The following is a 70575-nucleotide window of genomic DNA, read 5'->3' as shown; positions in this document are numbered from 1 at the left end:
GCAGAAGGCCCTTCCTGACCTAGCAAATTGAACGGCATTGCCCAAAGTTACCTGCAAATGCACACTGAGTAAACACAACTTTTGGAGTTTTCTCGTGGCGCCGCCGGTTAAGGATCCAGTGTGGTCGCTGCTATAGTGTGGGTTTGACCCCTGGCCTGGGAACTTCCACATGCGAGGATACGGCCAAAATAAAAAGACTGAACACAACTTGTAATGACACTGGTTTTAATAGAAGTTAAGTGACATCAGGCATTTAAACAGCACTCTGCTTTGAAAGGGAACCGACTGTTTAAGAGGCAGACAGGGAGAGGGGTGGTCACCAGCTGCCAAGGCCAGTCTGCTCACGCTTAGCTTTGGGGCATCAGTATCTGTTTCTTATTCCCTTTAAGGAAAATGAAGGGCTTTTTCTGACTCAGAAAGAACCACCAGGGGACCAGGAAAATCTTCTGGGGGCTCTTTATGCCACCTCCCAACCCAAGGCTTTCAAACAGTGGCCATTACAGACCCAGTCTTAAAGACAGCGCCTTTCTAGAGATCTCTGCATTAATTACCATCGCTGGAGAGACATTATCTATATTTACATAATAGCTTCGCAGGTTCTGCTGTTCTGAGTCAGGCTAACAAATCTGTAGCTATTAAGGAACACAAATTGCTCTGCTACATTTTAAATTCCACAAATGGAAAACTTAGTCTGTTTGGAGAGGTGGCGGGAACCCAGAGCAATTAGTGTCCAATAATTCGTTAATGTGGGCGATGCACGAAGATACGGTTTAAAATGTCCGCCTCAATGTCCTCCGCGGCAAAAGAAAAAGGCATCTGAAGAACCATAATCAGGTTATAGGCATATTAATACAGCAGCGTGTTTTTACAAAATGCAAAAAAAAGGCCCCTGTTATGTCTTTAAAAGGGACAGCTGAGGCTGCACCCTTATTTTTACCACTTAATTGCCCTGACTTGGATGCTAATGATAGGCTGATTACAGTTTAATTACGGAGGGACAAGGATGGGCGGGACTGAGGATTGAGAGGCACCTGGGGGAGGCAGGTTGGGTGCCCCCCGCCACCCTGTGCACCGGTCCTGGTGATGTCATCGCACCGCAAGCTCCTCGACGCCTTTATGGAAACACTTGGGAACGCATGTTCACCCGGGTCCGAGAGGCTGGTGTTATGGAAAACCATGTACTGTTTTCCGTCCAGAACTCTTGCTTTGCTCCAGAAAAAGCTCCCCTTTCTCTAGGGCCGGGTGTTCAGCTCTGAGCATGCGTCAGAGTCACGTGCCCGCTTTTAACCCGGATTCGCATTCACCTCGCAGCTGCCCGAGGATTCTTACGGGTCCCGGTTGATGCCTCGTTCTTGGGCCACACTGCCACGTTCTGAGCACCAGTGGTGTGGGGGGTTACGTCCCTGTGACCCACGACGGCCTTTCTCCTGGACTATTTTCCTGTCTCAATGGAAGATGCCACCCTCTTGCTCCTGGAAAAACGTGAGTCTGGGAACTAGACTCCGGTGATGGCCAGCGGGGGGCGGCCAGGGAGAGGGCAGGGCTTCCTGGTTCCAGTCCCCAGGCCCGTCGTTCCTAGGTTTGACATCAGGTCATGAGCTGCCCTTTCGGTTAATTAATTCACGTTGGATGTCTGTCACTGAACCAAGAAAACTGTGACCCTGCGGAAGTGCAAGCCAAAATGCCAGTGTGATCTAGAGGGCATCTCACTCATAGTGTGGCTGAAATTCAGCCTCTGTCTGCAGGTGCCAAATACAAACGTGGAGACAGAGTTTTGGGTAAAGGAGAAAAACCAGCTTTATTGCTTTGCCAGGTAAAGGGGGACCGCAGCAGGCTAATGCCCTAAAGACGGTGCCCACCCCCCACCCCCGTTGGAAAGCATTTTGAGGAGTGTTAGAGTGAAAAGGAGAAAAACAAGTTTTCGGATAAGAATCCGGATTGGAACAAACATGCATTCTTCTTTGTTTGGGGGCATTTTAGGCAGCAAAGCTGGTGTCCAAAGATCTCGGCATGACCATGGTGGTGGCCTTCTGGCTCATTGCCTGGGACAACAGCCCTTGGAAACAGGGCATATAGATCAGAGATTAGAACAGACTAGCAAAGTTCTTGAAAAACGTCATGTGCAGTAATCTCTAACCCACAGGCAGTTGTGCTCAGGGTGCCTAATCTTTGGCTTGCGGGCGATTGTGTTCAGGGTTCCATCAAGCATAAGGAAGGGCTCCAGGCTGTTCAGTTTTAACGTATTCATTGCTAAAAGAAGCATAAGGAATATGCCTTTTCTCTTAGGTGTATGAGATGCCTCTCTGATTGTGTGTCTCTCTTGAGAGGGCACCAGGGTCCTGCCCTGAGGCTGTACTGTTGTTTCTTGACTCTCATCTTTGCATCCCCTTCCTTCCCTGATCAGCAACTGTCTGAACCTACCCCTGGGAACTCAAGGAAGTTCATGCAGGGAGGCCCATGTCCTAAGAACAAGCAATGGGGGACACCAAAAGCCTTTTGTGCCCAGGAGCCCCCCCCCCCCCCCCAAGGGTCCTGCTTGGTTTCAGTAGGATGGTCTGTGCAGCGTGGTCTCTCCCTATAAGGGATGGTGGGACGGCGTGTGGAAGGAGCGTGTGCTTGGAGTAGCGTTGCTGGATAAAATTCCGGATGCACAGCTAAATTTGAACTCTAGATACTGCACATATTCCACTATTGCGTGAGATACACTTAGCCTAAAAAAACCGTTTGTTGTTTATCTGAAATTCAAATACAGTTGTATTTTTATTTGCCACATCTGTCAACCTGCGCTTAGGAACAAGGCAGACCTGGGATAGCCTCTCACCTCTGATGCAGCGATGTCGGCGGTATCCGGATCTAGCTGGTCTGGGGAATGAAGGCGCAGGCCGTGCTTGGAGGGCAGGAGCAAGGGAGAGGGCAGAGCGTTTCTGGATCCATCTCTGGCAGTGGCCCCAGGGTCCCAGCTTCTGCGGCACAGCCCGCCATGGATCCAGAGCTGCAGTCCCACTTTTTTGTCACCTTCGATCATTTGTCTGTCTAGGACTCCATGTAACCAGAGTCATATACCCTGTGCACTTCGGGGGCCTGGCCCCTTTGATCCAGCATCATGTTTTTGAGATGCGTCTGCGTCTGCGTTGCTGTGTTTGTCAGGAAGTGATTCCGTTTCTTTTTTCCAGCTTCGTGGAGGTGTAATTGACACAGAGCCCTGTGGGAGGTTAAGGTCGACCACGTATTGATGTGATATGCTTGTATGTGGTGACCCCAGACCTAACACCTGCGTCGCATCACATACAGACCGTTTCTTTTTCCCGGTGAGAGCACATTTAGTCTCCTGTCAAGTATGCAATGCAGTATTATTAACTATAATCACCACGCTGTACACTGGATGCCCAGAAGTTATTCATCTGGTGTCTGGAAGTTTGTACCCTTTGAGCGACCTCTCCCGTTTTCCTCCACCCCCCCACCCACCCCCAGCCGCCCCCTCACCCCCCACAACCACCGTTCTGGTCTCTGTTCCTCTGAGTTCAGCTCTTTTCAGATTCTACGTATCAGCGATATTATCCAGGACTCGTTTTTTCCGGCTGACTTAACTTCACTTAGCATGATGCCCTCGGGGTCCTCCTGTGTGGCTGCAAACAGAAGGACTTCCTTCTTTCTCTTGGCTGAATAATAATCCATTGTGTGTTTAGGTACACACTTATCTTGTGCTTAATCCGTTCATCTGTAGATGGACCCTTAAGGTGTTTTTTCTGTCTGGGCTCTTGTGAATTGTGCCGCAGTGACCTTGAGAGTACAGGCACCTCATCAAGATGTGGTTTTCATTGCCTTTGCGTATGTACCCAGAAGTGGGATGGCAGGATTATATGAGAGTTCTGGTTTTAATTTCTTTGAGGCGCCCCCATACTGTCCTCTGTCACGGCTGCCCTGGTTTACGTTCCCACCAGCAGTGAAGGGTTCCCTTTTCTCCATACCCTCTCCAATGTTCACGCTTGTCTGGTTGCCATTCTGACAGGTGCACAGTGATAGCTCATCGTGGGTTTGATTTGCTTTTCCCTGATGATTAGTGATGCTGAGCATCTTTTCATGTACCGTTCGCCATTTGTAGGTCTTTGGAAAAATGATTTTCCTGTTCCCCTGCCCATTTCCTCATTGGATTGTTTAGCCATTCCCTCCTTTTGGTTGCTGAGTGGTAATCCGCTGTCTGAATATATCACTTAAAAATAACTCAGTCTCCAGTTGATGGACACGTGGGCTGTGTCCGATTTGGGACGGTTGCGAGTAAACCTCCAGAGAACATTAGTGCACCTGTCTTTGTGTGACCACACATTTTTCTTTCTCTTCAGGAAAAGCTAGGGCTGGAGTTGTTTGGTTGCTGGGTAGGTGGATGTTTCATTTTAAACAAAACCTCCGGGCCTTTGTCTCAAGCGTTTGGCCATGAAATGGTTCATGAGCATTGATTTCTGTGAGGGGACCCACGTCCTCTGATGAGGCTGCAGATCAGAATCTCCAAGATGCTTCCAAGCCTGGGTTTCTGTGCTTCTTCAGGGCTTGTGTCATGACCTTGCAACACAGAATCCTCCGGGTAATTAGGTGCACGGAGGGTCGCTGAGTTGGCAAAGCCTCCCTTTGCCCAGAACATCTGCAAAGAGCAGAAGAGGCAGGGACTTGCACTGCAGCTTTGACTCTTTTTTTAAATTAGTTTTGCTGCAGTATAACTGACCTATTGAAGGTGTACCCCTCCCTGTCGGGATGTAAGTGTGCATTGTGCAGTGATCACCACGGTCAAGGTAATTCACGTCACCATCACCTCACATCATTGCCATTTGCTCTGTGTGTGTGTGTCTCCGGGTGTGTGATGGGAACCCCTAAGATCTACCCTCTTGGGAAATTTCAGGTGTGCGATACAGAAATATTACCTGTGACTTCGTGAACACAACCTGGGAGGTGGGCAGGCAGCTGGCGAACTCCTGATGGATGTCATCAGGTCAAGCTTGGAGGGTGGCCTCTCCATCCGGGCCACCTGGAAACCTGCCGGGTATCGATAACCCACAGGAGAGCCTCGGATGCCACAGTCCACGCTGCCCTGTGCCTTGGCCTTTATAAACAGAGAAAGAGTCTTGAGGGTGAAGAACAGGGTGGAGTGGTTGCTCAGATTTTTCTTTAGTTTGAACATGACCATAAACAACCCAAATGGTTATATATCAAAAGGGGGGGCATCCCAGAGGACAGGCAAGGCAGAAGAAGGAATTCAGACTGTAGCATCAGGTTCCCTGGATTCAGGCAGTCTTCTCTGGTGATCCAGGCTTCCAGCCTCAGGTTCAGTGTCCTCAAGGGAGTGGCAGCGTCTTCTTCCTAATATTCCAACAATCTCATTGGCCTGGTCTGGGTCATGTGCCCACCCATGAGCCCATCAGCACCAGGAGGATGGAGTAGGCTGATTGGCTGGGCCTGAGCCACATGCCCGCCTCTGGGTGGGCTGGTGTTAGTTGCACAAAAACCCCATGTGAGATTAAAAGGGGGTGATTACTGGGAATCAAGTCCAGGTGGGGGTGGTGGGAAGGAGGAAGGGAGGCTGGGTCAGCACAGCACGCCTTTCTCAGCCCACCTGTCATCACGCCTATAGATATTAGCTAATGAGAGTCGAAGTGACCCGGACCGTGAGAAGCTGCCAAGCTGTGGAGACAAACCCCCACGGTTTTTTTTCCCAGTCGTCTGTAAAACCAGACAATACTTAGCTCTTTGTAAAACTTTGCTGAATGTAATTATAAATATACCAAAGTCTCTCTTGAGAGTTCTTAGTAAAAGGCAAGAGAGATGCATGCCATTGGGGAAATACCTGTTCTTCCACTGCAGGAACAGTGGGTAAAATAATATAAAGAAAAATGTGAAAAGTAAAATTTATCTGTCGGCATTGCCTTTGGAAAAGGCGTGGGAGATGCCGAGGATTTGAACAAACTGGATTAGAGAGAAGGGAGCTGTGTGGGAGGTTTTCTATACCACTGGTTGAGAGTATAGATTTAAAAACCAAAAAACACATGTCATAGCTGATGGTATTTGTTCGATTTTGCTTCAGTAAAGAAATACACAAAGACCACTTTTTGTGAGCCATTAAATGAAAGACGTTGCAGGGAATACATAGCCTGAATAGTATTTTGCTTTTTTTTTTTTTTTTTGCTTTTTCTAGGTCTGCTTCCCATGGCATATGGAGATTCCCAGGCTAGGGGTCTAATTGGAGCTGTAGATGCCAGCCTACACCAGAGCCACAGGATCCTTAACCCGTTGAGCAAGGCCAGGGATCAAACCCGCAACCTCATGGTTACCAGTAGGATTTGTTAACCACTGTGCTATGACGGTTATTCCGTATTTTGCTTCTTTCATGACAATAATGGTTTATGGAAAAGCTGTCTTAAGTATAAGCAGTGATGAGATAGAAGAGCTCAGACCCGTGTGTATGTGTGTGTGTAAGAATTTAATATACAATAAAAGTGGCACCACAAATGAGTGACTAAAAGGTAGCTTGCCTGACAGATGGTTTAAGGAAAACTAACTCAGTAACACAAGATCCCCATGTAACACCTTACATAAAAGGGGACTCTGATGAATTAAAGAGTTAAAAGTGAAAGATGAAACCATAAAACTAATAGAAGGAATGCAGGAACAGATCTGTGGGCCAGTACAGAGGAGAAATTTTCAAAACACATCTCAAAGCACAAGCCAGAAAGCAGCAAAAATCAATGAATTTGGCTACATCAAAATCAAGGCTTTTTCAAAAACAAAGGACACCGTGAATAAAATGTTTCCCCTTTTTATTAAAAGGGGACAGCATGGGAGATGACATTTACAAGGTCAAAAATGTGCAGGACTTAATATCTAGCCCAGCACTTTGCATTAGAAATATGATTTGAGGAGTTCCCGCCATGGCTCAGTGGTTAACAAACCTGACCAGCATCCATGAGGACGCGGGTTTGATCCCTGGACTCGCTCAGTGGGTTAAGGAGCCAGCATTGCAGTGAGCTGTGCTGTAGGTAGCAGACGTGGATCAGATCTGGCTGTGACTGTGATGTAGCCAGGCAGCTGTAGATCCAGTTCGACCCCTAGCCTGGCAACTTCCATGTGCCTCGGGTGCGGCCCTAAAAAGATTAAAAAAAAAAAAAAAATTCCATTTATTTAAAGTACATGATTTACAATATTGTGTTAGTTTTAGGTGTACAGCAAAGTGATTCAGTTGGACACTTTTTTTCCAATTTTTTCCATTATACGTTATTTGGAGATACTGAATATAGTTCCCCATGCTTTATAGCAGCTCCTTGTTGAGAGAGGTGTGTATATTTTAATCCCAAACTCCTAATTTGTCCCTCCCTCCCTTCCCCATTGGTAACCGGAAGTTTTCTGTCTGTGACTCTATTTCCGTTTTGTAAATAAGTTCATTCATGTTATTTTTTTTGGATTCCACATATATTTGGCTATCTGGTAATACTTGACTTTCTCTGTCTGGCTTACTTCATTTGGTATGATAATCTCTAGGTCTGTCCATTAAAGATGCCGTTTTTAATACAAATGAGAAAGGAAATGCTTTTCTCGAGAAACTCCTGCTGTGCAGAGAGTGTGTGAGAGTATCTGAGGGAAGTTTTTTACTGCTCCTTCCCCCGCCCAGAAACCCACTGTTAAAGTATTACTTTATAAAAGTGCCCATAACCACATGCCTAAGATCTTGGAAATAGACCATTCTCACTATTTACAAAATCCCTCCAAAAGTTAGTAGGAGGAATTTAGCAGGCAAAGTTTTCGTGGGCTTCAAACCCACTTGTTAAAAATAGCAAAAGAAATACCTTGCATCTAGTTGGCAAGAACAACACCAAGATCAGGAAATGGAGAGATTTAGCGGCTGAAGGTCAACAGAAACCTTTGCATAATTTGGTGGTTGGATTGGACAGTGATTATTAGCTACTTACAAATTGTGGGGACTATTTTTCAGTCATGATACGGTCTTTCAAACCATGTATTAAAATCTACTGAACCGAATCAGGTCCTTACATTTTGGTATCCAAAGAAAGTGTTAAAGCGATGCAAATGAAATGAAGCATAGTCAATCCTTCCCTCTAAAAATATTATTAATATTTTAATACAAATAATTGTAATGATAGCCAAAAGGACTCTTGTACTGTTAAGACATTTAAAGATGCATTTTGGGGTTTGGGTTTTTTTTTAATTTTCATTGGGGTATAGTTGACTTAGAGTGTTGTATTTCAGGTGTATAGCAAAGTGAATCAGTCGTACATAGCATGTATCCATTCTTTTTCAGTCTTTTCCCATATAGGCTACTCCAGAATATGAGTAGAGTTCCCTGTGCTCTACAATGGGTCCTTGTTAGTTATCTGTTTTATGCATAGTGTCTGTGTGTTAATCCCAACCTCCTAATTTAGCCCTCCCCCCAACATGTACCCTTGGGTAATCACAAATTCGATTGTGAAATTTAAAGATGCATTTTGAAATATTTCTTATGCCTTTTAATTTTATCCTTTTTAATTTCTATGTTTTGTTTATCATGTACCTAATAAATCTGTGCCACATAAACTTTTTACTGGTAGATGTGGATGATGAAAAATGTTTAGAGACTGTGTCCGTTTCCTATGGCTGCTGTTGAAACACTACAGGGTTACTGTTTCGCAATTCTGGAGGGCGGAAGTCCAACACAGATCTCACTGGGCTCAAATCAAGGTGTCGGCAGGGCTGTGTTCTCTCTGGAGCCTCCTGACCCTGCTTTTAATCTCCTTCTCTGACTCTGCCTCCTGCCTCTCTTTTATAAGAACCCTTGTGATGACATTGGGTCCACCCAAATGGACCATCTTTGCAACTCATGGTCCTCAGCTACATCTAGGAAGCCCCTTTTTCCGTATAAGGAAACATACTCATAGGTTCTGCTGTTTAGAGTGTGGACATGTTTAGGCGACCATCATGCAGCCTGCCACAAAGACCTTGGAAGAAAGAAAGCGTGACAGCCAGGGCCAGGTTGGGTGTGAAGGCTCCCCTTCTGGGCGGTTTCCACAAGGTGACTTTCTGGGCTGTGCTTTGCGGGGTGTCTGGACCTCATCTTTAGCTAATGCATATGGTATCTCCTGTATCACGTTTCTGTCCTTGTAACTAAAAGTCATAAATCTCCTCTGTTTAGGTAATAGGTTGGGAGGATCATTTATTTTGCTTTCTTTGCAGTCCGATCTTTGCTTTCTGTGCAGTCAGACTGTGGTTCAGATCTTGATTCTGACTCTTTCTTCCTCCCTGTATGATCTGGACAGATCCCCAGCCCCTCTGATCCTGAGTTGCCCTCTCTCTGGAACAGAGAGAACCTAGTCCAGGCTTGGCAGGATGGCCAGGAGGCTAAAGGCTACGGTGTATGCACCACTTGTACAAGGGGCTGCGTAGAAACGTGTTTCTCTCCCTCTTCCAGGAAGCATTTCCATCTCCATAACTGAATCACTTCGTTGTACAGCAGAAATCATCACAACACTGTAAATCAACCATGCTTCAATAAAACTTTAAAAAAAAATGCCAGAAAACTAAGGATGTTATGGTATATGGAATGCTTGGCCAAAGGGGACCTGCTGTATAGCACAGGGCGCTCTACCCAGTCTGATGGTCTAATGGGAAAAGAATCTAAAAAAGAATGGATCGTGTACACGTATAACTGAATCACTTTGTTGTTCGGCAGAAATGACCACACCATGGTAAACGAACTATACTATTAAACATTTTTCAAAGAACAAGGATGTTAAACAGCTTCAGAAACAATCCCACCCAAAAAGAATTTCCATCTCTGCAATTCTGCATCCAGAGAACCAGGCTTGTCTGTAAAGATGCAGAAACGTAAGAGCAAATGAAGTCCAAGCGTAAACACCACTTCGCAGTGGTTTCTCAGTTCATCTAGGGATTAAGAAACATACCACTTCCTTCAGGGCTTCCTCCAAAGAGAGCCACTCATGGCGGTGAACGTCGGAAAACTAAGAATGAAACGCACACTTGACATGGCAGTTGGTGTCAAAATCATTTCCCTAACATCCTCTTAAAAACAAAGCTCTTACTAATTTAACAGCATTGTGCTCTAACAACTTCTAGCACCCTCCGAATGAGAACAAAATCAGCCAGTATTTTTTTTTGACAGAATGCGGGGGTTCCCTTCTGACACCTCTAACAGGGTGGGTGGCGGAGAAGCCCTTCCACAGGTTTGGATCCTTTCAGAGGAAACATCTTCATCTTCCTACGCTGCAAAGTGGAGCTCGTCAAACCCCGTTTTCCTGCCAAAGACTTTCTCTTACGTGCAGTAACATCCCCCTCTGCTGGAACTGGTAGATTTTGCTACAGTGCACCTTGCAAGCACATGGGTGGCTCTGAAACTTTCTGTGTGTGTCACAGTCTTCCCAGGTGCTGGGTTTATTTTTTTATGGAGGTTTTCGTACCCCCACTTCCATGCCCTAAGATGTAGAATAAGTCTGGAGTGGAACCCAGATCTACATTTAAACCCCCTCAGCCCCTGTGCCCACCTCTACCTGTCCCCGTGAGTCACCAGGAATTCCAGGAGAATTCCACTGATTCTAGATGAAGGAGGATAGTGTGGCAGATAAATGCAGGCATCGAAGTTCTCCCTCTCCGAAGATTCAGCAGGAAAAGGGGGAGATTTTCAAGTTCAAGAAATCTCTATAATATGAGAAAAAGAATGTATATATATATATGACCAGGTCACTTGGCTGTACAGCAGAAATTGACAGAACATTGTAAATCAGCTATAATAGAAAAAAAAATTTTAAATAAAAAATGCTTATACAACTCAACAGCAAAAAAGCCAATTGAAGAATGGGCAAAAGACCTGAGGTAGACATTTCTCCAAAGACGATATACAGATGGCCAACAAGCACATGAAAAAATGCTCAACATCACTGATTATTAGAGAAATACAAATCAAAACTGCTAGGAGGTGTCAGAGTGGCCATCATTAATAAGTCCACAAATAAATGCTGGAGAGGGTGTGGAGAAAAGGGAACCCTCATGCACTGTTGGTGGGAATGTAAATTGGTACAACCATTACGGAAATCAGTATGGAGGTACTCTAGAAATCTATACATATAACTACCATATGACTGAGCAATCCCACTCTTGGGCATATATGCGGACAAAACTTTCCTTGAAAAAGACATATGCACCCGCATGTTCATTGCAGCACTATTCACAATAGCCAAGACTTGGAAACAACCTAAATGTCCATCGACAGATGAATGGATTAAGAAGATGTGTTATATGTACACAATGGAATACTACTCAGCCATAAAAAGAACAAAATAATGCCATTTGCAGCAACATGGATGGAACTAGAGACCCTCATACTAAGTGAAGTCAGTCAGAAAGAGAAAGACAAATACTATATGATATCACTTACATCTGGAATCTAATGTACAGCACAAGTGAACCTTTCCACAGAAAAGAAACTCACGACATGGAGAACAGACTTGTGGTTGCCAAGGGGAAAGAGTGGGATGGCTTGGGAATTTGGGGTTAATAGATGCAAACTATTGCTTTGCATATATATATATATATATTTAAGCAATGAGATCCCGCTGTATAGCAGTAGGAACTATATCTAGTCACTTATGATGGAGCATGATAATGTGAGAAAAAGGAATGTGTGTGTGTGACTGGGTCACCTTGCTGTACAGTAGAAAATTGACAGCACATTGAAACCAGCTCTAATGGGAAAAACATAAAAATCATTAAATAGAAAAGGATTAAAAAAAATAAAATCTACTTATTTAAGTATCAAAAATCTCTAAGTTCAGCTTTGCTGGGGTGTGATTGATATAAAAACTGCACCTATGTAGTGTGTACACTTCTGTGAATTTGGATGGACACATAACACCCATGAAACCGTCTCCGCAGTCAAGGTCGTGGACATAGCCATCACCTCCAGATGCTTCCTTGGGTCCCGTTTGCTTTGTTTCCCATTGTTTTTTGCAGTAAGAACACCTAACATGAGATGGACCCCCTGCACATTTTTAAGTGCACAATGAAGTATTGTTAGCCACAGGCACAGTGTCCTACTGCAGAGTGCTGAACCTTAATCGTCTTACATAACCGAGAATCCTATCAGTGGAACATCACCTTGCCGTTTGCTTCACCCCTCAGCCCCGGGGCCACCATCAGTGTCCTTCTCTGCTTCTGTGAGTTTGATTCTTTTAGACGCCTCCTGTAAATGGAATTGTGAACTACTTGCCTTTCGCTGTCTGACTTGATGTCACGTACCATTCTCCAGGTCCACCCGTGTCGGGGCAAGTGGCAGAATCTCCTTCCTTTTTCATGTTGAGTGATACGCCGCTGTATGTGTACAGCTCATTTTCTTTATCCATTCATCTGTCAGTGGATTTCTGGGATGTTCCCAGACCTTGGCTGTTGAGACTCGTGCTGCAGTGCTCATAGGATTGCAGATGTCAAGATTCTGCTTTCAGATCTTCTGGAAGGATACCCAGAGGTGAGACTGCTGGATCATATGGTAATTCTCTTTTTAACTTTTTTAGGATCTTGCACACTATTTTCCAAAGCAGCTGCATGGCTACCAACAGTCAGAAGGGCTTCAGTTTCTCCACATCCTCAGCAGCACTGGTTACCTCTTACCTTTTTAATGAAGGCCATCCTTAGCCTTAGTGGCATGAGATGGTGTCGTTGTGGCTTTGCTTTGCATTTCCCTGAGATTAGTGAGGTTAAGGACCTTTTCCTGAATCTGCTGGCCACGTTACTTTGGAGAAATGTCTCTTCGTGTCCTTTGACCAATTTTTACATCAAGGTATTTGGGGTTTTGCCGTCGAATTGTAGGAATTTCTTATGTTTTTGATACTGACTCCTTTTTGGATATTTGGTTGGCACGTATTTTCTTCTGTTCCATAGGTTGGCTTTTCAGTCTGTGGGTTGTTTGCTGTGCAGAAGTTTTTTATTTTTGTTTTAATTTTTTTAAGTTTTTTTTTGGTCTTTCTGGCTTTTTAGGGCCTCACCCACAGCACATGGAGTTTCCCAGGCTAGGGGTCTAATCAGAGCTGTAGCCACCATCCTACGCCACAGCCACACCAGACCTAAGCTGCATCTGCAGCCTATGCCACAGTTCATGGCAGCGCCTGATCCTTAACCCACTGAACGAGGCCAGGGATCGAACCCAGAACCTCATGGTTCCTAGTCAGATTTATTTCTGCTGCACCACGACAGGAACTCCAGAAGTTTTTTAGTTTGGTGTTGTCCTACTTGGCTGTTTTTGCTTTCGTTGACTGTCCTTTTGGTATCGTATCTAAGAAGTCATTGCCAACACCAATGTCAAGAAGGTTTTCCCTGTTTTCTTAACAGTTTCAGGTCTTATATTCAGGTCTGTAATCCACTTTGTGTTGATTTTTGTGTATGGGCATCTTCCTGAAAGAAAACAAAAAAAAAAAAAAAGAGTGTGGTGGGGGGAGAGACGAGATACAGAAAATAATAATATCAGCAATAATCATAATAACTACATCAGTTTCCTGTGGCTGCTGTAACAACCTACCACAAATTTCACGGTGTAAAGCAGCAGAAATGTGTCCCCCTGTAGTTCTGGAAGTCGCAAACCACAGGGAGTGCTCAGGAAGCTGAGAGTGACAGAGCCGTGGGGTAAGAAGGGACCAGATCCCAAAGGGCTTTATGAAGAGCCATGATTTTCTCTAGGTCCACGGGTTCCACGTGTTCTACAGAGGGGTGGATATTATTCCCAGAGGCGTGCAGCCTGGGTGGGCACTCTGCATTCATGCAGTTCCAGGTGCACTGACTCTGGCTTCATCCTTTCTCCTCTTCCCCCAGGAAGCTTCTCAGAATGCAAGTGAGGGTGATGCAATGATTAACATGTGAATAACTTCAAGCCCCTTGTTTCTGTGGGCTACAGTGCATAAATCTTAGGGATGTATTTCTATAGTTTTTACATGCATGTCTGTGGAATCCACTCAAATACAAATACAGAACTTTTCCCACACCTCGGAAGACTTCCTTTGCAGGGGACACAAGACACCCCTCACTGATCGAACCCCTGTTCTGACTTGTGTTGCTTAGTTTCTCTTGGTCTTTCATTTGCTGTAAATGGAGCATTCAACACATGGTCACTGTATCTGGTTTGTTCTGCTCATTATTACATTTAGACAAGTCATCCGTCCTCTTATTAGACGTGTAATGTGTTCTTTTTCAGTGCTGAGTAGTATTCCATTGTTTGAATAGACTACAGTCTTTTTCTCATTCCCTTATTGATGGACACCTGAGCCATTTACAGTTTGTGATGTTATAAACACTCTTATATATACCTTTCAGAAATTTATAATTTTAAAAAATGTTTTAAGGCATCTGAAAACAGCCATATTTTAACTTTTAGCAGTTACAAGTTATTTAGAACATAACTTGCAACTGCTCCAAACCCAAGTGTTAGAACTTTGAACCAGTGCCAAAAAATCTATTTTGAGTGACCAGGGGTGTTGACAGGCTTTGAACAAGAGAGCGATGAAGCTGTTTAGAATTTCGGAATGATCCCTCTGGCAGCTGAATACTGGCTTTTCTGGGACTGAACTGATGCCCTCGTTTAGGGCAGCCCTGTGCTTGGCAGTTGAACACATAGACGGTGTAATCAAGAAAAGAGAATGCCCACTCTTGTTCGTTGGCTTGTTGTGCCTTTTCACTCCTGCCATTTCTCATGCTATTTTAGAAAAGCCTACAGCTGGAATTAAACTTTCAGCTCAAGGAGCAGATCTGTTTCTCTTTGCCCTGCCTCTGTCAGAAATGATATGAATGCAGCAGACTCGTGTCCCGTCCCCTGGTGACAGCCTTTCTTCTGCACAGCCAGGCACTAGGGAACGCAAGAAGCGCAGTTCTTGTCCCCTGCAGCCTGTGCCAATGCGTGGGGGCCTGGCCCCCTGTCACTGCCCCCTGGGGAGAAGAGACATAGAGGCTAGTCTTGGTTTGGCCAAAGAAATCCAACCTGAAAAGATAGGGATGGAGTCAGCGTGGGCTCCAGGGATGAAGAAGTGTGTGATGGAAGCTTGGGGGGGATGTTGTCCGAGCTTTCAGGGAGTTTACATCCTCTGCCTTCAGAGAACCACCTCGTAGCCCAGCTCCTCTGGCCACCACTGGTGTGTTCAGGGCCGTCCACCAGCTTCAGAATCTGGCAGTGGTTCAGAGATGCTTCTCAGCCTCTCCTGGTCTGTCTCAGGGGCCACATGAACTGGGAGACGGGAGAGGACTGTGTGTGGCTATTGCCCCAGCAGATGCCATGGGCCAGGCGCTGCTGTAGACCCTGGGACCCAGCAGAGAGCAAGACGCGTGTGGTCCCTGCTTTCAAGGAGCTTACATCCTGATGGAAAGGAGAGAGATACAAATGAAATTAAAAATCAATCCATTAAATAGCCCCATATGTGTGAGAGGTGTGCTGTGGTGGAAACAGAAGGCTCCCCCCACAGCAGAGCAGTAAGGGCGAAGGCGAGGGTTCTGACAAGGATGGGCCTCGGGGAGAGCCGATGCTGTGAAAGCACCTGCCAGCTGACAAGGGAGCAGACATGGTCCAGGCAGAGGAGTGAACCCAGCACGATGAGTTTTCAGGAGGTGGGCACATCCCTGGAACCAACGTCCAGGTCGGGAACCAACATTGCCACCCCTCAAAGTCCGCATCACGGCTCTCCCCACCTCTCACCCCCAAGTAGCCACCATCCTGGCTTCTGACAGCAGAGGTTGGTTTTGACAGGGATTGAACTCGATATAATGGACTCATTCTGGTGTCTGGCTCCTTTCGCTCTGTACTGTGTTTGGAGCATTGTCCATATTGTCGTATGAGGTAGAATTTGCTGTTGAGGATTTCGTGGTGGGACGTTCCATGCCTTATGTCTCCATTCTACTGCTGATGGCTGTGGTGGACAGATGCTAAGGTGGCCCCTCCCTTTGATAGTGGGCACGGTGTGTGACTCAGTTATAGCCACTAGAATATGGCAAGGGTGATGGAGTTCACTTCTGTGATTGGGTTATATAGGATGGCAACCTCCATCTCGCACAAGACTCTCTCCCTTGCTGGCTTTGTGGAGACCCGGGTGGCAAGGAACTGAGGACAGCCTCCAGCTGAGAGCCAGCAAGAAACTGAAGCCTCAGGGTACAAAGATCTAAATCCTGCCAACAATCACCTGAGCTTGAAAGTGGACCCTTCCCCAGTCAAGCCTTGGAATGAGACCACTGCCCAGCAGATACCCGATGGCAGCTTTGCGAGGTTCTGAAGCAAAGCCCGTGTGCCCAAATTCCTGACTTACTGAAGCTGTGGGATAAATCCTGTGTGTTGTTTTAAGCCACTCATTTTGTGGCAATAAAAAATGAATACAGCGGACATTTGGCTAGCATCCAGGTCTGAGCTTTTAAACTGCCGGGCTGCTATGCACATTCTAGGACATGCCTTTTGGTGAAAACCGAGGTATGTTTGGTGCATACCTAGGGGAAACTTCTGGGTCATGTAGAATGCATCGGTTCACCTCTAGTAGATTTTGCCAACAGTTTTATCAACCAAGTTACGTGTACACTGGTGAAGATGGGATTCAACCCAGGTACACCCAGCCCAAAAATCTTCATGTTTTCAGCTGCAGTATTTGCTTCCTACACTCTATGATGAGTGGTGTTTACCACAAGAAAACACATACTTCTTCCTAGTAGTTTTATTGTTTATTATTTTTATAATGTTTTTATTGAAGTAGTTGATTTACAGTGTTGCGCCCATTTCTGGCAACAGCCATACACACACACACACACACACACATTCTTTTTTTATATTCTTTTCATCGCAGTCTATCCCAGGAGATTGGATATAGTTCCTTGTGTCATACAGTAGGATCTTGTTATTTATCCACTCTAAATGTAGTAGTTTGCATCTACTAACCCCAGCCTCCCAGTCCATCCAATCACACCCTCCTTAGTAACCACAAGTCTGTTCTCTATGTCTCAGAGTCTGTTTCTGTTTTGTAGATTGGTTCATTTGCACCATATTTTTAGATTCCATATATAAGTGATAACATACGGTGTTTGTCCTCTTTCTGATTTAATTCACATAGTGTGATAATTTCTTGTTGCATCTATGTTGCTGCAAATGGTATTATTTCATTCTTTTTTATGGCTAAGTAGTATTCCATTGTATCTATGTACTACATCTCCACAATCCATTCATCTGTTGATGGACATTTAGGTCATTTCCATGTCTTGGCTATGGTGAATAGTGCTGCTATGAACATGGGGTGGGGGGGCGGTGCGTGTATCTTTTGGAATTCTGGTTTTGTCCAGATATATGCCCAGGAGTGGGAATGCTGGATCATATGGTAGGTCTATTTTTATTTTTCTGAGGTACCTCCATACTGATTTCCATAGTGGTTGTACCAATTTACATTCCCACCAACAGTGCAGGAGGGTTCCCTTTTCTCCACACCCTCTCCAGCATTTGTTATTGGTAGACTTATTAATGATGGCCATTCTGACCTTTTGAGGAGGTACCTGATTATAGTTTTGATCTGTATTTCTCTAATAATTAGCTATGTTGAGCATCTTTTCATGTGCCTACTAAATACTGTCTTTCTTCTTTGTTTTTTTTTGGGGGGGGGAGTTGTCTTTTTTTTTTTTTTTTCCGTCTTTTCTAGGGCTGCACCCATGGCACATGGAGGTTCCCAGGCTAGGGGTTCAATCAGAGCTGTAGCCACTGGCCTATGCCAGAGCCATAGCACCACAGGATCCAAGCTGAGTCTGTGGCCTACACCACAGCTCATGGCCACGCCGGATCCTTAATCCACTGAGAGAGGCCAGGGATCGAACCCAAAACCTCATGGTTCCTAGTCGGATCTGTTAACCACTGAGCCACAACGGGAACTCCTACTGTCTTTCTTCTTTGGAGAAAAGTCAATTTAGGTCTTCTGCCCATTTTTCAGTTGGGTAGTTTGGTTTTTTTCATTGAGTTGCATGAGTTGTTTCTATATTTTGGAGATTAAACCCTGGTTGGTTGCATCATTTGCAAATATTTTCTCCCATTCCATAGGTTATTATGTCTTATTGGTTTTTGTTTATGGTTCCCTTTGCTGTGCAAAAGCTTGTTAAGTTTGATTAGGTCATATTTGTTTCCCAGACTTCAGACAATACTACAAATCTACAGTAATCAAAATAGTGTGGTATTGGCACAGAAACAGGCCTATGGATCCATGACACAGAACAGAGAGCCCAGAAATAAGCCTATACAACTGTGGTCAATTAATCTTCAACAGGAGAGGCAAGAATATAAAATGAGAAAAAGTCTCTTCAGCAAGTGGTGCTGGGAAAGCCGGACAGCTGCACATAAATCAATGAAACTAGAACACACCCTTACACCATGCCCAGAAATAAACTCAAAATAGCTTAAAGACTTAAGCATGATACCGTAAAACTCCTAGAAGAGAACATGGGCAAAATATTCTCTGACATAAATTGTACAAATGTTTTCTTAGGTCAGCCCCCCAAGGCAATAGAAATAAAAACAAAAATAAGCAAACGGGACCTAATCGAACGTATTACTTTTTAGTAGTTTTAAATGAGCAAAGATTTCACATGCTAAGTACTTGAAAGCCATAAAACTCTTCCCATGAATATTTCATTGAATTCCCACAGCACTCCATTAAGGGAGGTGCTACTATGAATCTTCCCTATTTGCAGATGAGAAAACTGAGCCCAGCAAAGGTTAAGGATTTCCGCGAGATCAGATAACCCACAAGTGTCTGAAACCACACACTCCTGGCCCCAGAATTTTCCACTATATCATGCCTCTTCCTTTCTTTTTCCTTCTTTTTGTCTCTGCTTTTTTCAAGGCATCACAGCCTGTGTCAGGATTTGGGTTGGGCCAGGGGGACTCAAGAACCGTTTGTCTTTGCTTGGTATCCGTTGCATTTGTCTTTATGTCGATATTGGTCAGGAGGCAGTACCTCCTCTCACTTGTTGCTCCTCGTTTGACTTGAGGGATTTCCTAATTTTGAGTCTCATTGTCTCATAAATTCCACCCCGCTTCTCAGAAGCACCTTCTGTTTCTCTAATTAACACGTGTGTGGAGGGTGTCTGAGAATAGATCCTCCTCACAGTTTAATTAGAAAGGAAATTTTCTCAGCTGCTACGCATGTATTTCCAGGCAGCTGAGATCCAGTCCATACTTACAATCGTACGGAACATGCAAAGCAATACTAAATGTATATTGAACACCTGTGAAGTGGCGAGCTCTCAGACAGCAGCAAAGATGCTTAATATTATGGAAAAGGACAAGCCTCAACCTCACACCCCTCTGTCCCCAGGGGGCTGGTTCCAGTCATCTCTTGCTGCCTAACAGATGAGTCAAAACTTTGTGACTTGAAACAACCAATAATGCTTTGCCTCTCACAGTCTCCACGTGTCAGGAATTTGGAAGGGCTCAGCTGGGCCATTGTGGCTCAGGATCTCCCATGTGGTTTCAGTCCAGTGATGTCTGGAACTAGAATAGGAGGGGATTGGAGTAAGTGGTGACTGACCAGGCACACCCATCCATCCATCCATCCATCCATCCATCCATCCATCCATCTCTCCCTCCATCTGTCCCCTCCCCCATCCTCTCTGCCCCTCTCACTTTCTTTCCCCCCCCCGCCCTCCCCCCCACCCCTTTGGTGTCATCTCAGGGCTTCTCCATGAGGTCTCTCTGCATGGGTTGGTTTGGGCTTCCTCACAGCATGGCGACCTCATGGCAGCTGAAGGCGTCAAGAGCAAGGGAACAGTGAACGGTGTGGAGGCCTTCCCAGCCTTGGAAGTCACCTGGCCCCACTTCCACAGCGTTCTCTTGGTTACAAGATAGCAGTAGGCTGTGTCAGAGGAGGCTTCTGGGATACAGACACTGATGGAGTTGAGGATACAAGAGGTTTGTTGGGGGAAGAGGCAGGATGGGGCAGGGAAAGCCATCCAGCCACAGTGTGACTCTGATTCCCGAGGAGGGGAAGGAGTGGGACGTGCAGGACAGCAGGGGGCGCCCCAGAGGGCGGGATAGATTGGACAGTTGTGGCCAACCCAACCTCACTCTCTGGACCAAGTTGGCTGCTAGAAGACACCTTTGTTGGACAGAAACGGCCAGGCCTGGGCCCCCCGCCTGCTGAGCTGTTGTCAGGACTGCCCAGGAAGAGCGTGGCCTTGGCCTGAAAGCTGAGGGGCGAACTGCCTTCCTTGGCCCTGGACACTGAGTTCCTTCCTGAAGGCGGATCTGGGCAGCTACCTGTGTGGCTGCCACATATGCCCACTCAGATTCGGGAGGAGAATAGGAATTACTACCTCTGTCTTTGGAACAGATGGTCTGCTGCAGCCCGTAAAAATTCTCTGCCTGTAGGAAAGTGGTAGAGCCCAGAGACGAACATTTTAGGCCTTAGAATCAGCCTGACCTGTGTTCAGATCTTGGCACTTGCCTAACCCTGTGACTTTGGGCACACTACTTAACCTGTCTGAGCCTCAGTTTTCTCCTTGGTAAAGCGGGGGAATAACAAAGCCCCTCTTTCGGGAGGTATCTGAGAGTTAAATGAGATGAAACGTGAGTGGCTTTGCACTTTTCTTCGCATGCAGTCAGTGCCCCGAAGATAGGACTATTCCTCACCCTTGGGACTGAAGAGCAAGAAATCAAGAGAGTCTGGGACCACTCCCTCGAAAGACGTGAGTCCGTGTGTTGCAGAAGCTGCCCGGCGTGGGCTGAAGTCCATGTCCCAACACAGGAACGGAAGCCCAACAGAATATCTCCCCCTCACCTTGGGCCTCGGGGCGAACACTGAGTTACTAAGAAGAGACTGAATTGTGTTTAAGCCAGTTATTAAAGCAGAACGTGAGAGACGTTACGAACACGGGCAGTGATGACCGGGGTCCCCCAAGCTGTCTGGACGCAGATGCCCTGCAAGTGTCCGTGAAGTCAAATTGCAGCTAAGAGAGCATCAAACTAGCTTCCTGGAAGATGCACAGATTATGACGCTAGATAGATGTGGGTTCTTTTGCCTCCATCCAAAATGCAACTGAAGAAAATAGGGCTTTTTCTTTTTTTCTTCCTTTCTTTCTTTCTTTCTTTCTTTTTTTTTTTTTGTCTTTTCTAGGGCCACACCTGCGGCATATGGAGGTTCCCAGGCTAGGGGTCGAATCGGAGCTGTAGCTACTGGCCTACATCACAGCCACAGCAACACCAGATCCAAGCCGCGTCTGTGACCTACACCACAGCTCACAGCAACGCCAGATCCTTAACCCACTGAGCGAGGCCAGGGCTCAAACCCTCAACCTCATGGTTCCTAGTCGGATTTGTTAACCACTGAGCCATGATAGGAACTCCAGGGCTTTTTCTTATTATTAAAAGTCATGCATACCCATGGTAATTTCAAAAAGAAGAAATCAGGCAACACAAAGATATATTTTTAAAAATATTGTAGGAGTTCCCTGGTGGCTTAATGGGTTAAGGTTCTGTTAAGCATTGTCACTGCTATGGTGATCCCCAGCCTGGGAACTTCTGCATCCAGCAAGTGCAGCCAATATATATTTTATATATATGTGTGTGTGTGTGTATGTGTGTGTGTATATATATAAAGTTCTTTTTTAAAAGAAAAGCTATCACCCAGAAATAACTACAATTACCATTTTGGCGAACTTTTTTCAGAATGTCTTTTTTTCCTTTTTTTTTTTTTTTTTTTTTTTCTCATAATGTGAGTGCCTTTTTTTTCTTTTTTTCTTTTTTAGTAAAAATAGAATCCTGCTAGAATAGAGTTTTGTAACTGGATCTTTTTCACGTGGCGACATGTGATGCCTGTGATGAGGCTGCCAGTGTGCCGGCGGGGCAGGGAAGCAGAGGGGGGACCCTGAGCGGCCCCTCTTCTTTCACCCTCTGCGCAACCACTGCTTGTACACCCTGGAAGGTTCCTGCAGGCTTGGCCGAAGCTCCAGCCACCACACTCTGTCCTTGGAAATGCCTGGTCCTCCAGCCCCCTCGCCGCCCCTGACCTGGTCAGCGCCCCCCTCTGAGTGCCCATCAGCCATGGCTTCTCACAGGGCCCTTCTTGCTCCTCCACACCCACCCACATCCAGACTCTCGTCCCCCTCCTCAGCGGAAGGATGCGATCAGCTGTGCTCCTCCCAACCCAGGCGGGCAGAAGGATCACTGCCCACCGAGCCCCTGAGTCCACAGCACTGTGCCAAGTACCCTGCCTGTAATATCCTGATCAGTTTCCACAGTTGCTCTGGAAGGGGATACTAGCTCCACTGCACCCATTTTACAGATGAGGAGGTTGAGGCTAGAGGGGTGAGTAACTTGCCTCTGCTTACGGTAAGCAATTGGCGACTCGAGGATTTGAGCGCAGGAACTAAGACGCAGTATTGCACTCTCAATCACTTACCTACCCGCTACGTTACACAACCAGGTCGGGCAAGAAATGGAAATCCACTTTCTGTCTGCTAATACCGTGCTTATGTCACTGATAGGGCAGCCCTTTAAGACAGAGTTATGTTGTCTTTGTTGCTGGCGAGGAAGCGAAAGCTCAGAGAGGTTAACTAACTTGCCTGGAGTCTCACAGCTAAGAAGCCACAGAACCAGCATTTCAGCCTCATCTGCAGGTGCAGAAGCTTGCTTGCCCCACAGGGACACAGGCTTGCTCCTCTCACACGCCCCCCACTGTCGTGCCCACCATGTATGTAGAAAGGCAGAGATCGTAGCAGAGAGACTCTGATCTTTTGTGTAACCACCCGCAAGCTTGGCAACATCTTGTGTGGACTCGGAGACAGACTGCCTGGACCTCTGTTTACACGATCAGGACAAACGCATATTAAAAACAGAACCTGGAGTTCCCGTCGTGGCGCAGTGGTTAACGAATCCAACTAGGGACCATGAGGTTACGGGTTCGGTCCCTGCCCTTGCTCAGTGGGTTGACGATCTGGCGTTGCCTTGAGCTGTGGTGTAGGTTGCAGACGTGGCTCGGATCCCGCGTTGCTGTGGCTCTGGCGTAGGCCGGTGGCTACAGCTCCGATTCGACCCCTAGCCTAGGAACCTCCATATGCTGCGGGAGCGGCCCAAGAAATAGCAAAAAGACAAAAAAAAAAAAAAAAAAAAAACAGAACCTACCTCTCAGGGTTGTGGTGAGGTTCAGTGAACGAGTTTATGTGGAGCATAGGACAGTGGCGGGCTCCTTGTTCATTCACTACCAAACAGTAGCTGTTCTTACTATTAACATAGGCCAGAGTTTGATACAAAACATACTTTTCTGGTCAAATTTCCTTTTGAAACAAAGCAAACCATAGAACGTGTTGAAATGTCCTGTTGTTGCTGTAACAAATAACTGCAAGCTTAGTGGCTTAAAACAACACGGATCAGAGTTCCCGTCGTGGTGCAGTGGTTAACGAATCCAACTAGGAACCATGAGGTTGTGGGTTCGATCCCTGCCCTTGCTCAGTGGGTTAACAATCCAGCGTTGCCGTGAGCTGTGGTGTAGGTTGCAGACATGGCTCAGATCCCGCGTTGCTGTGGCTCTGGCGTAGGCTGGTGGCTACAGCTCCGATTAGACCCTTAGTCTGGGAACCTCCATATGCTGAGGGAGCAGCCCAAGAAATCACAAAAAGACAAAAAAAAAAAAAAAAAAAAAAAGACAAAAAACAAAAACAAAAAAACCACGAATCCTGGAGTCAAAACTCCAGCACGAGGCTCACTGGGGCTAAAACCAAGGTGCTGCAAGGCTGGGTTCCTCCTGGAGGCTGCTGGAGGAGTTCCCCATTGTGGCTCAGTGATAATGAACCCGACGAGCATCCATGAGGATGTGGGTTCGATCCCTGGCCTCGCTCAGTGGGTTAAAAGATCCAGCAGCACTTTGAGCTGTGGTGTAGGTCGCAGATGCTATGTGGCTGCGGCTGTGGTGTAGGCCAGCAGCTACAGCTCCAATTGGACCCCTAGCCTGGGAATCTCCATATGCCGCAGGTGCAGCCCTAACAAGAAAACAAGACAAAACAAAGGGTTGCTGGAGTTCCTTGATCTCTGGCCCTTCCTCTCTTCTCCCTCGGCAGCACAGCAGCTTCGGATCTGTCTCCAATTCTGACTCCCTCCCTCTTGCACCCAGATCATCTTCCATCTTGGGGGCAGCTGATCAGCAGCCTCCGGCCACTGGCATTCCCCTGAACTTGCAATTTAATGTCACACAGTCCCAGGTTCCCTCGCTGAGGACGAGGTCATAGTTGGGGGACATCATTCCCCGGCCACACAGTGGCACCTGGGAGTCGCTCTGCTCAGCCTCCCCATCACAGCCCCAACTCCTCCCTTGCAGCACGGAGGGTCTGGTGGCCATTTACAGTGACGCATCCCCCACCCTCACTCTGGCTGATCCCAGCCACCTTCCGTAGCCTGACTCAGGGCGTGTCAAGGACTCCGTGGGGCTGCTGACGCCCACCTCCCATCACTACAGTTCTGCTGCTTTCTCTGCTAGCTCTAACATCGAGGTGTTAAAAATTTTATAATAACTTCATTTTTTTATTGAAGTAGAGTTAACGCACATTATTGTGTTAGGGGAATTCCCATCATGGTGCAGTGAAAATGAACCCGATCAGTTTCCACGAGGATGCAGGTTCGATCCCTGGCCTTGCACAGTGGGTCAGGGATCCGGCATTGCTGTGAGCAGTGGTATAGGTCGCAAGCGTGGCTTGGATCCCACATTGCTGTGACTGTGGTGTAGGCCGGCAGGTGTAACGCTGATTCAACCCCTAGCCTGGGAACTTCCATATGACTCAGGTGTGGCCCTAAAAAAACCAAACAAACAAATATATATATATGTTAGTTTCAAGTGTACAGCAAAGCCCTTCAGTTTTATATATGTATTTTTTTCAGATTCTTTTCCCTTAAAGGTTATTACAAGATGTTGAATATAGTTCCCTGTGCTCTACTGTAGGTATATCTTGTTGTATATCTTATATAGTGTGTATATATTAGCCCCAAGCTCCTAATTTCTCTCTCCCCTCTCCTGCCCACCCCTACGCTACCTCCTTTGGTAACCTTGAGTTTGTTTTCTATGTCTGTGAATCTCTTTCTGTTTTTTTAAAGCAGTTCTTTTGTATCATTTTTTTAGATTCCACATATAAGCGATAGCATATGATATTTGTCTTTGTCTTACCTCGCTTAATATGGTCATCTCAGACCTCACTGTGCTCACCTCTAGGTCCATCCATGGTTGCTTCAAGTGGCATCACTTGACTCTTTTTTATGGCTGAGTAATAATCCATTTGTGTACATGAAACACATCTTTTTTATCCACTCCTCTGTCGATGGACTGTTAGGCTGCTTCCATGTCTTGGCTCTTGTGAATAGCGCTGCTGCGAACACTGGGGACATGTATCTTTTCAAATTCGAGTTTTTCCAGGTAGATACCCAGCAGTGGCATTGCAGGATCCTGTGGCGACTCCGTTTTTCATTTTTTAAGGAAACTCCATATGGTTCTCCATAGTGGTTGCACCAGTTGACATTCCCACCAACAGTGTAGGAGGGTTCCCTTTTCTCCACACCCTCTCTAGCATTTAAAGGACAGCAAAATGATACCCCACTTCCAGTCATTCAATGACAAGTATACGTAAGGCAGCTACTGTGTGCTGGATTGGGCAACAGAAATTGAACGTTAAATGAGACACAGACCCTACCTGCCCTGAGCTCAGTGATGGAGCCCTGGACGGGGGGAAGGAAGGCAGACTCGTATAGAGAAGTTATGGGAAAGCAGTTTTCCCTGACTTCGTTAAATGGAGCCCTGCCGCTGCCCAGCAATTCTGCTCAAAGGCCTTTGCCCCAGTGGATTCAAATGTTACTGTGTATCATCTAAGGCTTTACTTTTAAAAATCCCAGTGCCCAGGCCCCACTCCAGATCAATTAAATCAGAACCTCTGGATGTGCAGCTGGAACATCAGCATTTTTTAAAGCACCTAGATGATTCCACTGTACATTCAATGTGAGAACCGGTGTCCCACAGTGTTCCCCAGAGGTTCAGGGATACAGTCTGGGCATGGGATATTTCCAAAGCTCCCCTCTCTGATTCTAAAGTGCAGCGAAGTTTGAGGACCACTAGTCTAGAGCAGTGGTCCCCAATGGTGGGAGCACAGCTGTGTCCTCTGGGGGATATTTGACCACATCCAGAGACATTTTTGGTTGTTGCAACTGGAAGCTGCTCTCAGTATCTGGTGGGTAGACGCCAGGAATGCTGCTCAGCATCCTGCAGCGCACAGAACAGCCCCTCGACCCACCTCTATCACTTCACAAAGAATGATCCATCCCAACATGTCTGTCATGTCAAGGGTGAGAAACCCAACAAAGACCCTTATGTGTGCTCCAGGACCGGGAGACGTGTCCAAGGATGCGCACGGTCGCACTGTAACAGCAAAAACAAAGCAACCTAGATGCAGCACAGATGATGAGATAAATCTGCATTCATGTGTTCACAGCACAGACAACTGACTGAACTACTGGTGGTGGGGAGAGACATATAAACACACCAGAGATGATGGAACAGAGCTGCCCTGTGGGGTTGGGGGGTCCCCAGGAGCTGTAGCCACCTTGGCAGCCAGCCCTGGTGAGTTTGCAAGTCTATCTCCATGCTAGGTTTCTTGGTTAGTTAGACATATCATGGGAAATTTTATCCTGTTTGGTCTTCTTAAGGCAATTTGGGCAACTCCAGCAAAAAAAAAAAAAAAAAAAAAAAAATCAGTATGCATGAAAGTATTTCCTGCAGCATGATATATATATTAGCAGGGAAAAAAATTAGAAGCCATGTAAATATCCAGAAATGGCAGTGATTAAGAGATTATGGTACATCAACCCAATTGAATGTTATGCAGCCATTAAAAAGGATGATTATGAAGGTGATTTAGAAACATGGGAAATGTTGGTAATATGATGGGGAGTGAAAAGAACAGGAAATAAACAGCACAAACACAGTGATTACATCTCAGAAAAATATGTTGGCCTGTGGACAAATACTGGAAGGATTTGAAGAAATAAAAACTGCCGTAATTAAGATGCTGGAATTACGGTGGTTTTATTTTTTTCCAAGATTTTCTTTAACTCCTTTTTTTTTTTTTAATACTTAGTAGACATCTTTTGAGACAACTGCCCAGCCCATACTCCTGTCTTCTGAACACTGTGTCCTCACACAAAAAGGTGCATCCTCCCCAGTCCCATTTGGTCCATGTGACCCTGTCTGCCAGCCTGGTGACCTAACCCAAGCTGGACCAATCAGATTCTCTCAGCTGAAATTGGCTAGAGAGATGCACATCCTTCCGAGATAGCCTTTTTTTTTTTAATTTTGAGATTAAATTTACATGGTGTAAAATTCACTTCTATTTTAATCATTTTGGTTTTTTTCTTCCAGTTTGAGTTATAATTGACAGAAGTTTAAGGCGTACCAAGGTGTACAGCATAATGACTTAGCTACATCACGAGTGATTGTCACAGTATGTTTAGCGAACATCCGTCCTCTCATAGATACAAAGTAAAAGAAATAGAAACAATTTCCATTATGATGAGAACTCTTAAGATTTACTCTCTTAACAGCTTTCATACATAACATCCAGCAGAGTCAATTATATTAATCGTATTGTACATTACATCTCTAGTATGTATCGATCTCAAAGGTGGAATTTTGTTCCTTTTGACTCCCTTCATCCAGTGCCCCCTCCCCCCACCCCACCTCTGGTAGCCACAAATCTGATTTCGTTCTGTGACTTGGTTTGTTTTTTAAGTGTAATTGACCTACAACACAATGTTAGTTCCTATCCCACAACATAGCAATTCAGTATTTCTCTGTATTTCAAAATGATCACCATGGTAAGTCAAGTTACCATCTGTCCCTATACAAAGATTCTACATAATTATCGGCTATATTCCCTGCTGTGTACATTTCTTACTGTTACCACAATTTGGCCTCTGTCTGCTGGTGCCAAATACAAACGTGGAGACAGAGTTTGGGGTGAAGGAGAAAAAGATCGCTTTATTGCTTTGCCAGGCAAAGAGGGACCACAGCAGACGAACGTCTTAAAGATTGTGGCCCACACTGGAAAAAAGTGCAAGGAGTGTTAGAGTAAAAATGACTCGTTTAGTCATCAGAGCTGGAGTGAGAAGATCTCAGCATGACCATGGTGGTGGCCTTCTGGGTCATTGCCTGGGACAACAGCCCTTGGAAACAGGGCATATAGATCAGAGATTAGAACAGACTAGCAAAGTTCCTGAAAAACATCATGTGCAATAATCTCTAACCCACAGGCAGTTGTGCTCAGGGTGCCTAATCTTTGGCTTGCGGGCGATTGTGTTCAGGGTCCATCAAGCATAAGGAAGGGCTCCAGGCTGTTCAGTTTTAACGTATTCATTGCTAAAAGAAGCATAAGGAATATGTCTTTTCTCTTAGGTGTATGAGATGCCTCTCTGATTGTGTGTCTCTCTTGAGAGGGCACCAGGGTCCCGCCCTGAGGCTGTACTGTTGTTTCTTGCCTCTCATCTTTGCATCCCCTTCCTTCCCTGATCAGCAACTGCCTGACCCTATCCCTGGGAACTCAGGGAAGGTCATGCAGGGAGGCTGGATGAGGCCCGTGTCCTAAGAACAAGCAATGGGGGACAGCAAAAGGCTGTTGTGCCCAGGAGCCCCCCCAGAGCCCTGCTTGGTTACATTTCCCCCTTTCTTTGAGGCTCCTCAGTCTTGGGGAGAACAGGGTGATGGGAAAGAAAGGGAATAACCGTTTTTGATAGAGGTGTTAACCATGAACTTGGCCAAGGAACTCGGTTTCAGGGGCGCCTAGTTTTAAATCCCCTTCTGTTTTATCTTCCCCAAGTCTTCCAGGGAGCAGAGCGGCGACCGCTCTGGCTACTTCCTGCTGAAATGCGGCATAGTCCTGCCTCCATTTGGGGAATGGACACCAAATAAGAAATATTCCTGGAGTTCCCATCATGGCGCAGTGGAAATGAATCCGACTAAGAACCATGCAGTTTCGGTCCCTGGCCTCACTCAGGGGTTAAGGATCCAGTGTTGCCGTGAGCTGTGGTGTAGGTTGCAGATGCGGCTCAGATCTGGCATTGCTGTGGCTGTGGTGTAGGCCGGCAGCAACAGCTCTGATTAGACCCCTAGCCTGGGAACCTCCATATGCTGCTGGTACAGCCCTAAAAGGACAAAAAAGACAAACAAAACAAAAAAGACATATTCCTGCGATCCAAGTCCTGGATTGGAGTTTTTATGATTATGAGTTCAGTGCCTTGAACATTCTGGCACAACAGGCCCAGTTAGAAGTAGGAAGAGTGACAACTGGAACTTTAATAGACAAGATAGATCTCCTTCCCCAAGATTTCAGGAGCATTAGCCCCAAACCAGGTTTGGAATTGTCACTTAGGGGAGACGTCTTGTAGCCAGGTGGTCAGTTGTCTACTTTTGTCTAAGTAGGGTTTTAATTCCCAGTGTAGTATTGACATATACACAGCAAGAGCTATTGGCCATTACGTATTTCCTTTTTCCCTACTAATGTCTGATCTAAAGCAGTCTTACTGTTTAAAAATTAAATAGTTAGAAGAAAGTATCTTGAAACCGTGAGGTTGCAGCCACTAGCTGCCAGCAGACATTACTTTTAAGAATGGGCTCGTGGCATCCCAGGTCTGACGGAGCTCAGAAAACTCAAGATCCCAGCAATACAAGGACTCATCTGAAGTCACGATCCTAATGCCACCTGGTATTACTGTGGATGTCTGAACCACAGCTACTCCATTTTGACTCTGACTAGTATTTTCCTTAATGGCCAAGGCAGATATCACTGTTAATGATTTAGTGCTTTTCTAGATATGAGGAGATGCAAGCATTGGGCTCATAAAATATTCTCCTGAAAATATCTGTCTAAAGACCTGTTCTGCTAGTTTTTCCACAGAGCACAGAGTGCCTCACTCCTTCTTCTCTGAGAAGCCTCAGAGCATCCGATCCAGCCGAGAGCCCTGCAGGGCCACCTGCCCACAAATTCGGTCTCTGTCTGCCAGTGACAAATACAAACGCAGAGGCAGAGTTTGGGGTGAAGGAGAAGAAGATCGCCTTATTGCTTTGCCAGGCAAAGATCTCCACCCTGCCCTCTTTCTGGAGGTGTTGAAGTGCAGCAGTTATGGTGGTTCATGACTTAATCCATGTCGAGGCAGATGGCAGGTGCCAATCTCCAGTTCTCAGGGCTCCCTCACGGTCATACATTCGACCACAGTGTGGGGGAGGGGGGCATTGCATGACCTTTCCATCCCGAGGTGCTAGGAATGCTCATTCCCAGGTCTGGCAACGATTTCGCTGAGAGGCCACTCAGTGTGATATTATTGGACTAGGCCAGAAGTCTCCAGACCCCCCCCCCGTCTTACTAGTCTGTGATGGTCCAGGAATATACTCCCTCTTGTTGCATCTTCTCATATCTAGAGTTACGCTATTACAATCACTGATCTGATAAAGAACTATATACTCAATTAGCTGCTTCAAGTCACCTAATCGTTATTCTTCTTGGAGGTTCAGTCATGCATTTGGTAATATAAGGAGCACAATCTCATAAGACAAGCAAAATGCAAGCAGTACAGCTAATAGAGTCTTGAGTTCCTGTTTAAGCCAATAGCTTCCTACACCAAACTAGTTGGAGAAGATGTTGTCAGGACGAGGGAGTTGGGTCACTTCAAGCAGCCTAGGACTTCAGAATTCGGCACTCATTGCACTGGTTACGATCATTTAAAATCTGTCTAGCGAATTTGCGGAAGACTTTGATGTGGCTGATGAGAGGCACCAATCCCATTGACAGGACAAAGATAGCTGCTGAGTGTCATCCCAGTGGAATACAGAACTCTTGACCTATTGGGTTTGTACTAATGGTGGATTGGTTGGGGTCATCTTTAAATTGTCACACATAGGACCTTGCGTCCAAGGGAGTCCTAGAGTATATCTTCCTATCCATCCTGGTGGAAAGCAAGGCCATAAATTAGTGCTGCAGATTCACTGAATTCCATTACATGCAACCCAGTGAATCTCAAGTGATCTGACCCTGTCTGCTTCACACCAGCCACGATCTCTGAGGGTAATAAAATCTAGGCATTGTCCATAAGGCACCCAGCCTAATTTCCTACTATGGCTAGGCTAGGCTGATCACTCTTAGTGTGAATTAATTGTTCCCAACTCAGAGGAGCCTTTAAACCTAAATGGCCATAGCCTGGGGTTAACCCTTTCTAATAAACAGGAGGTGACAGGTTTGATTGAGACTTAGCTCATTGCTCTGAGTTTGAGTGACCCTAAATGAAAATTCATATTTATGGTCAGGGTCAGAGCAGGTAAAATTTTTAATTGGCCAGGTGAGAAAAGTCCCACCCAGGAATCAAATACATTTCCTCGAGGAGATTTAGTCAGAGCCAAGGAAACCCAGAAGTACCAGACACAGGTAACTGGCCCCAAGCCCAACAATCAGACTGGTTAAAAGTAGCATAGGCTAGTGCTCCTGATGGAAGAACATTCAATTTTTGCACAAAAGTTCAAGGTGTCAGGAAAACATTATAACCATCGTGGTTGTCAGCAGGTCCAGCATCCTGGGCCAGCTATGTACTCCTTATGTCATTGGCTTCTCGTCCTGGTGTCATTTTCCTCCATGTGAGCATGGTTTTCTGTGCAGTCCTCTCTATAGACCCAGACCCCCCAGTCTCTTCTAACTAAGCCAGCCGCGATATCTTAGTCATCCGTTTATAGCTGAAGTTGACTAGTTGCCTGCGATCGCCCCCTGGGAACTACCCGATGGAATTTCAGAGATGTTTCCCAGATTGGCTTTGTTTTCCTTAGTGCAGAAAACTAGGGCCTAGGCTCAACCCTCTGTCAAGATCTTTCCTAGGCTACCGTCAGATGGAATTAAACACTCACACACAACACTGAAAGCAAAATCAGAATCCTCGCCATACAGAAGGCAGCCACAGATCCCAGATGGGCTTCCTAGTCCACACGGTGCCTTATAGACAGGACCTTCCAAAGGAAAATCCCCAACCGGGAACCAGAGTTTCCCCAGACGGACAAGGTCCAAGGGGCCTCAGCATGCATGCCTGGGAACTTACCCAGATGCCGGCGGAGGTGTCAGGATGTCCCGGATGCTACTTGGCTCCTTACCAAAAAGGTTTCTTGCAGTGGGACGTCTGGGTCAGCAGGAGCAGAGGGAAAGAAAGGAGTTCCCCAGAGACCAGCGGACCCCCGACAGGTGCTGGGGTGGTGCTTGCCTTCCGAACACCTCCCCACCCCAGAGTTCCAGCCTCTGAGATGACCAGTTGGGTCTGCTCAGGGCCTGGCCCTGTGGCAGGAAACTCTCAGCGATCTGGCCTCTGAAAGAGTCCCTCAACCTTCTGCTCCCCCAAGGGGAGACTGGGCTGGAGAGAAGCCTCAGAGCCTCTGGTCCAGCCGAGAGCCGCCTGCCCACGCTTGTTGCCGAAATTTGGTCTCTGTCTGCCGGTGCCAAATACAAACGCAGCGACAGAGTTTGGGGTGAAGGAGAAAAAGATCGCTTGATTGCTCTGCCAGGCAAAGGGGCACCTCAGCAGGCTAGTGCCCTAAAGACTGTGCCCCCCATTGGAAAGCATTTCGAGGAGTGTTAGAGTGAAAAGGAGAAAAAAGAGGTTTTCAGATACGAATCTGGATTGGGACAAACATGCATTCTTCTTTGTTTGGGGGCATTTTAGCCAACAAAGCTGGTGTCCAAAGATCTCGGCATGACAGTGGTGGTGGCTTTTTGGGTTATTGCCTGGGATAACAGCCCTTGGAAACAGGGCATATAGATCAGAGATTAGAACAAACTAGCAAAGTTCCTGAAAAACATGATGTGCTAATAATCTCTAACCCACAGGCAATTGTGCTCAGGGTGCCTAATCTTTAGTTTGCGGGTGATTGTGTTTAGAGTTCTGTTAAGCCAGGGAGAAGCACAAGGAAGGACTCTAAGCTGTTCAGTATTCATTGCTAAAAGTATTCATTGCTAAAAAGAAGCATAAGGAATACATGTTCTCTTAGGTATATGATGAGACCTGCTTGTCAACTCAGGTCCCAAAGTCAGCAGTGCCGCAGATTTAAAAAAAGAAGAGACAAAGAAACAGAGTGGGGATCAGGGGGCTACCGCCTTCCAGAGGCAAGAGCCACACTCTGAGCCAACTCATGATTTTGTTTACTATTTTCTACTCCCTTGTACTTACAGAATCACAAGTGTCATTTACATTGTTACTGATCAAGGCTACAGATATGCAAGGCACAGACCCTTTGTATTCATAGATGCTATAAAGGACTCGCCTTCCAGAGAAAGATTATATTGCTTATGCTTAAGGCTGTTATGCCCTTTCCTCCAACTCCCTTAGGGTTTTGGTCTTGATAACAAGAATGTCAATGGCTTTCCGCCGACATCTGGAGTATTTGGCAACTTGCTTTCAAGCAGCCACTCGTAAGGATGTACATTTCCTGTCTCACTCCCTTTCCCCCGGGGTCTAGGAAAGTCTTAGATATTTTGCAAGCCTAGATTAGCATCATTCTTCAAGCGCCATCTAGTTTCTTTGATGCACTGTGGCCTGTAGACATGCATATCTGGCAAGCCTCCAACAGGTATATAAGATGCCTATATGACTATGTGTGTCCCCAAGCGGTACTATTGTTTCTTGACTGTTCCGCCCTTGTCTTGCATCCTGTTCCTTCCCTGATCAGTAACTGTCTGAACCTGCCCCTAGGAACTCAGGGAAGGTCACAGAGGCTGAAGGAAGGCCATTTAGAACAAGAAAGGAGGCTCATTCCCTAAGAACAGAAAGGCTTTTGTGCCCAGGAGCCCCACAGGGCCCTGCTCGGTTATAACACCTGTCTGTGACTCATTTATTTTGAAGCTGGAGCTCTGTGCCTCTTTTAGCCATTTTAAAGTGTGCAGTTTGGTGGTTTTTAGTAAATTCACAGTGTTGTGTAGACATCACCACTAATTCCAGAATCATTTCATCCCCTGAAAAGAAAGGCCATGCCCCTTAGCTCTCCCTCCCAACCCCCCACCCCCCACCACTAGGCAACCATTAATTTTCTTTCCGTCTCTCTCACTTTGCCTATCTGGGCATTTCATACAGCACATCGTCTTTTGTGTCTGGCTTCTTGAAACGTGGCAAACTCTTTTCAAAATTCATCCGTCTCGTAACATGTATCGGTCTTTCATTCTTTGTTATGTCTGTTAATATTCCATTGTGTCGATACATGATGTCTGGTTTATTTCATCCATTTGTGAGTGTGGGTTGCTTCCACTTCTTGACTATTTTTATGAATAATATTGCTGTGGACATTCGTGTACAAGTTTTTCTGTGAACATGTGTTTACAGTTCTCTTGAATACCTAGGAGTTGGGGTTGCTGAGCTGTATGATAATGTTGCATCTAACTCTTTGAGGTGCTACCAAGACAGTTTCCACAATGGCAGCACTATTTTACATTCCCACCAACAGTGGGAGAGTTCCAGTTTGTCAATATCCTTATCAGCATTTATTTCATCTTCATCATGATTATTGCCATAGCCGTGGTTTTGAAGTGGTACCTCTTTGTGGCTTTGATTTGCATTTCCCCAGTGACTATTGATGTGAACAGATCTTTCCATGTGCTTATTGGTCATTTGCATATCCTCCGTTCAAATTCCTTTGCCCATTGTTTAATTGGGTTGTTTTTTGTTTGCTTTTTTGGTGTCGACTTGGAGGAATTCATTATATATTCTGGACACTCGATCCTTATCAGATGTATGATTTGCAAATATTTCTCCCATGCTTTGGGCTGTCTTTTCACTTTCTTGACAGGGTCCTTTGATGTATGAGAGTGTTTATCTGGTTTCTTTTGTTGCTGATGCTTTTGGTGTCATGTTTAAGAAATCCTTGCCAAGTCCAGCGTCTTGAAGTTTTATACCTGCTTTCCAGTCTGAGAGTTTTATAGCATTTGCTTTTACATTGAGCTCAGTGAGACATTTTGTTTTTTTTTTTTGTTTTTTTTTGTCTTGTTGTTGTTGTTGTTGTTGCTGTTTCTTGGGCCGCTCAAGCGGCATATGGAGGTTCCCAGGCTAGGGGTTCAATTGGAGCTGTAGCCACCGGCCTACGCCAGAGCCACAGCAACGCGGGATCCGAGCCGTGTCTGCAACCTACACCACAGCTCACGGCAACGCCGGATCGTTAACCCACTGAGCAAGGGCAGGGACCGAACCCGCAACCTCATGGTTCCTAGTCGGATTCATTAACCACTGCGCCACGACGGGAACTCCACGTTTTGAGTTTTTATGTGTGCTGCGAGGTAGACATGCACATTCCTTGTTTTGAATATAGCTAGCTAGTTGTTCTGGCATCATTTGTTGAAAAAACTATTCTTTCCTCCATTCAGTGTGGTCTTATAACCCTTGTGAAAGACCAGTTGACCATAGATGTGTGGGTTTATTTCTGGACTTTCAATTTTGTCCCATTGATCTATACATCTGCCTTTTTTTCCACGACCACAGTGTTTTGATTAACGTAACTCTGTGGTAAGTTTAGAAATATCGGGAAGTGCTCATTTTCCAAGTGTTCCTTCTTTTTGTTGTGGCTTTTCAGGGCCCCTTGCATTTCCATATAAATTTTATTTTATTTTTTGGTCTTTTTTTTTATTTTTATTTTTTGCCTTTTCTAGGGCCACAACCATGGCATATGGAGGTTCCCAGGCTAGAGGTTGAATCGGAGCTGTAGCCACCAGCCTATGCCAGAGCCACAGCAACGTGGGATCTGAGCCGTGTCTGCGACCTATGCTGTTACGGCAGATACCCAGCAGCCCTGCGCTGCAGCGTATCAGCTCTGGCGACAGCCCCGTGGCTGTAGTGTACCAGCTCCGGCAGCTTTGCGGCTGCAGTGCATCAGCTCTTTTACCCGGCGAGAAACCAAGTGAGCACTCAGAGAGTTGGAGAACTCAGTTGTATTATGCCGGCGGGCTCAGAGGAGATCGCTCTGCAGAGTCTGAGCCCAGAAGAAGGGTTTCCCAAGGCTTTTATGGGCTACGTCTTCCGGGTCCAAGCTTGGCTGGTTGGACTGGAGTGACATCAGGCAAGGTAGTAGATGCGGAAGCAGATGCATGGGGGAGGACTGGTTGGGGCAGTTGGCTAGACTTTGCTTAGTCATCATGGCTGGGGTCTCTCCTTTCTACATTTTATTGGGACATTTTCTCCTACATTCCCCCCTCTTGATGCTTTTTCACATTCTTGGAGCAAGCATCAACCTTCCTGGTCTTCTTGGCCCAGAGGCTGCTATAAGTGTGGCTGGGACATCACCACCGTTTGTAGCTTTATAGATTCTAGGCCTGAGGAGGCAAACTTGACAAGACAGTTCAGGATACAGGGGCCAAATGTGAGGGCCATGAAGAGCCTGAGGAGGGGCCCAGCCAAAGGCATGAGCCATGCCACCCAACTCCAGTAGTTGCTCCAATTTAACCAGGAGTTTTCTAAGTCTTCCCTTCTCTTTGCTATGCGTTCTTTTATTGGTTGGGCCATGTTTCTGACTATTCCAGATCTGCTGGCATAAAGACAGCATTCTTTATCAGGCAAAGTTCCCCTTTTTCAGCAGTGAATAAGTCCAGTGCTCTCCTGTTCTGAAGGGCCACTTCTGCCAGAGAGTCTACCTAATCCTGTAAGGCTACTAGGGAAGGGGCTACTTGTCCCACGTCATCTGTGAATTCTTTAGATAATTGATGATAATGAGCAGTGGAGGATGCTCTTCCTCCCACTCCTGCTCCTATCCCTGCTGGAATTCCCAAACCAACTAAATAAGGGGATAATTTGCATTGCTGTCTTGTTCTGCCATGTGCCTCTATGGGCACCATAAGAGACTGATTCCCAGGGACAATATCTATTTGAGGAGTGACAAAGGCTAGAGGGCAGGTCCCTGTCCAATTAGCAGGGAGGCACTGGTAAGCATCTGTTAATCCCATCCCATCCCATAGATCATCGTCCCAGTCTCTTGCCCCTGGAGTGAGCAGCAGGGTGAGTGTTAACAGAACTATGATTCCCTTAATCCTTTTCACTGACCCGTTATGAACAGGGATTCTAGTACACTGACAGTCAGGAGATACATCACACAGATGAGTAGCTGGGCTCCCTGTCCCCATTCTGAAGGGGATACTGCATATAGCCCCATTCCAAATGTGAGGAGTATGGCAATTTCAATTACCAATATTCCCCACCAGAGCATGAGTTCAGATTAAGTTTGCATAGAGATCCTCTGGCCTCCACTTGTACAAACCAACCAACTTCCAGTATGTGGCTGGGGCAGGGCTGTAGATTCCTCAAGCTTCTGCCATGCGTAGACTGGCCAGCTTCTGGGTGTGACCAGAGCAGGGCCTGCTGTCCTCCAGTGCCAAATGTCTCTGGAACTTGATCCTGAGGCAGGTTCTCAGGGTGCCGGACAGCTTCCCAGGTGTCTGTGTCAGTGGCGGGAGCAGCCTTCTTTATTCTGGTGTGATGGATCCATGGGGTAATACCTGTAACCTTTATAGCAGTTGGGGTTGCTATGCGACCCTTAATTTACAAATGTTAACCAATAGCCACATCAAAGAATGTATCGAAGCCCATGTTCCTACCCTGACTACCTGAGTTAATATTCTGCCTCAATCCCCCCTGCGAGTTGGAGACTCTAACTGTGGGGAAAAGGGGTGATGACTGCTCTGACTTCTTCCTGCTGAAAAGGGGCGTCGTTAGGGAAAGCAGTTAGGGCTCCACTCATGGGATGGTCAAGTGGGCTTTGATACATTGCTTTGGGTACCCCTTCTATCAACATTTGAAGGCTGATGGCTTTTAATCAGGATGTAATGAAGCAAGAAATAAAGTTAATTATACAGAGTCTGAATAAAAAGATATGGTGAAGAAATATTTTCACCAGGAGGGAGGAGGTCAGCTGGTTCCACAGGGCAGCTCCAAAAGCTGGAGCTGGATAGGACCGCTCATGAATCTACTGTTGAAGATCTAGCAGGGAATTAGACACATCCTGTGAGCAATCAGGAATACAACATTTAGATTTTATAATAGCACAGGCAACTTGTATGATTTTTCTGATTTCTCTGGCTGGTTATGAAACACTTGTATGCCTTGGTCAACATGTAATTGAAAGCTACCTTATGTCCTTGTGAGCAGTCTGATTTATGGCGCCACATTACTTTTAAAGTTAACTTACTCAAATATAGACAGTCTCCACCCTGCACAAAATTCTCTTCTCAGTGTCCACGTCCCACACACCTTGTATCACTTTCTGTATCCATATTAGTCTGTCCCTTATTTTCCAACCAGAGCAATCAGCTGAAGACCGACTATCTTTCTTTTGCCTTAATAAAATGCAGTTCCATCCCTCATTCCTTCTATATTGAAAGCACACACATTCTACTTTTCTAAAGCAAACATGGACTGTCCTTTATAATTTCTAAAAACACATGTTTTTCTTATGGAGACCATTCAGGGTGGCACCAATCATATTGATTAATTATTCTAAATACCTTTAGTTTCTCTTTAGTAACTGACGTCTCAGTGTCTCATTTGACTTCTGTTAAACCTAGGTACGATAAAATATTATACCTAATGTTGACAGTTGTAACGACATGTGTGTATTAGATCAGCAAACTTCAATTCGAATTTAAGATATTAATTTAATACTGAATATTTCCCAGCTTACTGGAACCTAAAATTAATTCTGGTCAGTTAGTTACCTTCCATATTTTGAGAATTTATATATGCAAAGCCTTAGTCAAGGAAATGCAGAATAAAGGCATCTTTTAAATCTGATACAGTAACCCATGCTGCTGTTTCTGGAATTTGTGAAAGAAGAGTGTAGAGATTGGGCACCAATGGCTGTAATGAGACCAGTGTCTCACTTATTAGATGAAGGTCTTGTACTAGGAACCAATCCCTGTTAAGTTTTTGCACTCCCAATATAGGAGTGTAACAAGGGCTGATACAGTCAATTAATAATCTGTTCTCTTATGCTTCCTATAATTGAGATAAGTCCCTGTCATGCCTTGGGTCTCAGAGGATACTGCTTTTGGCAAAGAAATAAATTCCGGTCTTTAAGACTTATTTCCACCAGTTGAGTATTCTTTTCTCTTCCTATGTTTCCTCCTATGGCCCAGACTTCTGGGTCAATATATACTTCCCTCCAAGGCAGGCATAAACCTTGATTAGGCTCCATTGCCATGTGAATTGAGGCTTTAACCTCTTACAGAATATCTCTTTCTAAAAGAGGAGTTGGACTCTCTGGAACAATCAGAAAGGCCTGAGAGAAGAAAATGGATTCCCAGCCACAACTCAAAGGTTGTGTAAGAAATTTTGTAACCGGCTTGCCAGAAATATAAATGTGGCAGATTCATGAGGGAGGGGCCCAGGATTGGAGAGGAGGACTGAAAAGTGGCTCCCGTATTCAGGAGGAAGTCAATAGGCTGTCTTCCTACATTTAGAGTCACCCAGGGCTCCTGAGTGGTGAGAAGGACAGGAGCCATTATGGAAATGTCCTGTCAGCCTTGATCCTGGGCCTGAGGGGTCAACCCCAGAGACCTTCGTCTTCAGGGGCAGTGCCTCTTCCAGTGATCTCCCCAACATATGGGGCACGGCCTAGGTGCTGTGGTCTGAGTCTTGGGGCATTCCCATTTAAAGGGTCCCTCTTCTCCACAGAGGAAACAGGCTCCGGGCATAGCGCTCTGCCCTGGTCCTCTCACCTTGGAAACTCCCAGGTTGACTCCCTGTAGTGCCATAACTAGAGCCTCAGCCTTTTCTCTGTCTCTCCTCTTGTTCTCCTTTTATTCTTCCTGGCCCGGATTATAACATACTTGAGCTGCTACTCTGAGGAGGTGCTCCAGGTCCTGATCAGGGCCAAAAGCCAATTTTTGGAGCTTTCTCCATACATCTGGCACCGATTGAGCTGTGAATTTATCCTTAAGAATTATTCGGCCCTCCATTGTTTCTGGGTTCACTGAGTTTTCTCAATGCCTTTCTGAGTCTTTTTAAGAAAGCTGATGGACTCTTGTTCCCCTAGTAAACCTCCGATAGTTTTTAACAGGCTTTACTCATGAGGCTTTTAATCCCTCAACTACACAAGTAATAAAATGATTTCTGTGCCAATTGTTACCTCCCTCATCAGCAGACCAATTGGGATTGCTCATAGGAACTGCCTCACACCCTGTGGGGAATCTTGATCATTCCTCTTCTAATCTGCCTCTGGCATTTATAGCATCATTCCATTCATCTTCCCCAGCTTTGGGCAGTTTTGGAGACTTTATGTAATTTTCCACTTATAGTCAATGTCTGTTTCCGTAATAACATGACGTCCTTGAAGGCTAACTCAAAGGACTGCATGAGACCCTGAAAGACCTCAATATATCTGGGTCATCAGCAAATTTTCCCAAATCTGTTTTTATTTGCCTTAAGTCCTGAAGTGAAATAGGTGTATGGACCTGTATTTGGCCCCCATTCTCTGTTCGCTCCTTCTTGTAAAGGGGGTAGAGAGAGATATAACTTTGGCACTGGCTTGGGGGAAGGAGGAGCCTTGAGCAGTATTGGAGAAGGCTGATTAACTTCTGGCTAATTGGAGAATGGTATTATAAGCTAGTGAGCCTTCAGATGGCTGTCACTCTCCATCTGACATTATATAATGGCCAGGCTTTTGTTCAAAAGAAAATTAAATGTTTCCTTTTCAGAATCTCAGGGTCAAACTTTTTCCAGTTCTTCAAGGCACATGTCAGAGGGGTTGCTATTGAGTCATGCACCAGGCTTGAGGGTGTGGCTCCCATCCGAAAAAGACAAAAAACAGCATCCAGCGCCTATTGTCCTTCTTGGCTACGTGAGGGCGTCCCCTCTCTCAAATGGAGCAGCTAGATACTAGTGGCCAAATGTCCCATCCGACCTCAGGCTGACTGGAATTAACCACTCTTTACCAGCGTAGCCTCTCTTCCCATCATCCCTGCCCATTATCTGTCTCTGGACAGAGGTGAAGAAAACCCAGGCATACAGGCCCTGCCCTGGGTTTTCGAATCCTAAGATGCTCACTCTGACATGCCCTGTATTAACATTAGGAAAGTTTCTAAACCACAGTTAGCAGGTAAATTGGATGAACCAGCCATCAATTACTCCGACCAGGGTGAAAGTAAACAGCAAAAAGCAAAACTGACTATGCTGAGGCTCTGAGGCTAAACACTTGACCTAAGTTGGATGAATAATATTAACTATTAACTCCTTTTCCCCCACAGACCTGGTAACAACTCAGGATGGTCTTATCATCTACAGGTCTGTTTCCTTTGCCCCCACAGCTCTATTTGAGGTAATGGCAAAGGAAACGATGAAAGATCAGGTTCGTTTTATACCATAATCTTCAGAAAATCCCTTTTTGAAATCTTTGATCACACAGTCTACAACCACAGGTTTAGACTTGGGTGAACCCATGGTGTCTTTATGTGGATATTTTCTATGGCCTGATATTATGAGACCTTTTCTGGCCTCGTGGGTGGTATCCCCATTAGCTTTGCCTCCACCGCTCTTGATAGCAAGACAGATCCCACTCAGCTTGCTCTATGACTGGGAAGAGCACCTGCTTTGTTGCAAGTATCTCCTATCCATCTGGGCTCCCAGTCTCAGGAAGGCACTCTCAGACAAGTTCTAATGTTTTGGGCAAAGGACAGGGGACCTTGTACCCAATCCTCCCTATACTCTGAACTGAGCCAGGGGTGATAGGCTTGTCTCCCTGACTCAGATCCTGGGCCTCCGTGAACTGAGAAAATGGGCAGTCCCATGGCTGGTTTAGAATCTGGGCCGGGAGTTCCTGGAGGCCCAGGGGCAAGGTCAAGTTAGATCATCTCCTCAGAGGAATTTATGGCCCAAAATGGCGGAAGCACAGGGGTCTCTGGCTCGTGGGCTTCTGGGTTAGGTCCCACACCACGTGGCCGCCCTGTGCCGGTGTTGCAGACAAAACAAGGGAGGGTGCCCCCTTCTCAGAAGGTGGCCATTCAAATGTCCGCCTGACCACCCCCCTCTTGGGAGTTTAGGTGCCTCTTAGGAATTGGCTGGTTCGTATAAGCCCTGAACTTGGATTGGACTCGCAGGGAGGGAAGAGAACCCTCAGAGTCCGCTACAGCCATAAGCCGTGTGAGGTCACCGCGGAACTGCAGGTTAGGACCCACTCGGACTCCGTAGCCACTAAGACCATGGAGCCACAAACTCGAACCTGAAGTGCAAGCAAATCAGGCCGCTCATTCACTCACACACACTCTCACACTCTCATTCACTATCACAATGCCTCCCACTCCCTGGGAGTCCCTAACTAGTAGCACAACTTTCAGTCGGCTATACCCAACAGTTGCTCCACCCAAGCAAGAGGTTCCTCTGCTTCCAATCTGGAGCACTAGGACTGCTGCTCCGGTCAGGCACAGCTTCCGACCGACCGGGAGAGTCTCCCTCAGGGGGTGATCAGTCCCCTCTTCTGCCCACTGGCGCAGGACCTGACTGGGGTTGGCCCCGGGGCCTTACCTTGTCCCGATGCCTTTCTGGTGAGTTGGCCCGTCTCTCCACTGAGTCTGGTCAGGGTTCGGTCACCCGGGAGTCAGGAATGCTGCTCACGAAGGAGGACCCGGAATACCGTCGGGTGGCGCGCCGCCTCGTTCGGTTTGAGGCTCCCCGGCTCCCGGGCGGCCTTACTTCTGTTCTGGTGGCTCAAGGGGCCAGAACGGTTGGAATCTTGCTGGGGCCTCCAGAAATGTTACGGCAGATAGCCAGCAGCCCTGCACTGCAGCGTATCAGCTCTGGCGACAGCCCCGTGGCTGTAGAGTACCAGCTCCGGCAGCTTTGCGGCTGCAGTGCATCAGCTCTTTTACCCGGCGAGAAACCAAGCAAGCACTCGGAGAGTTGGGAGAACTCAGTTTTATTACGCCGGCGGGCTCAGAGGAGATCGCTCTCCAGAGTCTGAGCCCGGAAGAAGGGTTTCACAAGGCTTTTATGGGCTGCGTCTTCCGGGTCCAAGCTTGGCTGGTTGGACTGGAGTGACGTCAGGCAAGGTAGTAGATGCGGAAGCAGAGGCATGGGGGAGGACTGGTTGGGGCAGTTGGCTAGACTTTGCTTAGTCTTCATGGCTGGGGTCTCTCTACATTTTATTGGGACATTTTCTCCTACAATGCTACAGCTTACAGCAACGCCAGATCCTTAACCCACTGAGCAAGGCCAGGGATCGAACCTGCATCCTTACGGTTCCTAGTCAGATTCATTAACCACTGCACCACGACGGGAACTCCTCCGTATAAATTTTAGCATCAGCTTTTCCATGTCTACAAACTGGAATTTTGATGGGGAGTACATTGAATCTGCACATTCATTTGGGGAGTTTTACCATCATAACAATATGAACATGGGGTGTCTTTCCATTGATGTAAATCTTTCATTTCAGTGCTCTGTAATTTTCAGGGTCCGTGTCCTAAATGTCCTGGGTTAAATTTGTTCTTAACTGTTTTTTTTTTTTCTTTTTGATACTCTTGTAGATGGAATTATTCTCTCAAATTCCGTCTTGGCTTAGGGCAGTGTTTTGTAGCAAAAACAGAGAGAAGCAGAGAATGGCCATTGACACCTAGAGAAAAACAAGCATCAACACAGAGAAAGCAGAATCAAGAAAGGATGTGAGAAGCGGGGGAGCTGAGGGAGACAGAGTGAGATCTGTACTTGAGGCAAATACTTAAAATGGACAAGGCTTTTGCAGAAGGGCTGGAGGGCCTGGGATAAATGAGAACACGTGGGACGAGCAAAGTGCACACACACGCCAGAGGCACCTGTCTGGACCACGCAGGGTCTTTCATCAGCTGGTGATGAGTTCTCACCATTTCCTGAGCGAGGAGCAACTGGCATGGCCCCAGTGCTTCCACAAGCCCACAGGAGACTCTGTGCGTCTCTGTCTCTGCAGGAGCCAGAGTTTCCTGAAGCTCCCTGAGATCAGATGTGCCTTACAAAGCCCGGCCCTGTAAAGTGGCCCCTCTCCGTGTGTTTGTACTGTAACGCTTGGACCAGAGGGATCTACCTATGGAACTTCTGGCACCTAGAGATGATAGTCAGCCAGGTACCTGGCTCCCCTACCCCTGAACCAAAGATGCGCCACAGCCAGGTACCTGGCTCCCCTACCCCTGAACCAAAGATGCGCCATATTTCTGTCTGAGCAGCTGGCAAGTCCCACCTAGTCCTCGGGCCTCCTGCAGCTCTGCTTTGTGGGAGGCCTCATCAGTGGGATATTCTCCTCCATAAATGTGGCGGGGGGAAGGCAAAGGAGGAGGAAGTGGAGGGGAGTTCAGAGCCCCACTCCCGAGAGGGCGGAAGAACCTCTCTTGCTGACTGTGACTGTCTGAAAGTTGTTTCCAAAGAAACATCTTGTGTTATCCTGGCCCACTGTTCATGGAGATGCCGGCCTCTCTCTCTGTCTTGGTGGCTCTCAGACTCACTCTGCCCCTCTTTTCGCCCACCCAGCTGCCTCTTGCCTCACTTACTCTGGAATTCCAGGAAGAAGCTGCACGGGAGTCAGGGCATCTCCGAGTTAGAGAGAAATACCCTGCCAGGTATCAGCGTGATGCCGCATGTTGGCCATACACAAATACCTGCCTCCTCCCCCCATACTGCCTTTTTATTACTGATGATAATTTCCCTAGAATGTTGTGGAGTGTTTACCATTTCATTTGCCTTGCTCTTAACAGGAATTGTTTCATTCCATCCTCTCACCTCCATTAGTTACTAACTACAAATTACCTAATTACTCTCAGCTACATCTCCCAGTCGTGGAGACTGCCTTTAAAAGCCAATGAAACCTGCTCAAGGTCACTGAACTAGAGAGCAGCGGGGCCAGGATGCACTTTAGAGCCAATGGTCTTTATTAAGGTGCTGTCCTGCCTCCTTGCACCTGCGCTGGTCTGCGACGATGTGGCAGCTCCAACCGAGCCCCTCCCCCACCTTCATTTTTATGTTTCTTGTTCATTGAGACAACTGAAGGTTGTTTTTTGAATTTTATTGTTACTATTAGCATCTCATTTAGCATTTCTCTTCATGTCCCTTCATTCTTTTTTCTCTTTATTTATTTAGCTGCACCCACAGCATGACGAAGTTCCCAGGCCAGGGATCAAACCTGAGCCACAGCAGTGACCGGAGCCTCAGCAGTGACAATGCTGGACTCCCCCAACTGGTGGGCCACTAGGGAACTCAGAGTCCTTATTAGCCCCAGAGATGGCTGTTTCAGCCCCTCCTGCATCTCCTTGTAGGGACCCTGTTGTCATCTTGGGCGCCCCACCTGAATCCTGGTCCTGCTGATTGAGAGCCCAGGTCTGTCTGATCAGCCTGGCACTCAGCAGCTTCAGGACGTATCCGTGCCAGTTGCTGGGGCCATTTTCAATGCTGGTAGATATTGCAGAATGCACCCCCCGAAGGGGCGGTACCCACCCGCAGGGGCAGAGCGTGATTGCTTCCCCACAAGCTCACGAGCATAGGGTGTCATTACAGTGCAGTAAATCAAAACCGATAGCTCACTGGGGTTTTAATTTGCATTTTCTTATTAGGAGTGACGTTGAGCACTTTTCACAGTTTTAAGATCCATTTGAATTTCCTCTTCAAAGACCTCTCTGCATTTCTTTTCTGCATTTTTCTGTTGGATCGACAGTCTTCACCCAGGGTGCTTTGTAGTTCTTTATATGTTACAGAGATGAGCCATTTTTATGTGATATAACTTGCAAATATTTCTCCAAGGTAGTGTCTGTCTTTTGATTTTAAGCAGAAAGAACTTTCAAAAAATTTATACACTGAAAGTTAACCATCTTTTATGGAGTCTGGGTTTGTGTCAGGCTTCAAACGGTTTGTCTTGCTTTGAGATTATTTTCTTCTCATGCTTTTATTTCACTTTGTAAAAAAAACCCTTTAAAGATCTGCCATTTCTCTTGAACAGTGTGAGGCTGGGACCTACCTTTGCTCTTCTTCCTGGGAACTTTCGTTTTTCCCCTCAGTCACTGGCGATGCTCCTGTGATCACACACCTGGTACCTGAGCACCTCAAGGCCCTCTCAGAACCATCTGCTATGTCCATAGATGTTTGTTCATTCTGTTTTCATTACTGGGGCTTCATAAACTTTAGTATCTCTTAAGACTGGCCCCCCTTCGAGCCTTCCCCCATTATAAAATAAGTAGCCTCAGCCTCATCTGTGGTTGGGGACAGTTACCTGACAGAGTCAATGTCAGGAGTACACGAGTCAACCATTGGCCACGGCGGAGGGATTTGGTATTTAGCAGATTCCTGTCCTTTCTCTGTTTCCCTCCACATTTCAGCCTAGAAAACAAACTCAGTCCTACATAAGGTAGGAATCTTCATTTTAGCACAGGCAGGATCCTGGGGTGGAAAGAGCACAGGCTTTGGAGTGATCTCAGAGAGACAGCCGTGAGCCATGGCTTGACTCGAGATCCTAAGTCCTTGCTCAGGAGTTGAACCTGGGCAGCCTGGGTGAGGACCAGGAATCCTAGAATTGCCCTGATTCTTGCCCTCTGTCTCAAGGAGGCAAAGACGGTAAAAACAGGTCCTGGCTTATCGTTAGAAACACTGCCCCGCAGAGACATAGTCTGTTTGTCTAGGGCAGAAGGAAAGCAGTAGCGGCACCCTAAGGGGAAATACGGTGTGAGTGTCCCCCTCGGAGGAGAGCGCCACGGCGCCGAGGTCATCACTTAGGCAGAACAGGTCTTTCGGGTCCTCGTTTATCTTTGGCCCGTTATCCTGTTTCTTTCTCACACCTGACTGCAGCTGCACGCCCATCTTCTTTTGGCGCAGATGATTCCAGAGCAAAGGGGTTTGGAGCAGCATCAGGACTTGCTGTGGCCTGGCACGCCCTCCCTTGCTGACTCCTAGGAGTCTTTCTACCCAGGTGTCACGGGGGAGGTCTCCTTGAGCCCAGGAGCGATTGAACTGGTCGTCTTTTTCTTCCAGCAGAGCTCAGCTCCTGCCATGAACTTTCTCCCGGATGTGTCAAAGAGAAGCCAGGCCCAGTTTCTTCGGCCTAACAAGTCCCAGCTGTTCTCAGCCCAGAGGCACCTGCACCCCCTAGCTCAAGACCAGCCTGGTCCAAATGGTCCTTCCACATGCCACTCGGGAAGAGACTCAGGGACCACTGCTGCATGTGCTCCTGTGAGCCCTTGGGCAGGTCCCTGTATCTCTCTGTGCCTCTGTTTCCACCTCCATCAAATGGGAGTAATAGTTCTGGCCCCACAGGGTCATGGGGAGGCCTCACTAAGATAACACACTGAAGTGCTAAGAACAGGGATGGCATTTAGTCAGTGCTAAGAGCAGTGGTGGTACTCTTAGTGTACAGAGGACAGTGACGGGCTCAGCCAGCACCTGTCCACGTGTCTCCCCTCACAGGCACGGGGGGCATCAGTTACTGACGGCTGTGTGACTAAGGAAGGGAAGGGTCCCCTCCCCACCGGTCCCTGGGTGCCCTGTGGGTTCCCAAACAAGAAAGCCCTGCCCCAGAGCCTCCTTGCCCCGCCACGCTGCCCACCATCTCTTCTCAACAGACTCTTTGATGCTGCCCTCATCCTTTGTCCTAGATCGATGCTTTTCCTCTGAGAGCACAGAGACATCCTGGCTGGGTTTTCCTCTTGACTCCCCTGCATTTGGTATCAAGCCCTACAAATTCCCTCTAGCCTCTCCCTAACCATGGCAGAAAGCTCACTCCCAGAAGGTGGGCCTATCTGAAGCGGGGGTGTGTGTAGAGGCTGTAGACAGAGGGTGATGCCAGCCACTGCCAACAATAGTGCCACCAAAGACAACCTCCCCCTACCCTTCCTGTGTGTGTCTTCCCAGAGTTTAAAAATGGGAGTTCCCATCGTGGTTCAGTGGTTAATGAATCTGACTCGAAACCATGAGGTTGCGGGTTTGATCCCTGGCCTCAGTCAGTGGGTTAAGGATCCGGCGTTGCCGTGAGCTGTGGTGTAGGTCACAGATGTGGCTCGAATCTGGCATTGCTGGGGCTGTGGCATAGGCCAGCAGCTACAGCTCTGATTAGGCCCCGAGCCTGGGAACCTCCCTATGCCACAGGTGCGGCCCTAGAAAAGACCAGACAACAACAACAACAACAACAAACTAAATAAACAAATAAAAACGGATCTCCGGGAGCTCCATGGTGGCTCAGCAGGTGAAAGAGTGAACACTGTCACTGCTGCGGCACGGGTTCAATTCCCGTTCTGGAACTTCCACAGGCTGCAGCAGCAAAAAAAAATAAAAACAAAACCAAGCGTATTCCTTACTCTGGGCGCCTCCAGGACACAGAGGAAGTAATATTGTTACCAAACGCAAGTCTATGTGCCTGATACACTTTGAGGCCAAACAATACCTAAGCACTGGAGCTTGGAGCAGAGAAAGGTTATTGCAGGGCCATGCAAGGAGACAGGTGGCTCATGCCTTGAAAAGCCCAAGCTTTCTGAAGGCTTTCAGCAAAGCCTTTTACAGGCAAGGTGAGGTAAGGTGTTCTTTGTGTTCCTCCTTTGTTCTGGTAGCTGTCCATGTAGGTCAGGTCATGTGATCAGGTCGTGGTTTGGCTCTTCTGCATCTTTCAAGCGATGGGCAATATTCTTTTATGAAAGATGCGGAGCATGACTAAGCACAGCCAACAGAGCACAAAGGTGAAAGTAACAGGAAGAGCTCTATTATGGAGTCATGCTGTTCTTCCCCATTCCAATATGAGGTAGGGAGAGAGAGAAGACAGGACTGTTGAGGGGAGCAGGGGCCGTAGGTGCCAGCTTCTGCCAGTTATGCTAAAGCATTTGCTTGTTGAATAAGTGAGGAACACAGAAGACGGATCGTTTAGAAAGATCACCCAGTGGCTGAGGCAGAGAATGGACCGGAGCAGTCAGACCTAGAAGCAGAGAGGATACCTCTGTGGTCCTGGTGAGAAGTGACACAGGCTACAGAATCAGTGGGCCAGAGAGAAAACAAATGCAGGAGTGTTTTGGGGTGGGGTTTTTTTTTTTTTTTTTTTGGTTTTTTCTTTGTTTGTTTGTTTGTTTTTGACTGCCCCGCAGCCTCTGGAATTCCTGGGCCAGGGATCAGATCCAAGCTGCAGTCAAGACCTAAGCTGAAGCTGCAGCAACAGTGGTTCCTTATAACCCATTGTGCCGGGGTGGGGATCGAACCTGCATCCCAGCCCTCTCAAGACGCTGCTAATAGCACGTTGTGCCATAGCAGGAACACAGGAGTCTTTTTAAAGTAGGATCAATAAAACTTAGATGGCGGGACAAAGAGCAGGCAGAGGTTACAAAAATGGTTCTTTGGGGACTTCCCTGATGGTCTGGTGGTTAGGATTTGCCACTGCTACCACTGTGGCCTGGGTTCAGTCTTAGTTCTGGGAGCTGAGATCCCACATCAAGCTGCCACAGGCTGTGGGAAAAAAACAAACAAAAAAAACCACCCCACCCCCAAAAAACCCCACAACACACACACACACACACACACACACACACACACACACACACACACACGAACAACGTTCATCATGAACTTGGAAGAATGGATAGGACAGCTTCTCCCCATCTCCCCTGCTTCTCTACACGTAACTAGCCTGTGGTCTCAGTTTACGGTCACGTTCTCAGAGAGGCCTTCCCTAATGCCCCTGTCCACAGTAGGAAGTCCATGCCAGCCCGGCTACCTCACGGCACCCTGTTTTTCCCTTAGAGCATTTGTCACCATTTGTAGTTATGTATCCTCTGTCTCCATTGTAAAACTGTAACTCCGTGGAGCAGCTTCGGGTCTGTCTGGTTCATTTTTATCCCCGTGCCCAGTGTGGGACGTGGCACATACCAGGTGGTTAATAAATACTCTGTCGAATGAATGAATGAGGACCAAGGGAGGAGGGGCAGGTTGGGGAACAAGAGGCTTAGGAGAGCCCTGTACACAGCTTTCTGTAGAAGTGAGACCCGCCCTTCATTAGGCAGGGGTCAAGACAAAGCCTCCCTCGCCAGGGAAGTACACCATGAATACTTCCTAGGCAGATTCCTCGGCTTCCCCCCAGGCAAACTGGATCAGAATCTCCGCAGTGGGGCCAGCAGTCTGCGTCCGTTAATACGTTCCCTGGGCGGCTGTGCTGTTCCCTGGGGTTGGAGAGCTTGGCCCTAGAGGAGAGGGAATGAGGCGGTGACTTCCTATGGCCAAGTGACAGGGCGAGGGGCCAACGCCGCCGCCGCTCCGCCCTCGGATTGGTCCCCTCCAGGCTTACCTTTGGCCACACTTGGCCCGGAGCACCGCGCTCCGCCTCATCCCCGCCGCTCGGCCCTCCGATTGGCCGCCGCCCCGCCCGTCCCCCGGGCTCGGCCAATGGGACGGGCGCGTGCCGGAAGCCGGAAGCCCCAAAAAAGTGGTGGTGTATCCCTAGCAGCTGTCGCCCCGTGCCATGCGAGTCCTCGGGACCGGCCTGTCAGCTGGGCGCCTCCTCGGGTTGTGGCTACCCCCAAGGCCGCCGCGGCCACCCGGACCCAGGCTGTCGAACGGGCGGGCAGCGGCAGCCGGCGCCCTGAAGCGGGCCATGGACGAGCTGCTGCACCGCTCTGTGCCAGCGATGCCAGCCTACGAGCTGCGCGAGAAGACGCCGGCGCCGGCTGAAAACCAGTGCGCGGACTTTATGAGCTTCTACGGCAGCCTGGCCGAGGCATCCGAGCGCGCCGAGCTGTTGAGCCGCCTGGCGCGGGGCTTCGGCGTGGACCACAGCCAGGTGGCCGAGCAGAGCGCCGGCGTACTCCAGCTTCGCCAGCAGCCGCGGGAGGCTGCCGTGCTGCTGCAGGCCGAGGACCGGCTGCGCTACGCGCTGGTGCCGCGCTACCGCAGCCTCTTCCATCACATCAGCAAGCTGGACGGCGGCGTGCGCTTCCTGGTGCAGCTGCGGGCCGACCTGCTCGAGGCGCAGGCTCTCAAGCTGGTGGAGGGGCCTCATGTCCGGGTAAGGCCCCGCCCGGACCGCCCCTGGGACCGCCCATCTCGGTGGTCCGTCCCCACCCCACCCCCACCTCCGGGTGTGGTTCAAAGCTGCCCCTGGAGCCCCAAACACTCCATCTTCCCATGCCTGGAGCCTTGCACACCTAGCCCTAAGTCGCAGTCTCTGAACCCTGACCCCTGTCTTCCCAGGCTTTCTGAATCCTTGCCTTCTGCTAGTCTGGCCTCGCTTCAGTCTATAGAAACTCACTCTTAAGGTGACTGTCACGCCTCTTGGCTGGTGAGCGTGCTCCATAGTCTCTTTTCCTACTTTACCTGAGAGGTTTCACCTCTTTGGTACCCTTGATGTGTCAGGCAGCTTTCTGAAAGCCTGGATAGGGAGTTTCCTTGTGGCTGAATGGGTTAAGGATCCCGCATTGTCACTGCTGTGGTTCCATCCTCTGCCTGAGAACCTCTCATCCGCACACATGGTGCAAAACAAACAAAAACAACCTGGATGTGGTTAGCAAAAGTTCATTGTAGCACCCACTATGTGTAAGCCCTTGTCCTGAGCAGTCCTGTGAAATGCACAGAAGTGCCTAGAAGTTGAGGTCTAGGAGTCCGATGGCCTTCTGTCTTGTCTCTGCCAGTCACTTTGGGCAGGGTGTTTTACCTTCCTGAGTTCAGCCCAGAAATGGGACTCGAACTTGTCTTCTGGAGATAATCAGGCTCTTCGCACAGTGAGGTCTTGTTAGATGTGAATAAATACTTAAAGATTTCAATAATGATGGCTTGAAAGGTGGCTGGTAGTTGAAGATAGTCCTTTTGTGCTATTGATATGAAATACGATGGGACCACTCACCGGCTCGTTTAGTGAACCAGAACTTACGTGAAGGGTTGGGGATGTTCTGACATGCAGACCTCTTGTTAGGTGCAATTGGCTGTTTAAAAAAATCAAGCATTTGAACGATTACGTCCTAATTCTTTTAAGCACTCTTAACACTGGCAGAGCGTTTTCATGTTCACCGCTGCACTCTTGGGTCCGTGATGAGCGTGTTGTCTTTTCCAGTAAAGGAACCAGGTCCTGTGAGCTCTCATGACTTTGCCCAGAACTCAGGGCAAAGAAGTTATGTCTTTGATCATCCGTCTGAATGCAAATTTCTGGTTCTTTGGGGTACACTTTATATCCTCATCCTGCCCTGTGAGCTGCGTTCATGAGAAACTTTGTCATCTGTCTTGGCTCTGTAGCCTTAGATGCATAAAAATTGGGTGTGATTAGAAGAGGACTGATTGATCTCAGGATGATAATAGTGGCTCTGATTTGATTCTCCTCATAATAGCTGGCTAATCTGCAATGCTTCAGTGTTACCTAGGGCCAGAGAGCCTTGAGCTGTGAGGTTCACTGGATGAGAACCTCGGCTGTTTATTGCAGTGGCACCAGATCAGGGCTGGAGTCTGTGTGTGTCGAATTGACCACATTCCCCGCTGAATCCTCCTGGCTGAGACCTTAGCTTCTGTACACTGCATGCACAGCCACCTGGTGCCTCTCAAGAGAGGCCTACATTTAGCCATCCAAGTAGACTTTTTTGGTTTTCTTGAGCCAGAGACCAGTGCTCCTGAAACCCTTTTGAGACTGGATGCTTATTGCAGAGGAGGCTTGAGGATTAGGTAGGGTGCTTGTCACCTGTCCCAAAATGAAACTCTTCCTCCATCCGTCTATCCATCCAGTCAATCCGCAGCAATTGGGTGTTCCTTTTGTACCAGGCATGCTCCGGGCTCCAAGGTCGCTTGGTCCAGAAGCTTCCCTGCAAGTGTGGGAAGAGCTAGGAGCAGGTACAATAGGTGTCAATGCCTTTCATGCACCCGCTCGTTTCATTCTCAGCAAGACCTAGGGACTGGCATGCAGGTGAGGGCCAGTGCGGTGCCCAGAGCAGGGAGCTGTGAGAGAGCCTCAGGCCAGGCCTGGTTTCCATGACCTGTGTGTTGCTCACAGCACACTGACACAGAATCAACAGCCTCACCGGATCAAAAGTGGGTTTATCCTCCTAGAATTGGCTTTTTTCTCTAAAACTGAGGGAGAGGTCAAACAACCCAGTTGATTAATAGCGTTGTTTTATTTGGATTCACGAGCAACCTCAACGCCCACCTTTCTCTGAAGCCAAAGGTCAGTCTCTCTCCTCTTGTTGAAAAATCGTCACACCCACTCTCTTCCCTCTGGCATTTTTGCTGCACTCCAGGCATCCTGGATGTCCCAGCTCACCCAGCATCACCAGCTCCCCTCCACTGAGCTCCTCTTCAGCCAAGCTGGCACCTGGATGGAAAGTTCCTGAACCTGCCTCCCTGTGTGAGTCCTGTGAGAGCAAGAGCCACCTCTACTCCGGCTCATTTGCTGGGCTTTTTCATCCACTCCAGCCCCGGGCAGCTTCCCTCGCTTCTTCATAGATATTCAGGTGTCTGTGCCGCTTGCTTGGGTTTTAGACATGAACCCCAGAATTTAGCATCTGAAATGTATTATTCCCCCCCCACCAGATGAAAACTAAGACCTTGAAAACGGAGACCTTGGCTTGTGTAGCAAAATGGTGAATGAAGCCCGAGGTAGATTTCCAGGTGCCCCGCCACCCAGCGAAGTGGGCCGCTAACCGCTCCCTTATGTCCTGAGGCCACACTGCTCCACTCAGATTTCTGAACCTAGGACGGGGCCCAGAGGCCATGACGGTTTCTGTGCAGCCTCGAGGCATCCTATCAGGCACTGGGGCTGCCCTCGACCTGGGGGGTCCCTGACGCCCATCCAGAGCCGGGTCCTCCGAGTCCGTGCGACGTTACTGAGCTCATTTCCTTGCTTGTCCTGAGAAACGGCTGGGCTATTCTGTGGTCGAGATGGGACGTCGTAGCAGCTGAGAGCTGTGACATCGAGACTTGACTAGGGGGAGAGGGCCTGGCCCCAGGGAAATCCAGGGCTGCCAGCCACCCCAGGTCCTCAGATGGACGCGGTTCCCTTGTTCTTTAACCAAGGCCGTCTACACCCATAAGGGAAAAAATAGTATGTACCCACAGGCCAGAAGTCACGTGGCATAACGATACTTCTTGAGCAGAGAGTGAGCGACAATAGCCTGACCTTGGCCTCTGCACACGGTCTCAAACTGCTGGGTGCAGGAGGCTTTCCAGATGGCTCCATCACAGCCCTCCTGTTTCTCGACCTAGAAACCCTGCCTGGCCTTGTCCTCACTGCCTATAAGCAAGGGTAGCTAAATCTAGTGGGTCCCTTTCCCTTTGCTCTACATGGCTAAGTGAGGTTTGGTTGTTGTTTTGGTGTTTTTTTTTTTTCAATCCCTATCATGCAGAGAAATGGTTTTTTAATCCTTAGAAACTGTTCCTGGGCCCTGGTAGTGTCATTCATCAGCAGCATGGCTGTGTGCAGTCTGTTGCTTCTATTTCATTCTGGATTTTGCATCTCACTTAAAGCAGTGACACAGCTAGAACTTTGTGCCTTTAAGAAATCAGTGTTGGTATAACTGGAATCTAATATCCAGCACAAATGAACATCTCCTCAGAAAAGAAAATCATGGACTTGGAGAAGAGACTTGTGGCTGCCTGATGGGAGGGGGAGGGAGGGGGAGGGATCGGGAGCTTGGGCTTATCAGACACAACCTAGAATAGATTTACAAGGAGATCCTGCTGAATAGCATTGAGAACTTTGTCTAGATACTCATGTTGCAACAGAAGAAAGGGTGGGGAAAAAATGTAATGTATACATGTAAGGATAACCTGACCCCCTTGCTGTACAGTGGGAAAATAAAAAAATAAATAAAAAAATTAAAAAAAAAGAAATCAGTGTTGGAAGCCATCAGAAGGTTGGCCCTTGAAGCTTTAGATCAGGAGCCCCGGATCCCCAGGGGCCCATGTTGCCCCAAGATGCTAGGGGAGCAGGGAGCCCCCGATCTCAGCACCCCTGACTGTGCACACAGCACCCCATCACACAGGTGTGCTCCCCGGCCCCTGCTGACCGTGGAGCTGCCCAGTGACGTCAGGTGAAGGAGGATGCTGTGGACTCGTCGGCCGTGGGCGTCGCTGCGGATGGGATTCAGTCCGCTGGGTTCCCTGCATGGGTTCTCGTTTACTGAATCTGTGAGAGCAGAGGCGTTTTTAGGGTGATGGGCAAGGGTGAGGCCCCAAAGGATGCTGATCAGGTGTCTTAGACCAGCTCTCACACAGCGGAAGATGCACCTGCTGGGGAAGGGGGGCCCGTTCGCAGTGCTCTCTCCTTTGTCTGCTGGTCAGAGGCACGACTTGAGGTTCCCTAATGGTCCTGGGCCGCCAAGTCCAGCGGCTCAACTGGTGGTCAGTCTGCCCAAGGTCAGCCTGCTTCTCTTCTAAGAAATGCCCTGGGGGACGGTGTGGAGCTTTGCTAAAAATACAGATAGGAATGAAGGCGCTTTGTCAGGTACTTGGTCTCTGACCCAGGGCTGTGCTTATTGCAAATAGGGCAATAACGAAGCCCCACATTCCATGTGAGTGTGAAGCCCAAGGCAGGAGGCCAGGCAGGGCAGAATCTCTCTCCTTGGACATTTTTTTTTCTTTTCAGGGCCACACCTGCATCATATGGAGGTTTCCAGGCTAGAGGTCAAATCAGAGCTACAGCTGCCAGCCTACACCACAGCCACAGCCACGCAGGATCCGAGCCACATCTGTGACCTACCCCACAGCTCATGGCAATGCCGAATCCTTAACCCACTGAGCGGGGCCAGGGATTGAACTCTCATCATCATGGGTTCCTTACCACTGGCCACAACGGGAACTCCTGTCTGGGTATTTTTTGTTTGTTTGTTTGTCTTTTTGCCTTTTCTAGGGCCGCTCTCACGGCATATGGAGGTTCCCAGGCTAGGGGTCTAATCGGAGCTGTAGCTGCCAGCCTACGCCAGTGCCACAGCAACACGAGATTCAAGCTGCATCTGCGACCTATAGCACAGTTTATGGCAACGCCGGATCCTTAACCCACTGAGCAAGGCCAGGGATCAAACCTGCAACCTCATGGTTCCTAGTTGGATTTGTTTCCACTGCGCCACGACAAGAACTCCACTCCTTCTGGTTTTCAGCTAACCTAGTGGTCCTTGTGGACCTACTAAATTCTGTGCTTAGCTCAGCTAAAAAATGGACCTCTTCCTAGGTAGGAAAGTTGACCCAGCCATTGCATTTCTGAGTCCTGCATTGCTGACAGGTGATTTCTGAGTGAGCGTGAAGCGTGCACGATCTCTCGACCCCCTGCCACCTGAGATCCAGGAACCTTGCTGCCTTCTGTGCTTGATTCCAGCCTGAAGCCCAGCAGTCCTGCTAGCGTGGAGCCCGGAGATGTGTAACCTTTACCCTGGATTCCAAGTTCTCGTGTCCAGGGTCACACTTCATAGCTGTCAGTAGCCCAAAATAGAACGAAGCGACCTCGAGAGCAGGCACCTGCCTCCGCTAAGCCATCTCGCCCACTGTGAGTGCTGAATTCAGGCGGCAGCGAGGTTTCCCCACCACCTCCTCTAAGGCCTGTCCTGGAGATGCCAGGCGATGCATGGAACTGGGCTCCCCCTCTGCGAACCTCGCAGCACAGAGCTTCCCCAGCCCCGCGGTCCCTGAACCCCAGGAAGCTGTGCACAGCATTTTAGGATCATGTTGGCATGTTTCTGGGGACAGGGTGCCTGGGTTTTAGCAACACTCGAGGGTGGGAGGGGCCAGGAAGATCGGGAGCCACTGAGGTCAAGGCCGGAAATAGAGTTTTCCGAGGAGCTGTTCTGTACCGCCCAGCAAGTGCTGTCTCCTCCCTTCCTGCTGCTTCCTGGCCACCGTGGTCCAATATTTCTCCTCTTGTTTATTTGACAGCCGTCTATCAGTCATCTTCCACGTGGAAGACCCCCCTGAGTGCTTTGGGCACGTGAATGGATCAGAAATAATCTCTGCCCTTAGGGAGCAGAGCACCCAGTAAAGGCTGAAGAGTGAAAGGCAACTGGGCGGGGGTTCAGTTCAGCCGCCTGTGAATGCGTAAATCCTTTTAACAAACCTCTCTGCCTTCTTCTTACTCAGCCTGTGCTCCATCCTGCCCCCCGGGGAGGGCCACCATCCCCAGATGACCTCTGGGCGGCCCTGGCTACTCAGAGATCTTCTGTACGTTAGGTCTGACTGTGCCTTCCCCAGTTGGCCATAGATTCACCCCCTCTCCTTGCCCCCAGGAGCCTCACAGCACAGATTCGTGGCCCCTTCCGTGCTCCGGGCCTTGAGTGTTTAAGGATGAACCACACTTCACACTAAAGCCCTTTCTGAGCCACCAAGCCAGTGCCTGCAGCATATCCTCAAGTGACAAAGTTCTGAGTCCTTTGACCTTTTACCAGCGATTAAATTGCGAAATGGCCCTGTAACAGCTTTATGGCTTTCATACAATTTTACAGGTGTTATCCATTGTGGTCTTTGTGATTCCTATACAGAGATTCATAAGGTCAGTTCTGCACTCACATGTTTACTGTTATTCAATAATAGTATTCAGCATATCTGTTAGTATGTGGTTCATTTGTGAGTAACAGACTGAAGCCTTAGTAGTTTGAATAAAAAGAGAAGTCTGGAGGTGGCCAGCCCAGGGCTCACCCTGCTCTGCAGTGTCCTCATTTGACCCAGACTCTCCTTTGTTGCTGTTCCCTGAAAAGCTTTCATCCCCCAAAGTTACCTCATGGCCCAAGATGGCTGCTCCAGCTCTAGCCATCACGCCACCTTCCATCCTGCTCTGGGAAAGACAAAGAGAAAGATGGGCAAAGGGCTGCTCTTGCCATCTTTCAAGGTTCCCCAAAGCTGCTTCAGGACCCCTCTGCTTACATCCGATGAGCCAGAACTTGGTCCCACAGTTGCCCTATAGCTACAGTGCAAGCTTTACTCTGAACAGCCATGCACCCAACTAAAAAGTGAGACTTCTGTTCATTTGGAAGAAAGGTACACAGCTATTGAGAAACAGCAAGCCATGCCTCATGCCCTGGGCATCCCCAGAGCTTAGCACTGTTACCTGGCCAGTGGGCGCTGCAGGTAAACTGGGGTGGTTCTGCCCCTGTCTCCTCTGCTCCCCTCATGCACCTCTTATTGTGGTCTTGCTTGAGAAGTTTCAGTGCAGCTGTATTTCTGATGGTGAAGCTGACTCAAATTAGCTTAGATTAGATTTCAATAACTGAAGCGAAATCAGAATAATCTCATCATCTGGAGTTCCCGTCGAGGCTCAGTGGTTAACGAACTCAACTAGCATCCATGAGGACACGGGTTCGATCTCTGGCCTTGCTCAGTGGGTTAAGGATCTGGCGTTGCCGTGAGCTGCGGTGTGGGTTGCAGACGCAGCTCGGATCTGGCGTGGCTGTGGCTGTGGCTGTGGCTGTGGCATAGTCCAGCGGCTACAGCTCCAATTAGACCCCTAGCCTGGGACCCTCCATATGCCGCAGGTGTGGCCCTAAAAGACAAAAAGACCAAAAATAATAATAATAATAATGATCTCATCAAATATAACTCCACGGATTTCCAGGGATACTGTTACCTGTGGCCCACTAAGCGAGAAAGAGCTGCCCATCAAACCATCAAACCATGACTCACCATCATTCAAAAGACGCGTCCTGGCTTCCAAGACATTAAAACAGGAGGACGTGTTCTTGAAAGGCAGTGCCTGGACCCAGTACTAGTTTCTCTTGGGAAACAAAGGACGTTCTGACACATCAGACAATGTTCCTGAGCGGGCCTTGGCGTTTCCTCCCCAAGACCGCATCGAGCATCAGGCCGATGTCATGTGTTGTCATGTCCACTGTGGCCCGTGAGTGGGAGCAAGTTCGTTGGTCAGGTCAACTTCGTGCTGACCCGAACACTTCTGCTCCTCGTCTCACAGGTGGGGGGAGAAAGGCCACGGCTGCATTCGGTCCAGCGGGAGGACAGGAGGGTTCGGGGGCGCTGTCACAGCACAAGCTCTTTGCAGACGCTCTCTCCCCCCCGTTTCGGTGTTCCTTCCTGGCGCTGGCGGTGACACAGGGTGGGCTGGAGGGCGGGCCCTCGGACAGCCGGCACTTTCTCCTCCCTTTTGCAGGAAATGAACGGGGTGCTGAAGAGCATGCTCTCGGAGTGGTTTGCCTCCGGGTTCCTCAACCTGGAGCGGGTCACCTGGCATTCGCCGTGCGAAGTGCTCCAGAAAATCAGCAAGTAAGTGTGACGTGTCCACTTTTCTGCCCTTTTCACTGACAGCCAGTGTCCATTCCCGTGGATGCCGCTCGAACGGGGCCAAACACCTTGGTCACAAAGGTTGGCCGTCCTGGAGGAGGAGGAGGCGGAGGCGCTCCCGTCATGGCCCAGCATCCATGAGGACTCACTCGGGTTCCGTCCCTGGCCTGGCTCCGTGGGTTAAGGATCCGGCGTGGCTGTGAGCTGTGGTGTGGGTCGAAGATGGGGCTCGGATCCGACGTTGCTGTGGCTATGATGTAGGCCAGCAGGTGCAGCTCCGATCCGCCCCCTAGCCTGGGAATCTCCATATGCCGCAGGTGCAGCCCTAAAAAGACAGCAAAAGAGGAGGAGAGGGCACAGATGAAAACCAGCCCTTCTGCTGGTGACCCTGCACATGGGATCTCAGTTATGTCCCCGTATTTAAAGCCCACAGGCCCCCCTTTCCCCACAGCCCTGTTATCAGAGCCACCCAGAGTCACTGGACCAAGTGTTGGCACTGGTACCCCAGACAGCCTCTATCATCCAGCTGTTAGTATTTTCCTCTTGGATAAAATCTCCAGATTCACAAAGGCGTGTATGACTGCAGCCCCTTCCCCAGACAGCTTGAAACGCAGGCTTGCCTGACATGTGCTGCTGCCAGGTCCCCTGCTGAGACGAAACAGCAGTGGCCGCGGTCACTGGACCAATGGACCCAGCCAGGCCAGGCGTGTCCACAGGCGCTGCCGGGATTAGAGGCCCCGAAGGATGTGGGGTTAACCCTACCCCTAACCCTAAGCCTCTCCATCAGGGCTGTTTCTGGCCAAAGCGATTTTCCTTGAATTTCCCGAAGAGTCCATGGAAGCTGGATTTAAAGGGCTTCTTTGACTTGAGTGACTAATAGGAGCAGGAATCAGGCACGGTTTTGTAACTCAGGATTGTACCTCTGTCTTGACTCCGTATAATGTTCCCGTCAGGTCTGAGGCTGTGCATCCCGTTAAAAACTGGATGGATATGAAACGCCGCGTGGGGTCCTACCGCAGGTGCTACTTCTTCTCTCACTGCTCGACCCCGGGGGAGCCCCTGATCGTCTTGCACGTGGCCCTGACCAGCGAGATCTCCAGCACCATCCAGGTACCTGCCTGCGCGGTCCCTTCAGGACAGGGCGGGCGGCCAGAGTCCCTTAAGTTTTTTATTTTAACTTGGTTGTCTCCCCTTTTTAAAAAAAGAACAATTGCTTTCGGCTCATATGGGTCTTTGGATGGGCTAGTCAGTTTCCAAGCCTGCACGACAGAGTGGAGACGCGCGGTGCAAGGAGAGTGATGGGACAGGAGACTTTGGGCCCGCGTGTGTGGACCTTGAGTGGCGACGTGGTCCAGGCTGTTACGGAGGAGGCGGGGAGAGACACTCAACTCTTCAGCACCTGTGAAGAGCCTATGAGTAGTTTCAAAAGACGCCTGATTAGAAAATTGAAAATAGGGAGTTGCTGTTGTGGCTCAGTGGGTTAAGGACCCAGCATTGTCTCCCCGAGGATGTGGGTTCAATCACTGGCCTCACGCAGTGGGTTAAGGATCTGGCGTTGCCTCGAGCTGTGGCGTAGGTCACAGGTGCAGCTCAAGGTCTAGCGCTGCTGTGGCTGTGGAATAGGCCAGCAGCTGCAGCTTCCATTCGATTCCCGGCTTGGGAACTTCCGTGTGCCGTAGATGTGGCCATTAAAAAAAAAAGAAAAGCAAATTGCAGGTAGGCTGTGCTGAGTGCCTGATCCGGGCCCCGAGCTCTGCCTGGTCTGTGGCACGGGCCCCTCCAGCCCTGGAAGTTATCACAGCCCCTCTGGAGACAGCTTGGCCATAACGATTAAAATATAAAACATGCAGGATTTGGGGGGGGGGTGGCCACGCCCCCAGCATGCAGAATTTCCTGGGCCAGAGTTTAGTTTTGGAGTCATTTGGGATTTCTTCTCCATGTGTTCGTTTCTTGCTTCTTTGATATTGTGCATCTCTCATCTCATTTGCATAATCAAAGAAAGATTCGTTTGTTTGGAGGGGCTTTGGGGGAAAAACTTTAAAAAAAAAGATTTGCTGGAGATTTTCGAATCCGGAACAGAGAACCTACAGACGTCTTGATTAACAAAGGAGGTAGTTTCACAAGATGAGGCCCGGGGGCAGGGGGTGCTCTGATGTTTGACCAGAGGTCCCCCCATCTGCTGCGGAGGCAGGAGGGACTGGCGTGGCCTGGACGTCGCCACCTCTGTGTCACCAGCTGCCCCACTTTTCTTAGGGTGGCGGTCTCTGACTTCCCAGGGTCCCACAAAAGACCCTTTGAGCATCCGCAGGGGTGGCAGCTGAGGATGTTTCCCCCAAGGGGGTGCGTGAGACCTGCAGGTCCCATTGGCAATTTCGGAAGGTCTGTGGGCCACAGACTTCAGCCTCCGCCCTGGGCCACCCTCCCACGTCAGCGTCCAGGGCGGCTGGTGGGGTTAGAGCAGCGTCAGCCTGTCCCTCAGAAGCACGGGCAGGCCTGCCTGCAAGCAATCCGAGAGGTCACCACTGCTGTCCCAGGATTGTCCAGTGGCCCTCGGAGCACTGAGGCTCAGAACAGCCCACATGCAACTCCCAGTGCTCCCAGTGCTGCTAGATCAGACGTGGCAACGGGGCTTCCAGTTCGAGTCCATCCAATCCTTAGCTCGCTCTCTGCACGCGTCTGCGCAGACGTGGCGTTTCCCTGTGGAAGCACGAGGACGTGGCACCAAACCAAAAAGCTGCATTTCCTGCGAGCAGAAAGTACGCAGGACCGCGAACAGCCTGTTGAGAAGGAGGGTTCAGAGGAGGGGACACCCCTGGAGGGGACGCGCCAGGCGGCCTCTGCCCGGGGTGCTGGGCTGCAGGCAGCGGTTTGCACAAAGGCCGGAAGTGTGGGCAGGAACTCGCAGTGCCAGGGGCTGTAGGACATTGAACTCACAGCGGGGAAGGTGTGGCGTCACCAGGACAGGGGACAGGCGTGGGTCGGAGGAGGGTGAAGGAGCACAGAGCTGAGGGCTCAGTCTCCGGAGCCTGGCCCTCAGGCAGAGGGATGCCCTCTCCCAACGCCTGGGGCAGGGGGGATGGGGGCACGACGGGGCAGCCGCGCCGGCGGGCACCTGTCAGCATCCTCTTTGTGTTCCAGACGATCCTCGTGAAGGAGTGTCCCCCGGCCGAGGCCGAGGAGCAGAGCAGGATCACCACAGCCATCTTCTACTCGCTGAGCCTGGCCCAGCAGGGGCTGCAGGGCGTGGAGCTGGGCACCTTCCTGATAAAGCGGGTGGTGAAGGAGCTGCAGGTGGGTGCTGCGTAGTCTGTGTCCTGTCCCGGTCTCGGGCCGGCTGTGGGTTCCTGCCCTGGTCCCTGAGGACGGGGTGAAGCTCCGGGCTGGCAAAACCAGGAGGGTAGAGAAGTGCCCGATGCCCCTGGCACGTCCTGGGAGCCCTCAGACTCCTGGGGGTGGGGGGGTGGAGCCATACCAAGAAAAGGCCCCCAAAAGCGTCTCGTGACCCCCCCAAACACAGACGTGTCCCGAGGACAGCGGCTTCTGTGGAAGCGCTGCACCCACCTGGCCGGGGCCCCATGATGGACACGCAACGTCCCAGCCTAGTCACCAGCAGGGCCCCTTTGCTCCTACTGTCCAGTCGCGGCTGGGCCTGGCCACCCCACCCACCGCCGCCCACACTCTCTGGCCTCTGCCCGGCCCTACACTGGCTCAGGCTCTCACCGGCCTGAGGTCACGCCAGCAGCCTGAGGTCGAATGCTCTGGCCCACAGCTGCCTTCTCGGTAGCCCTGGCAAACACAGGCTCAGGCCCACCCTGGCTCTGGGCCATTTAAATCTGTCTCATGAGGGGCTGGGGTGAACCATGAGGAGGAAAACCCCATTTTTCAGTAAAATAATTAGATTGTTAATTCCTGGCTCCGAGAGCCCTGTTCTGGGCTTCCGGTGGTTTCAGCACAGACACCTGCCACAGAAGCCCTTCCTCGGGGAATGACAAATAGGGTGGAAGCCACATATTTCCAGGCTTCGTGTTAAATTCATACTTTTCCATCTGAGAACTCGAGGTTCGGCTGGGCATCGCTTAGTTAGAACCACTGCCTGCCGCATTTCCCCAGAGGTGATAAAAGCCACATCTGGTTGTGCTGAGTTCCCTCTTCTCTCCTGCTTCTTTGAGGCGGGGGCTTGGAATGACGGTCAGAAAGGCAGCGTCTGGGTCCGGCTGAGCCACCCGCAGGCCCTGTTTCTGCCGCCTCCTGACGGCTGCTCCACGGCTGGGCTGTGGGCGGGAGGCTCATCAGAGACTCAGCAAGGGAGCTCCCTCTGCTGCACACGAGTGTTCGTGGGGTGGGGAGGAAGCCACCTTCAGCGCCCAGCGAGAGAACAGAGTGAGGAGAGTCAGGGGGTCATGGTATCTTCCGATAGTTTCCGTTGTGAAAGTTACGGTTTTGAGTTTTGGCTGCAAAGGAGAAAATGCTCATCGTGATGTGATACAGATTCCCGGGCTCTTGATGGGAAAATACCTGTCTCATCCTTGTAAAACCTGCCTAAAGACCCGAAGGAGTTACCCTCTACCCCCCCTCATCTCTGAGGAGCGAGGTATGGTGGTTTCTTTGCTTCTGTCATACATTTGCAGAAGTTTGTTCTATTGGGGGCATGTCTTACGTCTTACGTCTTTAACTGGAACATCCTGGATTTTTAAAAATGACCCCTGAGAGCTCTCTGTCATTGGAACAACAATGGTTGAACCGTATTGTCTGGTGTGGAGCATACCTCTGCACCCCCTGTGACAGAGTTGGGCGATCGCTTGTTCAGTCAACAAACAGTCACTGGGTACTTGCGTGCAGAGCCCCCAACCAGGTTCTGTGGCCACATCAAAAGCTGGGGGAGGGGCCTGGCGGGCCAGGAAGACACCATCTGTCACCAGAAGACAGCACCCCGCCTGGCCGCAGCCCACCCCTCCGATTTCAGGCACGCACCCCAACTTGTCAGCATGGATAGTGGTGCTCCTGGGACACCATCGTACAGGCTTGTCCTGGGGACTCAAGATGCGTCCAGGATCCAGCACACATCCGCTTCTTAGTTCACGCTCCCTGAGAAAAGGACATCAGTGCAGATCAAATAGCGCTTTGTAAAGCCCACGGGAAGCACTGAGGGAGGAGGAGTTTCTGTATCCGTGACTCAGCCACTGATGAATTGTGTTTTCTCACCTTCCTTCCCCACCCCGTCCACGCCCAGCAGAAGGAGTTCCCTCACCTGGGGGTGTTCTCAAGCCTGTCGCCCATCCCTGGATTCACCAAGTGGCTTCAAGGGCTGCTCAAGTCGAAAACCAAGGAGCACGGGCGGAGCGAACTGTTCACCGATGCCGAGTGCAGAGAAATCGCCGAGGTCACCGGCGGTCCCGTGAACGAGACCCTCAGGGCGCTTCTCAGCAGCGGCGAGTGGGTCCAGTCGGAGAGGCTGGTCCGGGCGCTCCAGGCCCCGCTGATGCGGCTCTGCGCCTGGTACCTGTACGGGGAGAAGCACCGGGGCTACGCGCTCAACCCTGTGGCCAACTTCCACCTGCAGAACGGGGCCGTGATGTGGCGCATCAACTGGATGGGTGACGTCAGCCTCAAGGGCATCACCGGCTCGTGCGGCCTCATGGTCAACTACCGCTACTTCCTGGAGGACACGGCCACCAACAGGGTCGCCTACCTCGGCTCCCAAAACATCAAGGCCTCCGAGCAGGTCCTCAGCCTGGTGGCCCAGTTTCAGAAGAACAGCAAACTCTGAAGTAACCTTTGTTAAACCAGCGGGCCCCTCCCCCGGCTCGAAGAAGCAGGATTTTTCTGGATGGGTCGGGGGCGGGGACGTAGCCAGAGGAGCTTTTAAAGTAAAGCAGAGTTCAGCCGCAGTCTCCAGCCCTATGACAGGTTCACACCGCGAGGCGGGGCCCCGACGTGGTGCAAAGGAAGAGGCGTTGCCTGCCGCCGGGCGGTGGTGGGCACAGGCGGGCACAGGCTGCGTGGAGATGCTGTGCCCTCTCCAGAAGATTCTGCCACGGCCTTCGGCCTGGCTCCCTGCTCTGGGATGGCCTTCCAGACCCGTAGAGCCTCTGCTGGCTCCCAGGGTGGATCCACGCACCGTCTCAGGCAGACGGTGAGAGCGCATCTTCCTGCCGGCTTAGGACGCGATCCAGCCGGGGTTCCTTTAGCCATTTCTCTCCACGGATTGCAGAGGGCTAGGGGGCTGGGCTCCATTTCCCTAGTTTTCTCTCCGAGATCATCAGGGTCTGAAAAGGTTTGTGACTTGGCACAAACCTCACTAAGTTAAGTTATCAGAGGCAGGAGCTGTTGTCACCTGGGGCTTGAGCTGGGTTATGGGCTTGACAGCTACGGCGATTCAGGTTCATGATGACTTAATAGCAAAGAGCAGATCTGTTCTGTGCAGCATTAAACACGTGGTTATTCACGATCATGTGCTGGTCGTCTCTGAGGTCCGAGACCTCAGTAGCTGTGCCCCTGGTCCCCAGCCACGCCGTCGGCAGGTCTGGTGCTCTCTGCAGCCAGCCCAGCGCGTGTGGCCTGAGACAGAGGTGAAGGCGCAGGCGCTGCTGGTTGTGTGGAAGGAGCAGGTGTCATGTTCCATTAGGCTCCCTGCCTTTTACCTTCCAGACTCGTCCCTGGACCTTCTCTGTCGTCCTCTGCGTGTCACTTGTTGCTTGGTGACAAACGGCGTGACCACGGTCATGGCTAGAAATTGTGCCTTTCCTCTGTCCCGGTGGAAGCAGTCCGGTGCTTCTCGGCTTTGCTTTGAGCTGATGCTGAAAGCCCCGGGCTCTGCAGGCCTGAAGCCGCCCCCTTCCAGGAGCTGCAAAGAGGTGAGGCATCGGCTGCTTCCGTGCGGCGGGCAGGCCCTGAGCCGGCAGCTCCTGATGCCCACACTCCACACCTTCTCTCTGTTTAATCTCTCCTCGTGGGGGGTCTTCGGAGCAGATCCTGTGCACTTAGCACCCCGCCTCCCCAGTCACCGGGGATTGTCCACTTTGTCAAACCTTATCTCACTCTGTTTTCGATGCCTAATATGTAGGTGCTTGGTGAAGGCTGGAGGATGGATGGATATGGACGGCGCCATGCCCCGCCAAAATCCGTTGAAATCCTCGCCCCCAAAGGTGGTGGCGTGAGGAGGTGGGGCCCCTGGGAGGTGGCCGGATTGTGAGGGTGGAGGCCTCCCATGTGGGATTAGTGACCTCACACACGAGCCCTCGCGAAGCCCCCAGAAGAGGTCTGTGACCGGGGGAGGTGGTGCTCCCTCCGCATCTCGGGCTTGCAGCCGCTAGACCTGTGAACAGGGAGGTTCAGCCCCCCAGCCTGGAGCCCGGCAGATCTGAAGTGGCGGCTGTCGGTGGATGGGTGCGGATGCGCGGGTCTCCCTGGTGGGTGCCTCAGTCCGCATCACTGAAGGGATACTTTACAGCACAGTAACACGGGCTAGACGGTGCCTCCCGAACGTGTCTTCCGCCCCGCGTGCTCTCAAGCAACCACTCCGACCACCGGGTCTTCCTCCGTAAAGTGCCTGCCATGCAGTGGCCTCCCAGCAGGTGTTCAGCACATTGTCACCAGCAGTGAGTTTCCATAGTGCCCCGGGTTCAAAGCTGAAGCCACACTCCACCCCTCCCTGCAACAGAGCCCACTCCCCCTGTGTTCCCCCCGACACACAGACCCCCCCCACCTGGCGAGCGGCTGCTCTCCCCTCCTTCGCCGTGGATGGCTCACCTCTACGCGTGGCTTTGGGGTGTGAGGTTCAGACAGACCCCAGATCTCTCCAGCCCACCCCAAGGGGTTTCACTTGGGGCTCTGCTGGAATGCAGATTAATTCCGATCCGAGGGACACCAGTGGACTTGGGGCTGACCCACTCGGACTTGTTCGTGCGCCCTCTTTGTTCTGAAAGGCAGCGTGTGGCATAATGGCTGAAGCCACCAGCTTTGGCTCCAGCCCGTGCCCAAATCCTGACCCCACCGCTTCCCAGCTGGGTGGCCTGGATCAAGCCACCCACCCTTGTTCCGCCTGTTTTCCCATCTTTAAATGGAGGCACCCACAGCATCGACCTGAAGGGCTGCCAGGGGGCTTAAAGGAGAAAGTGCGTATAAAGCTGGGCTTGGGAGCTTCACACCCACCTGGATGAGGTTCTGGAATCTGTCGTCTCCTTATTTGGAAATTAGAGTTTTGATGGTTTTCTGGCTTCTATTCTACAAGGTGCCTGAGTGGACTAACTCATTTACAGGAACTTTTGCTCTGTGCCTGAGGCGTCCTCACCACTCAGTACCCAGGCGAGGAGCCCCAGGCCAAGGGGCTTGGCCCAGGCTCCCCCAGCTGGTCCCTTGTCCAACAAGGCCTGAGCTAGCTCTGTGGTGCTGGCTGGAGTCACTCTGAAGCTCCCCCGCGTGTCACACTGCCTCCCCCTGCATCTTCCATCTCAGAGGGCTGGACCCTCTCTGCCCTCCAGTTCTAGAGCCGTTTAGGGCTGCACAGCTCTGCCCTCTCCTGGCCATCTTGGGGCATAACACCTCTGCCAGAGGGGGCCACGTTGTCCTTGTTCTGTGTGTGGTTTAAGGTGGGGGACAATCCCCTAGCAATTTCTGAGTTTTGTAGGAAATTAGGCCTAAAGTGCATTTAAGATTTAAATGGTGCAAACATGTCTTTCCGATTTTTAATTGGATTCTCAGGCATCCCTTGGAATATAAAAGTCCATTTTGACCTATTCTTAGAAACAAAAGCTTCTGCTGCTTTCTGTTCACCACGGAAAGCTGCTGCATTATTTTCAATTTAGCAAAATCGGTAGAGTGGCCCCTGGTCTTTTTTTTTTTCTTTTCCAAATTGCATGTGCATTTCTCAGCTAGCTAATTGCGAATCACCGGGGAAAGGAGGCAGAAGGACTGTTTCCCTCTGCTCTGGGCCAGATCTTCTTCCAACCTCCCCACCAGCCCTGAAGCCTGAGGGAGGGATTTTCATTTACAGATGAGCAAACTGAGGCTCAGGGAGGGCCGAGCCCGCGGTCGAGGCTGGAGCTGGGGCCCGAGCCCGTGTCTAACCAGGGCTGTCCTCATTGCCCTGCCTCCCGGCCAGACTGCCTGCCAAGCCATGGGCAGGCGGCCAGCGCCCTGGCAGGAGGAGCGGGGATGGGGTGAGAAAGGCAGCCAGGCGGGCAGGGTGACCGGAGATGGGGATGCCGTGACCCCGAAGTTCCAGAGAGGAGGCAGGCTCTGGGGAAGGCTTCGATCATGTACCTGCTCTAAGATCCAAGCACGCAGTATTTCCCCATGGGTCAGGGGCGGACGCCCAGCTCCACAGTCCACTGAGAGGCCGGGCAGTGGCGCCCATGTGCCAGGTCAGGCCCCAGGGCAGGGTGTGGGGGAAAGTACCAGCTCCCCGCCCAGGACCCCGCCAGCTCCCCGTGCTCTCCGCTCCCCCTCAAGGCCTGGGCCACCTCCGGCACACCCACTGCTGCCCTGGGGTCTGCCCACTGCACCACCACCACGGAGACGGCCTCTCTGGATTGCCCCCACTCTGTACCCTGACTCAGCCCTGGCAGGGGCACAGCAACAAGGGCCCGGTTTGCAGAGGGGGACAGATCCTGTGAGTGGCCCACCTGGAAGCCGACCCCATCTCTGGACCTGCCGAGTGGAGCAGTTGGCGTCCACTGTTTTCATGGCGATGGGAGACGACAGGTGGCTGGGGGGGGGGGGGTGTGCAGGTCCTCGGAGAGCAGCGGTGGGCACAGCCCTCCACGGGAGAAAGGCGGACCTCATGCGTGTGCGTTAGGTCGCCCTGAGCATAATTTAGTCCCTCCTTGATAACTGGCGTGGAAGGAGGGAGACCAGAAAGCCGCCTTAAATACTGCGAATGCTGCTGTCCTGGAAAAGAGATGAGGCGCTTCCACTGCTCCAGAGAGGACGGCTGTGGGCACTCACTTTGAGCCTCACCTCCCTCTGGGGTCCGCCCGGGGCTCCCAAGATGCCACCATCTCTCACCAACTTTGCCAAGGCCCCCAGCAACTCCCAGGGGGAGAGCCCTGCAGACTTATATTGAAGTGCAGATGCCCCAGCCTGCCCTGTCGCTAGTCCCTTCCTCTGGAAGCCTCCCGGTCAAGCAGGCTCCCCATTATTTGCTCTTCGAGCATCAGGGACCTGTCCTTACTAGTAACCCCTTGGGAGAGGCATTCTTACGTGTGTGTTTACACATGCATGCGTGCCCACTTAGACCGGAAGCTTCCTGAAGGCAGGGGCCCTGCTTGTCTCTTTGCACCAGCTTGCCACACTCCTGGCATGAGCTGGGCTGCAGGTCACCCAGGAGCCCTGGGCCCTCCTCTGGTCCAGACAGAGGGAGCCCTGGCTTTGCCAGCACCCCAGCGCTCACAGCCCCTTAGGGGTAGGGTCTTTCTGGCCAGGCTTGGTCCCCTGCCCTGGCTCTCCCCGCAGAGTCCTGCCACCTGAAGCTGCTGTGTGGAAACAGGACACAGCCCACTCCACCCACAGGACCCAAAAAACCTCACTTCCTCCAAATCCACTTCCTGCCCAGGAACCACAGTCCCAGAGGGAGATCTGCCGGGGCAAGTTCCCTTTAAGTTAAAAAACATTTCTCCTCACAGCCCCACTTCCACCTCTCCCAAGCTAGACAGTGTCCCCAAGTCCCCGCCTGGCTGCGAGTGCAGGTCTGTATGGGATGCTGGTGTGAGGGGCCCCTCCTGGGGCTTTGAGAGGGGACAGGTAGGCCTGGAGCCTAGCATGCAAGCTCTCTCAGGTGTGGTGGCTCCGTGGGTGACCTGCCTTGGCTGGAGAGGCAAGTAGGTCACAAATTCCCCCACTGTGTCTCAGGGTCAGAGACTTATCTGATGCTAAAGTGGTTCTGAGTCTGGATCCCGTTCAGTGGACATGACAGGAGCTAGGCACAGTGTTGGCTACTACATGGTGCGTCCCTTCCCCTCCTGCACCTAGGTGCTGTGCACACTGTTGGCCGTTGGATGGCGACATAGCCCCTTCCCAACCTGCACTTGGGTGCTGTGCACTCTGTTGACCACTGGGTGACGACATAGCCCCATCCCCTCCTGAACTTGGATGTTGTGGACACTGTTGGCCACTGGATTGCGGTGTAGCCCCTTCCCTCCCTGGCCTTGGGTGCTGTGCCCACTGTTGGCCACTGGAGGACGATGTAGCCCCTTCCCCTCCTGCACGAGGGTGCTGTACACACTGTTGGCCACTGGATGGCGACATAGCCCCTTTCCTGCCTGTGCTTGGGTGCTGTGCACACTTTTGACCACTGGATGGCGTTGTAGTCTTTTCCCCCTCTGCACTCGGGTGCTGTGCATCCCTTTGGCCACTGGATGGCGATGTAGTCCCCTCCCTCC

General features: G+C 49.6%; 1 protein-coding gene and 1 long non-coding RNA gene across 4 annotated transcripts; one reads left to right on the top strand and one right to left on the bottom strand.

Moving 5' to 3' along the window:
- Nucleotides 1-45046: 45046 nt before the first annotated feature.
- Nucleotides 45047-50975, bottom strand: LOC146402175 (uncharacterized). Its single transcript, XR_014805348.1, has 2 exons — nt 50298-50975; nt 45047-50193 (listed from the first exon to the last, which is right to left on the bottom strand). It is a non-coding gene; the product is annotated as an uncharacterized LOC146402175 (long non-coding RNA).
- On the top strand, nt 50446-65645 carry MLYCD (malonyl-CoA decarboxylase). 3 transcript variants are annotated; one of them, XM_021093741.2, is made up of 5 exons: nt 50446-51014; nt 59067-59179; nt 60151-60307; nt 62336-62488; nt 64431-65645. In XM_021093741.2, the coding sequence occupies exons 1-5, from the start codon at nt 50472-50474 to the stop codon at nt 64962-64964; spliced, it is 1500 nt and encodes a 499-aa protein (XP_020949400.2). In that variant the 5' UTR covers nt 50446-50471; the 3' UTR covers nt 64965-65645. The 3 variants fall into 3 exon arrangements, with proteins under 3 accessions (XP_020949400.2, XP_020949399.2, XP_084815576.1); XM_021093740.2 differs by having other exon boundaries at nt 64428-65645; XM_084959450.1 differs by lacking the exon at nt 50446-51014 and adding an exon at nt 54299-55378 and having other exon boundaries at nt 58438-59179.
- The last annotated feature ends 4930 nt before the right edge of the window (nt 65646-70575 follow it).

Source organism: Sus scrofa, chromosome 6, assembly GCF_054392235.1.
Source record: "Sus scrofa isolate SSC_HxYL_T2T_F1_AM1 chromosome 6, Sscrofa_HxYL_maternal_Yorkshire_Landrace_v2.0, whole genome shotgun sequence".
Lineage (NCBI taxonomy): Eukaryota > Metazoa > Chordata > Mammalia > Artiodactyla > Suidae > Sus > Sus scrofa.
This window is presented reverse-complemented; position numbering and strand designations above follow the sequence as displayed.

What these genes read in the sequence shown, in the direction of transcription:
- MLYCD (XM_021093740.2), top strand. Translation starts at nt 50,472, where the DNA reads ATGCGAGTCCTCGGGACCGGCCTGTCAGCTGGGCGCCTCCTCGGGTTG. An exon ending in TGGAGGGGCCTCATGTCCGG is followed by an intron (nt 51,015 to 59,066) that starts GTAAGGCCCCGC and finishes TCCCTTTTGCAG; the next exon opens with GAAATGAACGGGGTGCTGAA. An exon ending in GTGCTCCAGAAAATCAGCAA is followed by an intron (nt 59,180 to 60,150) that starts GTAAGTGTGACG and finishes TGTTCCCGTCAG; the next exon opens with GTCTGAGGCTGTGCATCCCG.